The sequence below is a fragment of the Bidens hawaiensis genome, unplaced genomic scaffold, assembly GCF_021521415.1.
Source record: "Bidens hawaiensis isolate Kalapana, Puna unplaced genomic scaffold, B.hawaiensis_p1.1 tig00016505_1, whole genome shotgun sequence".
Classification (NCBI taxonomy): Eukaryota; Viridiplantae; Streptophyta; class Magnoliopsida; order Asterales; family Asteraceae; genus Bidens; species Bidens hawaiensis.
Window position 1 is genome coordinate 188,631 of NW_027492516.1, and position 72,089 is coordinate 260,719.

Genomic DNA, 72,089 nt, shown 5'->3' on the forward strand with positions numbered 1-72,089 from the left:
TTTACTCATGACATTCTCGACTTTTGTAATGAGATTCTTTACCATCTGAGTCGTCTCGTCTTTCGTTTTCAGAAAATATACCCACGAGTATCGCGAGTAATCATCAGTTATCACCAAGCAGTAAGAAGTACCGCCTAGACTTTGTACATTCACCGGACCGAAGAGATCCATATGAAGTAGTTCTAGAGTACCAGCAATTGAGTTGATCGTCTTGGTGAGATGGCTTTTCTTGTGTTGTTTTCCCTTCTTGCACGCTATGCATTTATCTTCAAAGTTAAAACTCTTTAAGGGAACACCCATCACAAGCCCATTTTTGACAATGAAGTTCATCTTACGAAGATGAATATGTCCCATTCTCCTGTGCCATAATTCTGATTCTGATTCGCTTGCCTTTGTCATTAAACAGGATTCTCTGGTGGCCATTTCAGTAGACCTCATATCCATCACGTATGTATTCGTTTCACGTGGAGCTTTCATTACTATCCATTCTTCTGGTATATGAAAACCAGGCTTCAATACAATCGCTTCATTCTTAGTGAAATGGACAGTGTATTCTTTATCACAGATCTGCGACACACTCAGCAGATTGTGCTTTAATTCCTCCACAAAGTTTACATTTTCAAGTGTCATTCTCCCATTCGACACAGTTCCTCTTCCGGTAATCCTTCCACCGCTTTCACCAGCAAAACTAACTCTAGCTCCCTGAACAGGTTTTAAGTCTTGCAACAAGTGTTTGTTGCCTGTCATGTGCCTGGAACAGCCGCTATCTACAATCCAAAGATTGTTTGCAGCCCTGTTCAACTGTTCCTGCACCATAAAACAAAGAGTTAGAATCTTGGGACCCAAGACCAATTGGTCTTGGATCGATACATCCCGTATCCTGGCTTTCTCAAGTTAGCATCAGGATAATTTCTGTACGTCCTGTTAGGGAATCTCCCTGCAGATTGAGTGTAATGCCTTCCAAACCTATGAGAATTGAAAGAGTTATATCTTGTGGTTTGGTTGAAAAACTGAGGTTTGTATTTATGAAAACTTGAATTAGGTACATTTTTGACATTTGAAAAGTTTCCAATTTTAGCATTTACAAAATTACGCTTATTCTCAGTTTTGTTAGGCCTCACACCTCTGAATCTCGGCTTCAGAGGGCAGTCTGCAACTAAATGCCCTAATTTGTTACATCTAAAGCAACATCGTCTCTCCACTTTCTTGTCAAATGTTGATTTGGATGTAGAGGCAGTTTTACTATCCGTTTGTCTCACATAAGGTGGGACGTACGGATTGAGTGGAGTATTCTTTTTAGCTACTTCATTTTTATCTCCATCGGTGGGTAAACCTACCTTCTCTTTTGTCTGACCAGATTCGGACAACATATCCGAATCTGATGAGACTGGACTTGATACAGAAATATTCACACTAGAAACATTCGAGCTTGTTTCTCCACAGCTAACACTTGGTTTTGTAATCTTGATTGGAGTTGTCTGAGGAACTTCGAAATCGACAGATTTCTGAACACTTGGATTATAAGTATAATTGTGGTTAAAGGGTGGTGGAACTTCGTGATATCCGATTCCTCCCCTCTTTGCAGAGGTACCTGGATCACTCACGAGGTGATCAAGGATGGCCGAGGAATTCCTGAACTGCTCAAGTTTGCGGTTCAGTTCCACCACCTTTACCTGGTGGTCAGCAATCTGTTTATCCCGATCAGCAATCACTTTAGTTTTTTCTTCCAAAACTTCATAACTAAGATCAATAATTTCTACTTTCTCAGCAAGTTTGGTTTTTAAACTTTGAATGTCTTTTTCACAAGCCTTAATTTTAATTTTATAACTGTTTTCTCTGGCTTTAGTAAAATGGTGATCTTCTTTAATCGTTTTAAATTCAGCATCCAATTTGACATACTGATCAGTTATCGTTGTGAGTTGCTCAGACAAATTCTCACAACTAGTACAAACAGTCTTAAGACTTACCTCGGAGCGATTGTTCTTGTCATTTGCCATGAAAGCGGTTTCTTCTTCATTCGCTTTCTCTGTTTCTTCAACCTTCTCACATTCTTCAGCTTCAGTCTCAGCCATGTTAGCCTGTTCACCAGAACCACTTGGGCGTTGATTCCAGTTGTACTCTCCTGCCTCTCTGGTCAACATGGCATTTATCTCTCTGTTAACTCCTGAGTGTTGTGTAGGTCGACCTTGTCCACGTTCAACCCTCTCATTTCTGCATTCCTTGGCAAAGTGCCCGTACTGTTGACAATTGTAGCACCTTACCTTGGACTTGTCGAACCCGGGCCGACCACCAACGAACTTTCTCCCCGTTTTATTCATGAAACGCTTGACTCGCCTCACTATCATGGCCATTTGCCATTGCAAGTCCATCTCCTCCAGATCATCAGCATCGATCTGGTCATAATCCTCATCCAGAACAGCAGGGTCCACAATCTTCCCCTGGATGTAGTTTTCGTAGGAAGCAATAAATGAAGCATAGACTGCAAACTGCTCTTCAGCAGATTTTACACTCATAGGCATCTTGGTATAATTATTGCTTGATGCATTTACAGAAAAACTACTTGTGGATGCTTGAGGCTTTGAAGTACTAGATCCTCCAGCAACGAAACATACATCACCATTCGTGTTTACAGAAACGTTTCCATCATGAGGAGAGTCGGGACCTGACTCCCCTTTTGAGTAAAAAGCTGCAGATTCAGGTCTCGAGCTTGAGCCTGAGTTAATCTTTGCACCATACATACCAGGGTCTTGTATCTGGTCTGTTGGTGTTTCTTTTCGAACCATATTGAGCTCATAAGTTCTGAGCTTGTTTACTGCAGTTTCCAAATCACAGTTAGGAAAGTCTCTGTCTTCCCTCATAAGGACGGTGTACATTTCCCACTTCGGTGGGAGAGCATCGAGAAGCTTTTCGACGATCTCTTCTTCTCGGTAGGCAATCGAATAATTGCTAAGCTCTGTCATTAGATGATAGTATCTGGTGATAATATCATCCAAAGATTCATTCTTCAAATATTTGAAGACGGAGAACTGGGTCTTCAAGAGTTTAATCTTTGAGGCACGGATACCTACGTTCCCCTCGAATCTGTTTTCCAGAGCATCCCAAAGCTCTCTTGCAGAAGTGTACTTTCGAAACGTATGGAGAACTTCTTGAGGAAGTGCCATTGTTATCGCTGCATGGGCCTTGCTCTCGGCCTCATACATTTTCTTTTCTTCGTCCTCCATTTTACTGTACTTCTTCACCACGTCACGTCCTTCGTATTGCATGGTTGGAGGAACGTATCCATCTTGATTGCACACCCACATTTTGGCATCCTGATATTTAATGTACTGGATGAATCTATCCTTCCATGCCACGAAGTCTGTTCCCTTCATCAACCTCGGGGCCTTAGTGGCTGACCCTGCCTCAACTTCCATCTTGACCAAATCGGAGATGTTGATAGACGACATCCTTGTAAAACCTGAAAAACCTGAAAAAAAAACAAGAAAATATTAAAACAGCTCAGTAAGCGAAGTTAAGGATAACTTCGCTTGAAGGTCAACTTCGCTGAACAGAGAACTTCGCTGAGGTCTTTAATTCGCTTGAATTGGCGAAGTTAAAGTTAACTTCGCTTAGCTCAGGCGAACTTATGAGTTGAGCGAACTTGGGTAGTAAGCGAAGTTGTGGATAACTTCGCTAAGGCGAACTTATGAGTTGAGCGAAGTTGTGGTTAACTTCGCCAAACCTTATATCTTCGCCAAAAACCCTAATTCCAGTGACGGCAACTTCGCCTGAATTCAACAACTTCGCCTGAAGATCAGCAAGTTCGCCCGATGAACCTGGAAGTTTTTCCAGATCTGTTTTCTTCAAACCAGAAGCTCCCGATCAATGCTAAGGCTTGAAAATGACTGTCAAGCACTAGTAGAACACAATCCCAACAAAAATACGTCTCGCGAATAGGTCAAACGAGACGAAACTACACCCGCGTGAAATCCCGAACCTCACAATCGAGCCGATTTGCTCTGATACCAATTGTAGGTTCCTGGAACGGATCGTACACGGGATGTTCTCTAACAACGCAGGTGCGGAATCCCTGCGTAGGTAGGTTACGAGTGTAGATATAGAATAACACAAGCAATGAATCAAACACGTAATATTATTAACCAAACACGTGACTCGTAGTCACTATTACAGACACTGGAACTAGCAAACACGTCTGCTTAAACTCGAACACTTGACTGAAACCCTAAACTGCTTAACCTTCTCACGTTTCGGCTGAAACAGTGAATATATACACGACAACTTCGCCACAGGCGAAGTTGTCTGTAACTTCGCATATTCAACAAGTTCGCCTGAGCGAACTTGTTGACAACTTCGCTTGTTCAACAAGTTCGCCTGAGCAAACTTGTTGACAACTTTGCTAGTTACACAATCTAAAACATAATCAAATACACAATTACAATACAGACTCGATTACAATTACAAGACTATGAACTACTGACAAACATGTACCAACAAAAAATGCAAGGCATGTCAGAGCTACGCGCCAAACACCATGCGTCCAAAGAACAACTTGATTCCAGTGACCTCCGCATGGCCTTTCCACAAATGGGCCATTGATATTGTGGGGCCCTTGCCGCAAGCGCAAGGGCGGGTGAAATTTTTGGTAGTGGCGATAGACTATTTCACAAAATGGGTTGAGGCCAAGCCACTAGCAAAAATCACAGCTGAGGCGATGAAGCAATTTATCTGGAGCCACATCATTTGCCGTTTTGGACTTCCTATGGAAATTGTGAGCGACAATGGAAAACAATTCACTGACAGGAAGATATCAAGCTGGCTCAAAGAATTGCACATCAACCAAATCTTCACGTCCGTCTACCACCCTCAGGGGAATGGCCAAGTGGAGCGCGCGAATCAAAGTTTGCTAAATGGGCTGAAGAAAAGGTTGGAGGGAGAATCTCATTCTTGGGTCGAAGAGTTACCTAATGTCCTGTGGGCGCACAGGACATTAAGCAAAACTAGCAATGGCGAATCCCCGTTCAGCCTAACCTATGGGACAGAGGCTATGATCCCAGCAGAAATTGGATGCCCATCCCATAGGGTACTCATGATGAGCAAAACTGATAACGAGCGCGAAAGAAGATTGGACCTTAACTTGCTTGAAGGGCGCAGAGAAACGGCTATCATTAATGAAGCCAGATACAAGAAAAAACTGGAAAAATATTATAATCAGCGCGTTAAAGAGTGCCACTTCAAGAAAAATGATTTTGTCCTTCGAAACAATGAAGCTAGTCGCGCAATACCCCCAGGAAAATTGTCCCCCAATTGGGAGGGACCTTATCAAATTTCAGAAGATTTGGGGAAAGGCGCGTACACTTTAAAAGATTTGAATGGAAAAAAGATACCGCGCGCGTGGAACGCGGCACAACTTAGAAAATGCTTCATGTAAAAAGTTCAAATATGTAATCAAGGCTTTTAAGCCATCATGAATGATGATTCGCGCTATCTTTCAATATTTGTCGCGCTATCTTTCAATATTTGTTCTATCACCTTTGCATACATGTTTCACACTTCCTTTATTAATTTGGAACAATATGACAACACTATATTGACTTCAAAGCAAAATAAAGCGAAGTAAAACATACATGCGCGAGCCTTAGCTCAAACGCGTTAACGAGTCTTAACTCTAAAACGCCAGGGCCTTAGCCCAAACTTACGAGCCTTAGCTCAAACACGTTAATGAGTCTTAACTCTAAAAACGTCAGGGCCTTAGCCCAAAACAAAGAGCCTTAGCTCAAAACACTCACAAACATCCATTTTACATCCCGCGCAGCCTGATCATAAAAATCCTTAAACACAACTAAGGCAAAGTACATGCCATATCATGTTAAGGTCTCAGGTCGAGGTCGCGCGCGGAATCATAGTGGATATCTGACTAACACACGCTGACATGTAATGGCTAAACTCATACTTCCATATAAATACCGAGCGACAACGACGCGCAAAAAAGAAATAATGAAAAGTTAGCGCGCATGTCAGCATGAGCAACATACTGCGAAACCACAAACAAAATAGAACAGAGGTTAAGTGAATAATTTCCTTACAACCTTGTTCTTATTTTAACGTGCAAGCATATCTTATATCTACAAGCAAACATGAAGAGATGAATGGAAATGCGCAAGATGTGAAAAACAGAAAACAAGTTTCATTCCATTGGTTTGAAATTTACAAGTATGATGAGTTACAAATTACAAGTATAAAAAATTAAATATGTAAAATTTGATGAAGGGCTTCTCAAGTCTCCACGTCGACGTCAGCCACTTCATCACCTTCATCATCCCCCGCAGCATCTGACGCGGCCTGCTCTTCATCTCCGAACTGACCGTAGTCAAGTTCTTCCTCCTCATTGGAGTCTTCGATCACAACGGTGTCAGGAGCAGATTCTTTCGCCGCGCCAGAGCCGCTGGCAGGGGCAACATCCCCCGCGCCACCATCATCGCCACCAGCCCTCTCGCAATCATCAAGCAACTTCTTTAGCGCGCCGAGGTCGGGCTGGTCAGCAAGCGCAGCTATCTGTAAATCATTAGAAAAGTAATGAGTACAAAACACTTAGAAAAGTTAGTCAAGTAAAACTCATTAAGATCAAGGTACCTGCATAAGGATGGGGATGGGAGTATTCATATACTTTTCCCCCACCGCGGCCATGTCCGCGCAGGCCGCATCGCTCTTGTAAGGGTACTCGGATGGGTTCTTCCTCAACATGCCATACTCATACCCATCCGTAAACCCTTCAGCTCGGCCCACCAAACGCGCGGCGGCATTGCAGTCCATCACAAGGGCTTGAAACTCGGCGGAATATTTCATCGCCAAAGCGCAGCGAGCCATGCCCTGTGACACCAGCCATTGGCGATCCTGCGCGAGGCCAGCAACAGACGTCTCGAGGGCAGGAACCTGAGAGTTTAATAACTCAACAGTTTCCTTAGTCTTTTTTAGTTCCTCATTATCAGACGCTGCTGCCGCCAAAATTTTTTCTATCTCCGCCTGCGCAGCACCAAGTGCTTCCTGGCTAGACGCCGCCGTCGCCAAGGCCTCATCTCTATCGGCCTGCGCGGCCGCCAAATCCCTTTTCAGGCGCGCAACCTCGCTCTCCAGTGATGATTTCTCAGTGATACTCTGGACGATAGCTTGGTCACGCGCCTCGGCCTGCTGTTCCAAGACACGCACTCTGCGCGCGTACTTGGCAACTTCGGCCTCCGCCAACTGCTGCTTCTCCCGCGCAGCTTGGAGCTCATGCCCGCGCTTGATGTATGCGGTGTTGGCACTTGCTCGGTTTTCACTGAGCTCCGCCTGGAGTTTCTCAGCTCGCGCGCGAGCATCGGACAGGTTCCAGGCGGCCACCTTAGCCTCTCGCTGGGCTTCCACAAGAGCGTCGCGTACTTTAATATAATCACGACGAAGCTCTTGGGAAGCAGCGAAGAAAGCCGACCCAGCGAAAACATGGTCGTTCAGCAAGTCCGCGCGGGTGCGCTCCTCTTGATACCTCCTTTCAGTAGGAGGCACGGCATGAGCCCAGAAGTCCTCGCATACGCCCATGGATTGAAAGGAACTCTCTTCATTAATATTCCATCTCGGGCGGTAAACGTGGTCACCTTCCTGCAAAACACAAGAAAAGTTCTAAGTCATAAAACATACTTATATGGAGGTACGCGCAGCGGACCAACAAATCAATACATACCTGCGGGGATGAAGCAGGAAAGTCAGCGCCAGCCCCACCAGAAGTCTGCGCTGCGAACACTTGCGGCATCGCAGGGCTGGCGCGGTCTCCCAAGGAGTCTTCAACTTGAACCCCCTCGTCCTCCTCATCTTCTTCAACAGGCCTCTTCTCCTGCGACCTGGAAGGCTCCAAACCAGCCTCGCGGGGAGGGCTGCGTGCAGGAGGAGGCGAGGGAGGTCTCGACGCCGCCAGTTCGGCGCGCAATACGGTTTCCTGCTCCTTGGTAATCCCAATAAGGGGAGACTCAGCACTAGCAGGAGCAGGACCAGAACCAGCGGCGCCGGCAGCGGCGCCAGGAGTATCACCAGCAACTGTTGCGCCAGCTACAACTCCTATGAACAAATAAACAAGGAAAAATGGTTTATGACTGACTCCAAAGGGAAAAATTCAGAAGACACTTGTGCAAAACTTACCTTGGCGCAATTCTGTTCGCGCATCGAACATCGCCATAAAATCCATTCTACCCTTTTCAGAGGGTAGAACAGGGGACTTCGATGGAGTCCCCGGCGCAGCCGTGGCACCTTGTGGCGCCTGCGGCTGATCTGTTACCGTCGCTGCCTCTGCAAACATTTAAAGGAGCAAAGGTTTAATAACAATTCAGCCAGATGAAGATAAATAAAGTATACCTGTTGCAGGCGCGGCACTGCTTCTCTCTTCAGCCGCGCGAAAGGAGGAGGCGACGCCACCATACCTCAAGTGGACAGGAGGTCTGCCCACTCTCACAGGCAGAGAAGCTAAAGAAACCTTTGTGGTAAACACCTGGGTTTCCTTAGGTCCCTTCGTTTGAGCATGGGGATGAGCGACAGGGGTGTCATCTTTCTTCTGTTTCTTACTGGCCCCTGCGCCAGATTTCCCTTTAGCTTTGCGCTTTAGTAGGGGCGCCTCCTCTTCGTCCTCCTCCTCTTCCGCGAGCTCTAGCTCGTAATTTTCAAGCGCATCTACAAAAACAACCAACAGAACTGTTAATAAACTTGGATATTCTAGAGGAATGAGCATAAGTGCGAAGGCTTACCAGGCGCGTCACTGTCAAAGTCAAATTCCAGATCCACTGGGATGAACATGTCATCGAAGCGATCTGGGAAACCAACTTCCCCAGCGCCAAGCGCGACGGAGCCACCCTCCACTTGTTCATCATAAGCGGCAAGGACATAATCCTTGGTGACTGCGCAAAAACAAATCAAGTGATATCAGCAAAAGAATTATGTTCGCGCAGAAAAAATAAATAAACCAATGAAATTAACTTACACAACCCGTCGACTTGGATAACGGGCTCAAGCGCGCTATCGGCCCAAAGCTTACTCATGCCGACCCCAACCAGCGCCTCCTCGCAAATTTTCTTCGCGGGGGATGGTTCGGCGGTCAGTTTCTTAACCCAGGCGCCAGTTGGGTTCTTGAGGACACCCTCATCCGCAGGCGCAGAAGTGAAAGAGCGCATGGTCATACGGATGGGGATCACACCGGCCCTAATGTAAAAAAACCTCTCAGACCAGTCATGAAGGCTCTTGAATGAAACAGTGGAGCACTTCACCTTCTGACTGCGAGGAATAAAAGAGATCCAATTGTCTTGGATCTTGGCCTTATAAAAATACTGAAAGCGCCGAGGAGTGGGTTCCTCGCGCTGGGATTTGCACATGAACTCAAAGTGAGTCACGCGCACGAGTCCAAACGGATGGACTTGGGATATATGAATCCCATAGAACTTCAGCAGTGCACCCACAAACCTTGTCATCGGGAGACGAAGGTTGCAGTGGGTGAAAAAGTGGCTATATAGGGATATATAGCCGGCAGGCGGGTCCACCGCCGTTTGCCCGGGCCTAGGCAACATGCAGCCAAACAGGGTGGGAAAGCCCTGAGAGGTGATGAGGTTGTCGAGATCTGCCTGCTTCAATTTGCAGGGGATTTCATTCCACCTTTTGGTGGCCTTGGTCCTCCCTACTTCCTCCGATGTGGTCTCAACAACCTTCTTCCCCTTCCCCTTTTGCTTCAATGTCGACATCACCACAGATTTCACACGGCGTCTTCGAGAGGCAACAGAGGTGATTGAGGGGCTAGACGAGTCTGAACTATCAGACATACAACTGCAGCAGCAGATAATCAAGAAATCGAAAAGATGAAAACACTCAATTCAGAATATGAAAGGCAGAAACAAGAAAATTATCAACAATGAAGATGAAGATAAAAATTTCCTAAGGGCCTCCTTTTATAGGCCCAGGAGAGAGAAATGTGGCAGCTGATCGGATTTCACGCGCCCCCACTCGCGGGTCCAAGCCAACGAGGGCGCGACACGTGTCCCTAACACTGTTGAGGGGACATAAAATTGTAACCGACCTGCCACGGAGCAGAGACGCGCCCCCACTCGCAGGTGCTAACCAATGCGAGCGCGACATGTGTTCAAGACAGCTGTGTGAGGGGACGTGAAAGGCAACTGTAGCACCTCGAGCACACGAAACGTCTGACATGTTTACGGCGCACGTCACCACCAACTAACCACGTGTTTGGACCCTTCGTTTTCAACCAAATGGATAGAACTTCGCGCAACGATGGAAGCAACCAGGAAAACGACAAAACCCCATTAAAAGACAAAAATCAGTAAGTCTGATATCCATCTTACCGCGCTCGCGCGAGATAAGACACACATTAGACTGGGGGGGCTTGAAGAGATATGTACCCGCCTCAACACCAAGCAAGGCGGGTCATCCCACAAGATAAAGACACTATGAAGGCACAAAGCCAAAACCTATGCGCATGGCGCATACAAAACATGCTCAGGCATCATATGCCCAGGCACACATATGCTCGCGCATCACATATGCGCGCAGCGCATCAGCGCGCGGCGCATATCACATGCTTGTGCATATCACATCTGCGCATGAAATATCTGCGCGTGAGAATAAAGAGAAGACCCCGCGCATCCTCAGGGTGAGCGCATATCATACGTGCACATAATCAACCTCGTCCTTATCCAAATCAGGATTAGGGCAACCTTGATTGTGCACATCAGACAACCTTCCAGAAGGTATCTTTTTAAGGAGAAAGAATATGCTGATGTTGATAGCTGCCGAATGAAAGGTCGACAACTCAGCATGACACATGTGTTACCACGTGATTACAACCAACGAGAAAGCGCCAGGTGTCCCAGAGGACACGTGGCGCAGTGCGATTGGAGGAAGCCAACGAGGTTGAGCCCAACCGGTGGTAACCCTAGCACTATAAATACAGCATCAACTCCACTTTGATGATGGATTCACACTCAATCATTGACAGTTATAAGCAGTGATATCACATTCAATCATATTGAATTATATTCACTCACAGTCAGTTACAGAAAACACACAGTCACACAATCAAGAGTATTCAGCGATTCAGCAATACTCTTGAGATTCACTGACTCACACATTATTATCTTCTCCACAAAGATACTGATTCTCACGCCGGAGGGTTACCCCAAAGAGGACCCCTCTGTCCCTTTCTGAGGGGTAAGTAACGGCGTTGTTCATTTTGTAGGTGGAAGAACACGGATTCAGAGGAACCATCGGTGAAACAGTTTAATCATACCCGAGGAAAGTAGATCTGCTACCAGTGAGTAGATCCACGTTTCTTCAACCATTAATGTTAATAAATAAATCGGCTAAGATTTAAGTTTAATTAAAATAAACTTAAATTCATATATTGAAATGGCTTAAAAGATAAGGATCATATATTGAAATTGGTTGAAAGAAAGGTGAGGAGGGCTATGAGATTAACAAGTGACAAGAATTGGTAGTCTTTTATTAGAATAGATAGATATTGTAATCACAATTGAAAGGAATACATCGATTAGTTTGAACGGTCTCCCGAGATCTTGGTCAGTGATCTTCAAAACCCCTTCACTTTTAGTGATGAGCAAATTATGTGGCTTCAGGTCTCGGTGAAGCACACCGAGACCGTACTTGAGAATAAATGATAATATAACCGAGAATTTTTGTTATGAAACTGGGATGCTAGATAAACATTTTGGTTTTTTTACTTTTTTAAAATTCTTTTTTTCTTGTTTTATAACTTTTATGTAAGGTCAATAACTTATGACTTGTGATATTAAAAGGCTTAGGATCCTCCCACACCACTTGGGATCCTCACACACCATTTTTTTTCTATACGGCTCGTATAGGGCTATACGGTCGTATAGCACATGAATCATGTCGATCAATTTGTGTCGGAGCTTGTCAGTCATTGTTTGTAGTGCCTCGTATAGTCCTATACGGGCCGTATAGGACTATATGGGCGTATAGATAATTTTTTGGACCCAATTTTAAATATTAATATGTTAATAGTTTACATTTTAATGTATTAAAGACATAACATACTTGGTTAAATATGATATTTTATAATAGAATAAATTGTCTATTAACATTTACATAACATACTTAGCTAAATAATTTGTAGTCGTACCCCAAGAACATTCGTTTAAGATTATATTGTGTTACATTTTATAATAGTCTATACACAATAATCAATCAATGATTAGCATTAGGGATGAGATTGGGATGGTGCCGGTACCGATCCCGAAATTCGGAAATTGTTGGTACCGGTACCGAAATATTCGGTTCGGTACCGGTACGGTACCAGTATTTCGTGAAAAATTCGGAAAATACCGGTACCGTACCGAACCGTACCGATACCGAAAACTCAAAACTTGGTACCGATTCGGTACCGATGGTACCAAATCGGTACCGAATTCGGTACCAGTACGGTACCGAAACCAATCGGTACCCGTACCGAAAACGCTCATCCCTAATTAGCATACTGATAAACATCTGGTTCACATACATAAAAATATAAGGGCACCCCAAACATGGCAAAAGTTTTCTATACGGTCGTATAGCCTATACGACCGTATAGGTTTTATGGTGTGTCAGCTAGCCATACGAGCCATTTAACACCTATACGGCTCGTATAGATCTATACAGTTGTATAGGTTGAAAAAAACTGTTTTTTTGTCCCCCTTGTCAGTCATGCGTAGCCTATACAAGCCGTATAGGCATATGGGGGTGGTGTATGAGGATCACATCCCTACAAATGCGAAACTCGTTATATATTTTATGGTCAAGAAAATAATTAGAGTGACGAGAAATTCAGATTCGAGACGAGAGCTTCGGTGCAAACGTTTAGCTTCAATGGGGAGTGCTTCTAGAATATTTATGTTTAGCTATAAATAGGGCATTATTGTCTTCTATTTGTGTGTGTTTTATACAGTGTTTTTACCCATCCAAGGGGAGCTCACATTGGGTGGGATATAGGTGTTTTAAACATAGTTACCTAATTCGCGGTTCGCTCTGGTACGGGTACTTGGTTCGGGTACGCAATTCGCTAAAGGTAGCGTATTCGGTACGAAGGGGGGTAGGTTCATTTTGGTACGAACCGGTACGGTGTACCATGTAGTTCGGTTCGATATACCCAAATAAAAAATAACTATTTAAACATAATTATATATCTAATGGTAATTTATACTTTTTATGTATAAATATATAATTTTAAGGATCAAGTGTAAACTACTGAAAATAGAATGGGCTAATTGTTAAAATAAACAAACTAATTTTACATATTTAATTGTTTTTAGGTAAAATTTTATAAACTTTAGGGATTAAATATAAACTAGTGAAAGGTTAGGGTAAAATATCAAATTCACTAAAGTTATAAAGACCTAAAATAACACCACACAGATGCAGCCGCCTCTTCTCTTCCACCTTCAGCTTTTACCGGAAAAAATGGCAGCATCTCCGGCAGAAATTAACACAGCGTATTGGAGCGAATTGGAACACCGAATTCGTTCGTTTGGTACGCCGTACCGGAGCGAACCGGTACGCCGTACCGGAGCGAACCGGTACACAGCGAATTTCGTTTCGGTTCATCGCGAACCAATTCGCAATTCGCGGGTCTTCTAGCGAATTCGGTAACTATGGTTTTAAACAAAAATTCACATTGTTTATTTATTTAAGATTAACCGAATAAACTAATGAACATGAATAAATAAATGAACACGTTTTGTTTTTTGTTTTGTTCGTTAATAAAAACTTTGTTCAGGTTTGTCAAATTAATATGTATACGAAGGTAGTTGTCAAAGAAAAGTTACAAATATATATATATAAAGGTTGTGAATGAAACAGGTGAATACCAACGGATGTTTGTAGATGTTAATTTGTTGACGGTGGCATTTTACTGAATACAAGAACAAACACGAATACTTATTGTGAGTGTTTGTTCTTTAGGAGATATTTTTCAATAAACAAAAAGTTAGACTTGATAGAAAAATATAGAATTATGTAAAACTGTTCTAGGTTTGGAATCAAGGTTGGCGTGATGGTGATACGATTTTGTCGAGTACACATGATAATGGTTGTTACTTGTCCTTTTCGACCGCATTTTGTCCTTCGGTAGATGCGATTTGGTTCTCTTTTCCTCGCATTAATTTTCTGGATTCCTTTTATAATTTTTTCCTTTATGCCATTTTCACTTTGTTTGGAACATTCAATTTCCTAAAAAAAACCCTCCATTGAAATGTGGAAGAACAATTAACTAGATAAAACCTTGATTAGACGCGTGATTCACAGATCTTTAAAATACGAGGTACAAACGAACCAATGATTCAGCAAACTTCAACTCGATTGGAATCTTGAAAATATGCGAACTCAAATGGAAGAATTTGACTAGAATTAAAGTTGATTGATGTAAAACAAGTGTACAAAAATTATGGTCGCCATTGATATGAACTTGTACTGTGCAAATGTTTTGTCTTTTCTTTTTTGTGTTTTTAACAATCTATCTACCTACTCTATTAAAGTAAAATAATTGGGACACTTGTCATGTTTTCGTTAATTCTTACAAATTTTTTTCCATCAAAACTAATATACCCTAATATATATAATAAATCAATAATTATTCACTTTTCTTTTAAACTATATTTATATAATATCTATATATTTTTATAAATATAAATATTAACATATTATTTTACTATATATTTTAAAATATTTGGTGAATTCCAAAAATCAACAACAAATCATGTTTCTCAAATGAAAATTGTTTCGGGTTTTTTTGGAAGTTAAATTTGATTTTATGGGTCAAAAGTTGGTAAATAGATTGTTTGGTACAAGTTAACTACATTTAGGTCAAAATTTGTTACGGGTCAAAATGAAAATTTTGAGTATTTTTAAAAGTTTGAGCATGCAAAATAGATGCATCGTTAAATTTGTTATGAGTTCAAAGTGTTGGCTTTAAAATGTCAAAAATATGAAAGTTAGAATTTTAAACATGATTCGGCGGGTTTCAAGTTTATTTTTAAGGGCATTTTTTGAAATAATCAAAAGGTTTATGATTTGGCAAATTGACTATTTTCCCCTCAACTATTAAAATTTAAGAAAAGATTGCGAACACTTTCGACATGCCACCCCCATGCCTATCAATGCTTCTAACTTTTATCAAATTTGAAATATTTATGTCAACATCAATTTTTCCTTCAATGGTGATCAAAACGTTGTATGGGAAGTATGTCATGCAAAACTATGCTTAAATGAAACAAAATATTCACAAAATTGAATTGGTTAACATGCTATTTTTTATGTTGTCAAGAAGCCCTCTGAAACTTATCAAAATCTTTTTTATGGTATAACTCAGAAAAGCATAGTTCTTGAAGAACATCCATTGCTACAATTTAATATCATACTTTCATTTAATGAGTGGTAAATTGATAAATATATCAATAAAGGTAACGCCCCTTTTGTATTTAGGCTGAGTGGTTAGAATTACAATCGTATGAGAAGTCTTATTTTCGAAACTGGTTCATAACCAAAATTCTTTCAATTATACATATATGACACCGAGAATGAATTTTTCAATAGAAAGAACCATTCTCGGGTACGATTTTGCATAGACATTTTTTTTATTAAGTTCATTTAAAAAAATTATTTTGTGATATAAATAAAATCAATTTATGTACACATTGTATAGATATAAGCATAGATGTAATACATTTTTTTTCATATACGCTATGTAATTATTTGTTTTACTTATAATTTTATAATTTAAATTATCCCGTGTGTGACACAGGCTCTAAAACTAGTTTAATAATATTATAAACCAGATATGGAATTTCAAAGGATTTCATATGTAAATCCAAATCCAAATCCAAATCCAATACCTTTAAAATACATTATGTGAACCAAACGCCCCTTCAACACAATATGATTCGTAGGGCCAAAGGTATTTAACGAAAAATGTTTTACTCAACAGGCATTAGGCGTTAAATTGGGAGTTCTGGATTGGGAACCCTTTGGAATGTTTTTTTAAGACGAGCTCCTTTTATCTAGGTGTAATATCGATTGATGAAGTTTGCTCGAGTTGTTGGAAAGTAACTGACTGGTGGTAGATAAGGCAAAATTAACAGTGTGTATCTGATCTTGGTTAGAAATAAAGGCCACCACCCCAATCCGGGCAGGCGGCACCACCACTAAACAAAACTTACAAAAAGTTAAAATTACACTAATTGATCATGAAAATTTTTGTTTAGACCTATTTATAAATCACAAATACCCTACCGGCTTTATGTCTTCGATCATGAGGTGTAGGCAACTCAATGGCTTTAGTTTTGATTTCTTAGTTACTCGTTATTATCCTAACGTATTAATTAGTACTATACAGAATAAATTTTGTTTGCGTATTTTGTTTTATGGGCCTATTTGGTGATAAATTAACATACATGATTTAAATTAGGATTTATTATTTTATATAATTGTTTGCAATATTTCTTTCTAGTTATTTATGTATGTAGAGACGCATCAATAAAAAATAATATTTTGATAAAATTTTGGTCACTTTATATATTTTATTAAAAGACTCGGCTACTATGTCAAACACCTAAATATATTCAAAAAGGTGCAACTACCACTCAACAACTAGTTTTGCCCAACATACCCCTAGTGTTGATTTAGCCAATGTCTAAAATGGTTTTAAGTTGGGTTTTTGTTTTCAAAACAATCACTCCAATGGGCTTGCTCTGTAAACAATTCTTTACACCACTTTGGGCTTTGTTCCCTACACATGTAAGATCAAAGTTATGCTTTTAAACTACTTTAATTCTTTTAAGAATATATGTTTTTGTCACTATTGTGAGAACAACGTATAAATTTAAAAGAACAAAGTCGATTACATAAAACTTACTGAAATATTTGTGAATACCAAGAATAGATGCATGCATTTGTAAACAACAAAAACAAGCAGAACGAAATATATTTCGTAAACAACTACACTTTCACAGCTCAACTAAGTGTTGCCCTTTCCTTAACATGTAGTAGAACAAAATTTGTAAACAACAAAAAATTATGAGAAATACCAAGATATAGTTTTCATGTTAGCAGTTCTTATTCTAGCCCATGTTTTAATGATACTAGGTGGGTGTCTGCGTGATGCGACGGGTATTTGAAAACATGTCTTTGTAATCACGTAACAATCATGGGTGTTTATGGTTTGGTTTAAAATCTTGAAGCTGTGGTTGTAATTTGGTTTAACAGTTGGTTTTTATCATTTACTTTCAGTCGGTTGGTCGATTCCAAAAGTCTCAAAACATAGTGAATGGTTTAGTTTGCAGTTTATAACGAACACCGTCCATATGAACCAGACTATACTGTAAATGTTTAATGTATTTTAATCTTTTTAATTGTTTAGTATTAGATATGTTTTGTTATATATATATATATATGCACACACACACACACACACTTATATATATATATATATAGGGTGACAATTCTAAGAGAACTTTTTGAAATTGAGATCTTTGAAAACCGTTTTGTGCCACAAAAAAACCCCTTAAAATTACTACAAATTTATAAAACGAAAAAAAAATGAAAATTTAAAAAAGTAAAAAAAACCAAAAAAAATATTTTTTATCCAGGTTTCATTAAAAAAAACCCTAACTATACACATATTTATATTTTTATTTAATCTTGATTTACATAATGTACATTATCATTTATCTTAATTGTACATATATGTATAAATAATAATATGTATAAAATTAAAAAAAATACATATTATACATATATATAATTTTGATAAACCGATATTTTTTTATTTTTTTTATTTCTTATGAAATCAGGATGAAAGAATTTTCTTTTTGTTTTCTTTAATTTTTTTTACTTTCGAATTTTTTTTGTATTATAATTTTTTTTATTTTTCTTAAAAATAGCTTTTTTTGTGGTCCAAAACGGTTCTCAAAGTTATCAGTTTTAAAATGGTTCTCACATAATCCCAGTCTTGTGTGTATATATATATATATAGTTCAAATAAAACTTGAACAAAGTCTTTTTTTAATACAAGTAAACTTGAGTATTACATCTTTAAATTAACCCAATTCTAATATATTTTTTTGTAATATGTATTCTTGTTGCGTCTTCCATTAAAGTTTACCACTTATGTTGCAAATATTTTCAATATTCATATTATGATCCTATTAAGTATCATATTTTGTTGGTGTTTAGTTATAATTGATGGTGCAATTAGATTATAATTACCTTAAACTAAATTTACTGTTGAAGCTTAAACTATGAAACCAAACCAGAACCAAACCGTTAGTAATGGTTTAGTTTCAATTTTCAATTGTTCAGTTTTAATTTTCTATAATAAAAAATGTAGTTACTAACGGTTGAGCACATATGTTTAACTTAAAAGTATCAAAACTGGCATTGAACAACCTTAAGTAACATATCAATTTTTTTTAAATTGAAAAAACTATAATAATATCATACTCAAATTAAAGAGTATAAAAATCTCGTTTTTATAATGCAATTTTTGTATAAAAACACTAACGTGTGACAAAATTATAGACTTTTAAAAAGTCGTAGAAGGTGGTTGGTTTGAAATTGAAATAAAAAATATAATATGGTTAAAGATAAGGGGATAAACTTGTAAGTTAGTTGAATTGTGTTTAAAAGACAAGTTTGCCCTTTTTTATACATGTACATTATGCATTAAAATGTGTAAAACTCTTAAAATCAAGTGTCTTAATTTGCCTTGTCTCATGTATTTTATATATATATAAATATATACTAGATACAGTTAAAAAAAATTTGAACAAAGTCTTTTTTTAATACAAGTAAACTTGACTATTACATCTTTAAATCAACCCAATTCTAATATATTTTTTTGTAATATGTATTCTTGTTGTGTCTTCCATTAAAGTTTATCATTTATATGGCAAACATTTTTAATATTCATATTATGATCCTATTATGTATCATATTTTGTTGGTGTTTAGTTATAATTGATGGTGCAATTAGATTATAATTAACTTAAACTAAATTTACTATTGAAGCTTAAACTGTGAAACCAAACCAGAACCAAACCGTTAGTAATGGTTTAGTTTTAATTTTCAGTTGTTTAGTTATAATTTTTGATAATAAAAAAATCGTTACTAACGGTTGAGCTAATATGTTTAACTTTAGAACATCAGAACTGGCATTAAACAACCTTAAGTAGCATATCAATTTTTTTTAAATTGAAAAAACTATAATAATATCATACTCAAATTAAAGAGCATAAAAATCTCGTTTTAAGGTGAAATTTTTATACAAAAACACTAACGTGTGAAAAAATTATAGACTTTTAAAAATTCGTAGGGCTTGGTTGGTTTGAAATTGAAATAAAAAATATAATATGGTTAAAGATGAGGGGGTAAACTTGTAAGTTTGTTGAATCGTGTTTAAAAGACAAGTTTACCCCTTGTTATGCATGTACATTATGCATTAAAACGTGTAAAACTTTAAAATCAAGTGTCTTAATTTGCCATTGTCTCATACATTATATATGATATAGATAAATGAACAAAGTCTTTTTCAACACAAGTAAACATGACTATTACAACTTTAAATTAACCTAATTCCAGTATAATTTTACAATCTTCGTTCTTGTTATCGTTTCTCATCTTAGGTGTTTCATTAGTCTTTTGCCATTAATGTTGCTAAAATTATCATTTTTCCTATTTTTTTTTATATATAAGAGAGTTGGTAACAATTCGATTTCAATTTTCAATGATTCAATTTTTGGTTTGGATGACGAAAAATTGATACTAATGGTTGGGCTCACAAGTTGAACTTACAAACCATCAAAACTGGCTCGATACTAATGGTTGGGCTCACACGTAATTTATTAATTTTTTAAAAATTATAACAATATCATACTCAAATTAAAGAGAATAAAATGCTCGATTTTATTGTGCACATTTTTTACAAAAATATTATCATACGAAAAAATTATGGTCGTTTAAAAATCATGGTGGGAAGTTAGTTTAAGATTAAAATTAAAAACATAATATGGTTAAAGATGAGGGGGCAAACTTGTAATTTTGGTGAATTGTGTTTAAAAGACATGTTTACCCTTTTTTACACATGCACCTTATGCATTAGCATTTATAAAACTTTTAAAATCAATTGTCTTAATTTACCCTTGTCTCATGTATTATATATAATATAGATAATAACAAAAGAAAAATAAAAATAAAAAAATAAAAAGTTTAACAAGCAATAATAAAGATAGGGTGAATACTTGTCATTTTAAAGAATAAGTTAAGCCTGACAATTTTTAAAATACAATTTATTGACTTTCCCTACTCTATCACATAAGTTAATCTAGGGGTGATAATCTTGACCCAAATCATTTTAAATGGGTTAATTTGAGTTGTTTTAAAAATCATAGTTATTGATTTGGGTCATAAATTTTAACTAAATGCGTCAAAATGTGACACTTGAAATTCCACCTTCTTATTTTCAGGTCAAAGTGAGTAGACAAATTTAAAGAAATGCGTCGATGTGGGTTAGTGTCTTAAGGAAAAGTGGCAGGCTCGGGTTGAAACGGGTTTTGGATTGGAACGAGTTCGGTATAGGTTTTGGCTCGGATTAGGTTTCGAGTCGACACGAGTTTTCGCACTGGACGCGTTGAGTTTCGATTTCCTTTGTTTCTTTTTTGTCGGTTTTGGAGCACTAGACGGGTTGGGTTTCGGTTTCTTCTGTTTGTTTTTGGTCGGTTTTGGATTCGTTTTTGGTTTTCTTGTTTCATTTTGGTCGGTTTTTTCAGTTTCATTTCAATTTGGTTTCAGTTTTTTAGTTTCGTTTTGATCGATTTTTTCAGTTTTGATCAATTCGGTTCAGTTTTGGTTTTTTGTTTCGTTTTCGTCGACTTTTCGATTTTAGTTCCTTTCTCGGTTTTTTTTGAACGAGGATAACAGAGGAAACGTCTTTGTTATTTTATTTTTTTTTTCGTTTTTGATTTGTATTTTGAGTTATGATTTTTTTTTTTTTTTGAGGGGTTTTTGATGTTAATTAAAACCCCTAAAAAATTAATAAAAAATAATAACTTAAAATATAAATCAAAAACGAAAAATGTAAAAGGACTAAAACGTTTCCTCCGTTGTCCTCGTTCTTAAAAAAAATGATCCGAAATTCGTTTTGACCCGTTCCGACCTTGACCCTTTCCGACCCGGACCCGTTCCAGCCTGAACCTCTTGATCCTAACCCGTTCCGACTTGAACCAAAACAACCCTTTTTCAGTTGACTTGTTCCGGCACTAACCCGTTTCGACCCGACCCAACCCATTTGCAGTTAATACAAACACTTTTTTAAAAACTTATGTTAAAATAATCATTAATAGTTCCTTTTAGACTTATATAAGCAATCCCAAACACGCCCTATATTTTGTGCTATATTTGTTTATGGCTAAGTATCGACGTTTCTAGAGCTCCTACTTGTATGAGTGACTAGTGAGTGTTTTCCCTCCGGTGTTAATAATTAACCTCGTCTTCCATTCACTTTTACACCTCTAAATTCTAATGCCAAAATGTCTTTCTTAAACTAAACCTTTACTTGTATTCATTAACTTAACGCTACATTCAAAGTAATTGCTCAGATCATTCTAAATTGTTTTAGTAGAGATATGTGATTTTTAATAAAATAGGTTTTGTAACCTTATGTTAACTATATATGAAACCTGACACATTTTGTTCGGGCCATTGTGCCGCATACTTGCATTGTGTCAAACTACTTTGTCTGAATATGCTACTGGATTACATAAGTTATTTCTCTCTTTATAAAGCTCCAACTAAAATATTGGAAATTTAAGGCTAAGAGAAGAAAAGTTTTAATTTGTGTGAAGGAATGAAGATAAACCAAGATTTGTTGGGTGGCGTGGAACCTGGGCAAAAGAAGATGAGGGGTTTTGGGTTTGTGTCGTTGCCTAGTTTGATTAAAGGTGAAGTATGGAATGGGTTGAAATCAGTAACACTTGTTCCTTTAGCATGTATAAAAGTAGTATGTGGAATAAAAGGTGGAAAAATCAATTTTTAACCCACTGTGCGTCTAAAACCAAACTATAGGGTTAAGGGTCAAGTTATTCTACAAAGGGAGACAAAAATGAAAATGATGAGAAAGATTTATAGCCACACAAAAAAAATCCTTTAAAAAAATTAAAAACAAATAAATAAAAAATCATAACTCAAAATTTAATAAAAAAACAAAAAATAAAAACACAAAAATGTTTCCACCGTCATCCTCATTCTAAAAAAACTCGAAAAAGACATAATGTTAAGTGAAAAAAAACCATTGTGTCTTTTTGTTTATCATTGTGTTTTGTATTTATTTTTCGTCATTGATTGTATCTTTTTTCTTTGACATTGTGTCTTTTTTTCTTGATATTGTATTATATTACTCAACATTGTATTATATTTTATTCGGCATTGTGTTATATTTTGCGATTTATTGTGTCTTTTTTAGTTATAATTGTGTCTTTTGTTCATTTTTATCATTGTGCCTTTTGTCTCTGCATTGTGTCTTTTTGGAGTCTTTTTTTTTGAACGAGAATGACGAGGGAAACATTTTTGGTTTTTAAACTTTTTTATTTTTTATTTATATTTTGAGTTATGATTTTTTTAATTAATTGTTTTGGAATTTTTTAGAGGTTTTTTGTGTGGCCACAAAACCTTCTCATACTTCTCATTTTTGTCTCCCTTTATATTTTAACTTTTCCCTAGGGTTAAACCGGTAAACTACGACTTTTGAACCTATAATCTACATAACCTATATTTCCTAAAAAAATTAAGTCCAAATATATAGTATAAAGGGAATATCTCACAGAATAGTAACCAAGTTTCAAAAGTGTTTCAATTAGGTCACCCATTCAATTTTTCTCCAAATCGGGTCACTAAATCTTTAAATCGAGTCTCACCGATTTTTTTATGCGTCAAGAAAGAAATGGAGGATAACATATGTGGGTCGGAATTTGCAATATATGCATTTAAATTTAAAAAAATTAAAAAAAGTTAATTATATTAAAATAAACAATAAAATCCACGTCACCATTCAACGTTAACATAAAAAAAGATAAAAAGATATCCTATGTGAAACAAAAAAGAAAAGGGCTAAAAAACATGTTAAAACCTTTAATTTAATAAAATATGAAAATTAGATGACTTAATTTGAACACTTTTTAAAAGTTGAGTGACCTAATTGGAACACTTTTGAAATTTTTGTTGTTGTTCTATGAAATTGCCCCCAGTATAAAACAGTTTGAAAAGTTTAAAAAATATTGATGCGTTAAATTACGCGTTTAAACATTTTTAGCGCAGAGTTTCTCAAAATCGACGTTAAAAACCGTTTGTAAATCGCTTATTATTTTTAACTTGGGGATTAGAACACCCTAAAATGTATCTTTAGAACTACAAATAATTACTATGAGCAACGAAAACTCTGATGGACGTACCGGTTCCAACCAATTAAGATGATTCAATTCAAACAGCCACTTCCACATTGTGTGGTGTACTTGATCTAAAGCGTAACCTATGTGCAAGGGCGTTTGATCAAGTGAGCTATTTAGTTTCAATAACAATTAACTTTGGTGGTCAATTGTTTTTCTTGAGCGCCGAATGCTTTATGGATAGGTTCTCCATTTATTTGGTTGTGCCGAAGAGGCAGGTGATTTTGCGTTTGCCTATGAGTTTGCAAGAAGGTTAAAACCCACTAAGGTGTTCGTTAGCAAATTCAAAAAGACTTGAACACTAACAGGTGAAAGGGTGCGCCTACTTTTGTTTGCAGTTCATAAAACTTGTTTTATTGGGGAAGATAGTGACTATTCCATTAACGATGTTCATCATCTGAAGGTTGAGCTTACTCATAGGCCTTGAGAAACTAATAAGATCAAAAATTTTGGTAGTGATGCTATTTAGATTGAAGATTACTTTTTTTAAGCTGGCTTTTTTTAACTATCACTCAAATGTCCCTTTGGTTGTTTACAAGAAATTATATCTTAGGGGGTTGTTTGGAATTACCTTTTAATTGGTTAGAGATAAAGTGTTGTGGGTTCATTAAAACGAGACATTTTAATGGTTTATGGAGTCTATTAATGGATTGGTTTTCGAAACATATTCATTGATTTGGAGGCTACTTCTTGACTGATGAAACCTCTTATAATGACTTAATAGTTAGCACGATGCTGCCAAAAAAACCCCTTATTTTTGGTTAGATGAAAGTTGTCATGTAATATTATGGTTTTATGTTAGTTTGATAGTTATGGTCATATATTGTTAAATGTTATTTAGCACATAAATTTTTGTTTTTAAAATCATATTCAACTTTCTTTTAGAACCTAAACCTAATTTTACACCACCTAAAATCCATATAAATTCCCACAATTAAAGTAATAAGATTTATCATGTTATTTCAATCCCAACTCTTTTAAGTTTACTTAACTTGAGCTCCTTTCTTAAACAACATTATCTTAATTCTTAAACATCTTCCAAAGTTTGCTAAAAAGGAAAGGAAAGAAATTATAATCAATGAGGCTTTTTTTTTTTTTCATAATTACTTTAATTAAAATGGTATACTAGTAAAAAAATAGAGTAGTTTATGTTAAACAAGAAACTAATTTAGGTATCAAAATGTATTAAACTATTTAATGGTATGCTTTATTTTATAAACTAGCTTTCAAACCCGTGTATTACACGGGATTCGTCAATGTTTAAATTAATATCATAAATTATTTGAAACAAATAATTTCTTTAAAAAATTTAAAGATAAACCTAAAAACATAATTATGTTAAAAATGTATTAGAAATACTTTGTAATTTTGTATACACTTCTTTGTATACAACATTTAACATGGTGTTAATAACTTTAATTAGAGTCTGCTCATCACGCTGCCTAAACAAATTTTCACCTTAACCATTTTGACCTGAACCAAATTGGCTTTTTAAAGTGATTCGTTTCAACCCGAATCCATTTTGATCATAATCAAATTCATTTTTTTAAGTTGGTCCGTATTGACCGAACTCATTTTCACACAAATTTGTTCTAAGAAAACCCAGTATGAAACCAGCCAAACAATTTTTTTTTTCAATTGGCCCGTTTTGACTTGAACTCATTTTCACTCGAACCAGTTTTGACCTCTTCAATTCATGTCTTATTGAATCATTGGGTCGAAAATGCCTGAGAAGCTCATTTCTTTTATGCTATGAACATCCAAAATCCCTTTAACATAATATGCAAACATTATGCCATAGTATCCTATATAAAGTCATAAAACCTGATTAAACAAGAAAAGTCACAATTGTAGTATGTTAGGTAAAAAAACTCTAATTCTCTATAATTGTTTTGTTGTAACAAATTCATATCCAACTATCTCTAATATTTTATACACAAAAAGTGATACATTTGATCAAACATAACACATATCTGCCATCTTTACCATCTTTGTCACCACACCAAATGGTCTGGGACAATGCAAATGCAAGGTTAAAGATAAAATTTTGGGATAATTAATATTAACCTATTTTTTCTAACGGCTGATCTATGTCATATGTCACTGATCTATCCATTCATCTCTATTCTCCTAATAGGAGACCAGCGTTAGTAGAAAACCCACTATAAGTGATTAATATTAATATATTTAAAATATTACTTGTTATGAAATTATGTGCAACTCAAGTAATTGAAATTGAAAATAGAAGCCTGCTGGAAATTTACAATACAATTAATATCAAAACCAGCGTTGAAGAAGACCACCCACTAAACAACCCAACCATATTATTCTCCCATTCTCATTCTTCCTTCCACACATTCATTTCAAATAATAATATGAACGGCATCAACTACACCGCCGACCACCACCGGAGCTCCGTCGCCTCGTCACCGCCGGCGCGTTTGCTCTCAACACCATCTCCGTTCCTAGATTCCACTCAAGGTACTCTCTCTCACACACACAAACACACAGTTAAACAGTTTTCTCTCTCTAAAGATATAGTTAATTGTGGGTTTTGATTTCTGAAGGTTTTGAAGACGAAAACATGAAGGCGAGTGGTAAGAAATTGAAGACTCACGGGCGAAAACCCAGCAATTTCGCCTACAGAGTTCGAGATCACGGTGAGATTATGGTTACAGATTGTTTTGAGGTTCAATTGAGCTTCGGAAACACTTTAATTGTGTTTAATTTTATGAACTTGAGCTCAATTTGAGGTTTAGGGCTAGTCTTTTACACTAATTGATTGTGAGATTTGAGTAAGATTGCAATGGTTTTGACTTTTGAGGTTCAATTGTCGTCGAAAATGCTTTAATTTGGTTTGGTTTCATGAATTGGTGTTCAATTTGAGGTTTAGGCTACTTTATCACTACATGATTTTAAAATCACAGTAGCATTTCAATCACCAAATCGATTCGAGCTTCGGTTGAGCGTTGGAAACGCTTTAATTCTTGCCTTGGTTTTAAAAGGCGAGAAACGCACAAAAGTCGACATTGCCTGTTATGGAAACGTAAATGGCAAAGCTCATCGATGATTTGTAAAGTTTTTATATAAACTTTTGTTATATATCTCAAAATATAGCTATAAATAAGCTTTATATATGATTTAATATATATAAATAACATATATGTACAACCCAAAAGGCATTTGTACAACATTTTGATGCACAAAAAATTTTAAAAAAAAATATTGTACAAAAGGTGTGTGCTTCACCTAGTCACCTGCGCCTCGGGCTGTTTCCAGTGCGCCTCAAGTGCGCTTTTTGGAAAGTGTGCGTCATAGGTAGTCAAAAGTGATGAGCTTTTTGGGCGCGTTTTTTTAAACCAGGATTTGCAGTTGAGTAACAGAAAACGGTTATTTGGTGGTTTGCAGTGAAAATGGGTCCGAAACTATCGGAAACGTTGAAGGGGAAGCTAAGCTTGGGGGCGAGAATCATACAAAAAGGCGGGAGGGAAAACATATTCAAGGAAGTATTTGGGGCAGATGATGGAGAGAAGTTGTTGAAAGCTTCACAATGTTATTTATCAACAAGCGCAGGTCCAATTGCCGGGATATTGTTCATCTCCACTCAAAAGCTTGCTTTCTGCAGTGAAAGATCCATCAAATTGCATTCAGCAAATGGGGATCTTATTAGAAACCCTTACAAGGTAATTTGTTATTACTTTATTTAAAATGACTGTTTTGTGTAACGAATTATCTCTAGTAACGAGACATGTGACTTCGTACTGCTTTTATGCTAGTGTGTCGGACCAACTTTTCTTAACGACTTACGATTATGTGAGACACGTGAACTTAATTAACGTATCGTGTGACATTATGGTACTAGAATATAAAGTGGCACCAACTTGAAGTCACATGGTTTATAGAAAATTTGATATGAAATGACTTCACTTTTTAACATACACATAAAAATAACCATATTTGTGGTACTCGAGTGACAGACTTGATGGTATTATTTAGTGTATGACAATCGTTTTTTATCGTCATAAAGTATATGATACTCGAGTGACAGACATGATGGTATAATTTGCATGTTTTGTTTTTGTAGGTGGTGATCCCGACGAACAAGATAAAAGAAAGTAACGAGAGCGAGAATGTGGAAAACCCGACACAAAAGTGCATCCAAATCGTTACCGATGATAGCTTTGAATTTTGGTTCATGGGTTTCGTAAGATATGAGAAAGCATTTCAAAATCTCAGGAAGGTGGTTCCAAAATAGGCAAACTTTTATGATGGTAGTTTGTATGGTTTCTTTTTCTTTTGTACAAATTATTTGCATTAATCTATTTTTTGAAGTCTTGTGTAAAAAAGTAGATGGTTAAAGAACTATTATTTAGCCTTGGAATTTTTAACAAGTGGAAAAAGACGCTCTTGTCTATTTTTATTGTTCTATACTTTTATCTAATCTCTATGTTTGTTTCATAATCAAATGTTATATACCTATTTGTTTAGAGGTTATTGATTTAAGACTTTTAAAAGTAGATGATTAAATAACTACTCTCTAGTGAAGAGAATTTTTTAACATGTCAATAACATTTCCCCCGCATCTACTTCGTTTCATTAATCATTATATGACTAAGAGGGGTTTTTTTAAGTAGCGAGTTTACTTGTTGGTGTTCCTAGATAAATTAGGCATAGAACATCAAAATCAATATAAAATCAGTATAGACAGCTAGCACTCGAGTATGGGGTAGTTTCAAACGTTGTTAAAAGAAATCGTTACCCGAGTTGCGATTAGTCGTTACTCGTTATCTAAAATAGACTGGTGTTTTTTGTGATTGAACAATAATATTATAAAGGGTGAGAAGGAAATTTCGATGCAAGTGGTACCCGCTGACCAAATGGTCAAACTGGCAGGTTATTCGTCCATCTGTCACGCGGTTGAATGACTAAGAACACGGTGGCGGCCTTTTAACAACAAACCTTGACCGAGCAAACTTAGTATAGGACTATAGGTTGCCTCTTTTTTCTTTGGGCCCTGCTATATGCACCATAATGGGTCAAGTTTGAAAAGTTTAATGGAGAGAGAAAGAGAAATAAGATTGTCAGCTTTCCTCTTTTTCATAATTTTGTGTCAGTCTTAACTTTTATTTTATTTTTTTGGTCAAACAAGATATGATCAGCTTTTTTATCTTTGAAAACTTCAATTTAACTTTCCAAATCACTTTCTCTCTTGATCAGATACAAACCTTAGAAAACACCATTTGTATTGAAAAGAAAAATACAGTTAGAAAGTTAACATTAATTCTATATCACTAAAACTTGATCATCTACGTATTATAAATAAGAATACTTCAATCAAAAACTTAATCAAAACTTGATATTCCAAATCAGTAAACAAATACAAGTTAATAAGTTAATAAGGTAATAATATTTAATTCAAAGCCACCATCCACCACCACACACCACCATCCCCTGCCAGTGCCATCCACCACCATCCCCTACCGTCCGTCGCCGTCCACCACCATCCACCACCGCCATCCACCACCATCCACCACAGATCTAAAAATACAAGTAAAAAAAGTTATTCATTTCTTTTATAAACATCACACATTTATTTCTTTTATATTTGAGTTTCTAATAATTATGTTTTTTTATTTGAATAGATGTCGACTTTTTATGAAAATGATTCAATGGGATATGATGAAATTATTATGACTACACCACAATTTGCTACTAATCAGGTACAATATCCATTAAAAAACATAGTTTATGACACCATCTATTGTTGTTATATTATTAACTTTTATTTTTATTGTTGTTATATTATTAACTTTTATTACTAGTATTATTATTATTTTAATATTTTAATACTAGTATTATTATTATTATTATTATTATTAATTTGTAGGTGTTCCGGTCTCGTGAAGATTTGGTGGAATGGGTACAAAAGTTGGGATACTCACTTGGTGTTGTCGTCGTCACAAAAAGGTCGAATAAAAGACCTTGTGGTTTTGTCTTCAAGGTTGTACTCATATGTGATCGTGGCGGAAAATACAGAGTTCAGGAATCAAGCAAGGCGTCCGGCACAAAAAAGATTAATTGCCCATTCGAATTAGAAGGAAGATATTCGGATGAGTATGATGCGTGGACCTTAACGGTGATTTGCGATGGACATAACCATCAACGTTCACAGTATATGGAGGGTCATGCATATGCAAGGAGACTTACCGATGATGAACGTAGTTGGGTTGCATATTTGACAAAGATGAATGTTGCGCCACATGACATTTTATCATTACTTAAGGAGCGGAATTTAAGTAATGTATCCACAATCAAGACTATTTACAACGAAAGAAATAAGATTCGCTTGATCGAGCAAGAAGGCAAATCTCCAATGCAGGTTCTCCTATCCTTTTTGCATGATAATAATTACGTCTATGAATTTACTACAACCGGTTTGAATGAGTTGGAAAATATATTCTTCGTTCATCCAACATCATTCGACATTTGGCGTGCATTTCCACATATATTGATTATCGATTCAACTTACAAAACGAACAAGTATAACATGCCTTTTGTTCAGATTGTTGGTGTAACTTCAACCAACAACACGTTTTCCATAGCTTTTGCCTTCATGCATAACGAAAAGACAGTTAACTATACATGGGTCTTAAATTGTCTAAAGTTGACTCTAGACTTCGCACCTGTAAAGGGTTGCCATGTGCTTGTGAACTTTCAATGTTTATAAGTTCAGGTAAGTATCTTCATCTACATCGGATTGATTTTTTAAAGTTGTTCATTTTAAAATTAATACTTATTTACTTTAAATGCAGGTCAATATATTCCTTTAGATAGGATTGATGTTTTTTGGAGGAAGCTAGATGTTTCACCTTTAACTTCTATGCAAGATGATGATGTTGATTGTGATGATGAACTACAAAGTTTTAAGGAAAGTTTCAACAGGTTGTCCAAAGATGGAAAGAGAAGTTGGATAAGAAAGCTCAAGGATATATTCACTCCAGGTACAAAATTATTATATATTTTATTACTTGAAATTTAACACGTATATTATAAAATAATCATTATACAAAATTCGTTTTAGGTAAAATCGACATTCGGGAACCTCGTGTCCAAAGGAATACTCGTGGACGACCGAGTTTGAAGAAAACGCAACAAAAAAGGCATGACGATCCCGTTCGTCAACAGTCTTGCAGATTTACAACTGATAAACCTCCCCTTCAGCGAACCGACTCCCATATGCCTCCGAGGCATAGTTCATATGTGCAACCCGTAGAACGTGATTATGCCCAAGAGCTTACAAGGCACAATTCATTAAGGGACCATGACAATTCTCCCGGTTACAACAGTGGATGGGGGAACTACGAAACACTTGGTTTTTACGGGAACTATGATGATCATCCAACTTACAATAGTGCATACGTGAATACTGGTGAACAAACGTATTTTGGAAGCACTTCAAGTGTAATAGATGATTTATTCGGGTTTAACCAGAATACTGCTGAACAGACGTATTTCACCAACACTGCAAGGGTAACAGAATATGATTTCATGGGGTTGAGCCAGCATAGTGTTACATGTCAAAAATCAATAGACTATCGCACTTATATTGGTGAAATTCCAGAAATATTTCAACCGTATGTGGAGGATATAGAAAACGTCGACGGTGATGGAAATTGTGGGTTTCGGGCTACAGCTGTTGCTCTCGGGTACCACCAAAATGATTGGGCATCAATCCGAAGGTCCCTAATTGAGGAGATGGTGCAGTATGAACAACTTTACAGACTCGCTTTCAACGACAAAAACAATACGGTGGACGAATACAATGCTGTGTTCTCATCCTTGAACTGGTTTGGTAAAGGTTTTGCACCAACACAATACTGGATGATTATGCCAGAGACGGGGTATTTGATTGCAAACAGGTTTAACGTCATTTTTCATTTCATTAGTAAAGATAATAATAGTAGCTCGACAATATTTCCGCTTTGGAGAGGACCTGACCAGTTCCCAGAAAAAAGAATCATTACAATGGCACTGGTGCATTCAAATCATTATGTAGCGGTGAAAATGCAAGGCGAGTTTCCAATGGGTGTCACACAAAAGTTATGGACACTAAACAGACAAACTGCCGCATCTGAGTGGGAACAAATATATCAATCACGTCAACAACTATATAAAGATTGGATATGGAAACCTCCTGTATATAAAGTTATAGATTAATTGTATATCTTATTTATTTGTCTTTTATTTATTTAATTATATATCTTGTTTATATATAAGTAATAATAGTATAATAAAATATAAAATAAAAATAAAATTGTAATTAGTTTAATAAAGAAATAGTAATTAGTAATTAGTAATAATATAAAGAAAAAAAAAGAAAAAGAAAAAATTAAACAAAGAAAAATAAAACGTAATCATTACAATGGGTGTCACACAAAATCATTACATAATCATTAAAAAGAAAAAGAAAAAATTAAACACAATCATTATTTAATAATTAGCGGTGTAAAATGAAATTTAAATGGTGTATTTAGCTCACCCCTAATAATTAGCGGTGTAAAATGAAATTTAAATGGTGTATTTAGCTCACCCCTTTTCTTTAAAGTGTAGAAAATCATTTTACTCTTTATTTATGTATTTATTTATTGTTGATATTTTTTAGCAACCAACAAAAAAATTTATTAAAAAGCTAGACACACCGCAACACCACCACAATGATACAACACACCTATAGCAAGCAAAAGCAAACTAAATACTAGGTTACATTCCGAACCCCACCCAACGACACTTGTTACCCCCGAAAGCCACATCAATTTCTCCAAAAGAACGTGTTTTTACGCGATTTATTCTTTATCCAAAGGAATCCTAATATCTTTATTTCTACCAACAAAGTAGGCACTTGAATTAGATACCCACCATGTACCAAAGCATTCCTCTTTTTCCACAAACACCAAACAGCAATTAGACAACCCGTTTGGAACACTTTTGCTTTCTCAACCGGAAACGAAGAGAATTTAATCATTTATGCATCTCCATCAAGTCTCGAGAACGAAAAATAAATAACTTGAGTACCTTACACCACTGCGAAATTAAGCTCCACGTAGTTTGTGCAAGTCCACACGAAACAAACACGAGCTCGGCCGTCTCCTCAATCTCTTTACAAATCAGGCAAAAAACTGAATTAATCAGGATGCTCCTTCTCGCCAATAAGCATCGAATGTCTGTAACCGGCCAAGCGCCTCCCTCCCGTCACAAACCCGGCCTTCTTCGGAACCTACCGATTCCATTCAAAGACGTTCAAAAATGAAAATGTTGGTATAAAATATGATATTCCAATATTTGGAGAGTTGAGCTTCCTTGACCAAGTCTCAACTAAATAATAAATATTATAGGTATAAGTACCATTCCTTGGCACTTAGGCTAAGCTAATACTAGATAATTACCTAAGTTTCAAAATAAGGAAATTTTATTACACCAAAAGCTGAATTAATCTTCATGGTGTAACCTATGGGCAAGTTCATTCTGTTATACAAGCAATACCAAGTCATACGATTATAGAGGTCACACTGGATAAGCGTAGAATGAGTTTCAGACCAAATTAGAAATAAGGGTGCCTAATGAGCATAGGCACCCTTATTTTATCTTATAATCATAATAAAAGGGATCAACACAATTTACAAATAAATATATAAGCATATGTAATGCAAGCACATTATAACACACACATCTACGCTAAACAGGTGATCATCTTTGTATCTTATCTTATCTTATATAATCATAATAAAAGAAAATGTTGAATCTTAGGTGTCAAGCCTACATTTCTCATAATTTCTAATCTCCCATCTCATTCACTCTAGCTATCCATGGGTCAAAATCATTTTGTCGAACGGGTTATAACATAGTGTGGATTTTATAACATAATGTCATTTCATACCTGAAGTTTGACCAACTACGCAAATTTAGCATATTTTTAAATTTTTGCAATCCACATTCGACGTTTCCAAAACCATGTTATTTAAGTAATTTTCGTGAACCCGTTTGTTTTTCCTTTAAGTCGACATTAAATTAGTTCATAAGCATTTTGAGAATCACAATTGAAGTAAAGGAACCTATTTATTTTTATCGAATGATAAATCCCGTGTAATACACGGGTTCAAAAGCTAGTATATTATATATACATATTATTATCATCGTAAAATGAGCAAAACCATCTTGGATTGTGTATTTCTTGTTGGTTTACTTTCGTTGTTACTTTTTAAATTAACAATAACTTAGTCATGGTGCAAAATTGCATTGCGAATTAGGGATTGTAGCCTGGCGTTTTTAAGGTGTGTAGTAAAGTTATTTCTCTTCAAGTGGTTGATTGTTCTATTTCATGGCAGATATTTGTTTGGATTTAAGAATAGCTTCAGAAGGTGCGTGGTTTAGCCGCTTTGTAAAAAAAATTAGTTACGACTTAGGGAAATTTAGCAATTGGTAGTCACCAAAAAACGTTTTTGGTTGGTAGCATCCGGGTTTTGGTCATTGAGTAACAAGATTAGGTCTTTGCTGTTGACATCTTCTTTTTTGATGATTAACCTATAATTGTATAAAATTATTAAAACATAAAAATATATACTTTAATCCCATGACCGAAACAGTAACTAATAACTGTTATAAAAGCATCAAGACACTAAATGAGACGACTAGAGTAGATTGGACAAATTAAAACAAAAGAGTTAATAGCCGAAAGGGCTAGCTAGGGACATTGATGTGATATGAGTGGGGTACGACCGTACGAGGAAGTAAGTCACGGTAGGGGGCAACAACAACAACTATGGATGTTACAATAGCCGACAACAACAAAGGAGGCACTTGTAGGACCTACGCGCAAGGTGGCTAATGCAGTTACGTGTGGGGGGCGATCTTATTAGTGTTACTTTGTAAATTTTGCAAATCAATCTCCTAAAATTATGGTAGTTTTCATTATTTGACCACGAAAGAATTTATTATGATGTTAACCAGGGCCGACCCAAGGAGTGCGTGGATCCGCACCTCCGGCAGAGGCATTTTTTCCAAGGGCCTATTTTTTATATTTTTATTTATACACGTATTTAAAAATATACGACCTTATAAAAACTATTGGATCTTAGTAAAAGTTTAAAACTTTAATCATAGGGTTCAAATAATATTTTTGATCTATAACCCAAATATCCAACTATAATAATTTATTTATTTATTTGACCCAAAATAAAAGTAAAACGGAATTAATAATAAAATAAAAAAGAAGCGGAGTACTAGCGACGACGAACGAACGGGAGAACAGTCTATTGCCAAGTACTCGACAACCTATTCCACCACCGTCAACCGCCATTATCCATCATCAAGTCCATCAATAGGCCACCGTTGACCACCAATAGGCCACTGTTGAACTCAATTTAGCCATAATATATAATTTTTAATTTAGCCCTATTGAGCCTTTTGTTAATTGTTAAGCCCTAAATTAGATGTATTATTAGCAATTATGCCTTTTAAACTTGCAATTATGTTGTGTTAAATTACATGAATCATCGGTTAGCTATTAAAGTATGTTATTTTAATACTATACTATATTTTTTTACTATGTTTATTATTATGACATTACTCGTTATGACTTAAGATCTTTTTCTTTAAACTCGGCCGACGCATTAAATCATCCGGCCAACCCTATGTTATCAGAAGTAACATAATAATGAAACACAGGCCCCACCCTGGATATGACACAAGCCCTTGGGTGAGGCCTGTGTTTCATTACATATATTTATTTTAAGCACATTTGTGTTAGAAGGCTCATTTCTTTAAAATAATAATAGCAATTAACATATGGAAGGGTTCGAACGCTGAATTCTAAACGAAGCACAACAGGGACTTCCGACGGAAACGGGCCGGCCATTTGAGACCTGTTTGGCCGGCGCCGGCTCTGGCAACCAGAGACGTTTGCTTCTGTCCTTCACTCCTTCATCCAGTGTTTATTAATTTCGACTTTTCAAGTGTTCGTCGTTTACCCGGTGTATATTAATTTCGAGTATTCGTCGTTTACCCGGTAAAAGTTTGACCCAATTATTGATTTCGAGTGGCTTTTGTCCTTCACTCCTGTTGCCGTATGTTGATTTCAAATTATTGGTTTCTTGCCCCTAAATTGTCACTCATCCTGATGTTATAAGTTATTAGTTATTTTAATATCTTGTTTTTTATTGTTAATTTTTATTTAAGTTTTTATGTTAAATAATTTGATATTTGTTAATTTTTATGAGTTTATTGGTTGGACAATTGATTTAAGTGAAGAAGTTGATTAATTACTTCAAGAAATATATAGAAAAGTGGGGTTGTCTAAGACGATCAATGAAGCTAAGGAAATTGCAATTGAATTGGGTGTTGATCCAATATTCAATCAAAGGCGTCCGATTCGAAGGAAAAAACAATTTGGGGGACTTCTAATACAGAAGATGTTTTATTTTCAGTGGAGGGGGGTTTTAGAGTCAATTACTTTTTATGTATTGTTGACCAAGCTATTTCATCTCTTGAAAAAAGATTTGAACAGTACCAATAATACGAAAAACTATTTGGTTTTTTGTTTTCTAAAAAGTTGAGCGAACTTGGAGAAAAAGATCTTAAATCGTGTTGTTATTCTCTTCAAGATGCATTGAAGAATGGTGAAGAATCTGATCTTGATGTTGAAGAACTTTATGGAGAGTTGAAGTTGAGACCTTTTTTACCTAGTGATGTTATAAGTCCTTTAGATGTTTTTAAACAATCTGAAACAGGTCTGTTTATACTAATGCATTATTGTATTATTTTTTTACCTTATCAAATTTTTAATTCTTTTGATGCTTTAAACAATATGAACAGGTGGATTCTTACCCTAATGCATTAGTTGCATATATAGTGTTGTTGACTATTCCGGTAGCAGTGGCATCGGCAGAACAAAGTTTTTCAAAGTTGAAGTTGTTGAAGACATATTTATAATCATCAATGTCCTAAGAAAGACTTAATGGATTGGCGATTATTGCTATTGAAAACGATGTTTTTGAGACCATGGATTACAAAGAGTTAATTGAGGTCTTTGCTTCTAAAAATGCCAAAAGAGCATCGTGATTCGTTTAAGTACTTTTGTTAGATCATCTTGCTAAAAAAGACTTTTGTTTTGTACTTTTGTTTTGTACTTTTGTTTTTCATGTCCCGAACCTTGGTTGTTTTTTAATGTTTTTTTTTTATTATTCTCGGAGACGCCTGATAAAAAGTAGTCTAATTAAATGACTAATAATAGATCAAGTAAACGAAATTATGATAAAGAATATATTGACCAGAAAACAAGCTAAATATAGAAGTAGCAAATGCATGATCTACACATAATAAATAATATCACATGCCCACTCTTCAACTTCTTCCTAAATACATATTATATAAAATAAAATTAAGAAACAGAATTAGTACTACGTACTTCATAATATTAATCTACTAAACCGGAAGTCGCCGCCAAATCCTGTAGATCAGATCCAGATGCACGAATCTAAATCATGGGATCATCAAAGACATGTTCAATAACCTCTTTATTAATGTACTAAGTCGTCGTCATGGAGTTTTTGCAATGTGCAATCGCTCCTTGAATCGCGCTTTGCAGTTCTTGTTCGGTCGATGATGACAATCTGTTCGTGTAGCTTTCGACGATGTTTTTCTGTTGTAGAACACCCGAATGGTATGGAGACGACGGCGTGGTGGACGGACAGCTTGACACGCAGCTTGTCTTTCTTAGAAACCTTAAGTTTCCCGAAAATGAATAGGATATTATGTCGTCTCTTTTCACTATTGGAGGTGTTGTTTTTTCACAATAATATTTGGATAGTTTCTTCATGTATTTTCTTATCTTTTGTGTCAAGGAAACTGTGACTGGCTCAGCTGAGCTAGGTTTTGTTTCCTTGCGAAACACGGAAGAGAATCGGTTAAATGAGAATTGTTTGTTAATGAGGGCTTTGTTTGGGGTGGAGGCGGTGGTTGTTTGGGCATTGAAATGTGATGGTTTGTGAGAGAGGTGATCATTGCCACCTTCGATGGCGGAGATAGGGCGGGGGGATGTGTAGGAGAGAGGGGGGTGATAGTCGGACGAGTGGCGGGCGGTGGTGGTTAAGAGAGTGCGGACCATGGAGTTAGGAGGGGAGAGGTGGAGGGGGAGGAGTTGACCGTTGTAGAAAAGCTCGTCGGCGGGGCGAAGATTGGCGGTGGAGGAGTTGGGAGGGGAGAGGGAAACTGTGAATGCGAAATCGGAGGAGGTGCGGCGATGGATGGGGGTGGAAGGGAGGGTATGGGAATGTGAATGTTTATGAATGGCCATTGTGTTAGAGAAGGTATGTTGAAATTGGAAGTAAAGAAGTGATGTTATTGTGGTGGGAAAGGAATAATTAAAAGTTTAGGGTTGACATGCCTCACCTTCTTTCATTAAATTTATTGACTTCTAGTATAAGTTTTGAACTTTTGATTTCATTACTTTCTATGAGAACAAACTCACTAATTAACCATTAATTAATAAGTATGTTTGTTTAATATTTGTAGAAGAGATCAAACATTATGGAACCCTTTCGAGTAGATCAATATCTCATTTTATACGTTAAGGACGGATTAAGAAAAGATAAGCTGACATTATGTATAATTTTTAGTTTAAATTTTCAGAGTTTTACTTTCGGGAAAAGGAGTAAAGCATTATCGAATTTCTTTTTAATAGAACTCGTTACAACCTCAATACATGCAATTGCATATCTTTTAGAAATCGTATAAGAAAGATATCATAAGTATTATTAAATTTTTAGAGTTTAAATTATTAGGTTTGACTTTGTAAAAAAGAGAAAATGATCACTGTAATAGTTTTTCTTTTAATAAATGTGTCATTATCCCCTAAAAATGTTAGGATCTTAAAAAAATGAATCCTTTATTTAAACAAAACAAAAGATTAGATTTAAAATTCATTTAAGCTCCCAAAATGTAAGTTCTGTTTTTTGGCAGCTTTCTAAAAGTTCTGTTTTTTGGCGATCAATTGCATAACCAAAAAGAGAATGGGATATACTACACACTTACGGATCTGAAAGGCATTTTCGTTTGCTAAATTACTTTTAAGCCGTATTGATTGAATATATATTTTAAGTATAGTATTGTTATCTTAATACTGACATGTTGACCAAATTGACATAACTAGTAAACTATTAAACGAAAATCTAAACCGAATCCAAATTTAAAAAGGAAAAAATATATTATGTAACCTACCCAAATTTAACATAACTAAACTATGAAAATAAAAATGAAGGAAAAGAAAAGGTTAAGTATGTTCATAAAAACATTATAAAAATGAGTGATACAAGGCAGGGATTGTGGCGGAAATGGAACCTAGATCTGCCTCTCATAACACAATGCGTAAATTCAGTTGTAATGTCATTTATTCTATACTATTATTTGTGTTGAAATGTGTCGTTTATTCTATACTATTAGACAAATTATGTTGTAAGTTTAGTTAGTTATTGTAGATAAGTTACTATTAACTTTTTTTGTGCACAAGGTACATATCCATACATATTGATTGCTTGCCTTCCTGTTCCTCGGTTTTTTCAATGGTTTCTTTGCTAGACGTAGAGAGAGAGTGTGTGGGATCATGAAACTCTTTCGAAGAGTGGGTCTTTTAGTATCCTTGTGGTATACATACTTCAGTTATATAGATAGATTATACATTGGGTCAGTTCAGCTAACCAAATTTACAAAAAGTCAATTTGATTCATGTTTTGATAGGATGATAACATGGATAACCAAAACCGACCCATAATTTTAGTTTTCCGAAAACATATAATTGAACCGTCGACTTTTGCTTTTGTTCGATTAGACGATTATATCGGTAGGTTAATTAGGATTATACAAATACATCTTTGAAAAAAAAAAATTATCACAATTACATAAAAGGTAATATTTTTGGTTATATATCTACCTATTCTAATAAAGTAAAATAATTATGTACACTTGTCATTTTTTGGTTAACTTTCACAATTTTTTCCCTCCAAAACTATATATGTAATAGATCACTAATTATTCACTTTTCTTTTATACTCTATTTATATTATATCTATATATTTTTATAAATATAAATATTAACATATTATTTTACCATACATATCAAAATAGTTGGTGAATTTCAAAAATCAACAATAAATCATGTTTCCCAAAGATTGAAAAGAATATAATTTCAAATGTTATCATTTACATATTGTAATATGTATATTGTAGAAGATTGTAAAGAAAAACAAAAACTCAAATACGCTTTCATTTTACAAAGTAATTTTTTAACATTAAATTATAAATATATGCTTAAAAGTTGATCAATTTTTTTTTTAAAATCAATCCATTAATCTATTATTATTATTATTATTATTGTAAATTGTCATATAAATTTATAAATTATAAATATATGCTTTAAATATATCTATTTATTTTTTCGGTTAATTTAGTAAACTATATATATGTTAAAATGTAAGGATATTATATACGAATCACTTTCAGACATAACAAAGTTTATCATACTTAATTACTTAGTTTTTTTATCAACGATTGTTTTAGGTTTTTTGTTGAACTTTAATTTGAATTTATGGGTCAAAAGTAAGTAAATAGATTGTTTGGTACAAGTTAACTATATTTAGGTCAAAATTTGTTATGGGTCAAAAATAAAAAATTTGAGTATTTTTAAAAGTTTGAGAATGCAAATAGATTTACCGTCAAATTTGTTATGGGCTCAAAGTGTTGACTTGAAAATGTAAAAATGATGAAAGTTAGAATTTCAAACATGGTTCGGGTTTCAAATTTATTTTTAATGGTATTTTTTGAAATAATCAAAAGGTTCGAGATTTGGCAAATTGACTACTTTCCCTCGAATATTAAAATTTAAGAAAAGATGACGAACACTTTTGACATGCCACCCTCATGCCCTATCAATGCTTCTAACTTTATCAAATTTGAAATATTTATGTCAGCGTTAACTTTTTCTTCATGGTGATCAGAACATTATATAGGAAGCATGTCATGCAAAACTATGCTCAAATGAAACAAAATATTCACAAAATTGAATGGATTAACATGTTATTTTTTATGTTATCATTATGACAAAGTGGAGAAACCCTCTGAAACTTATCAAAATCTTTTTTATGGTGTAGCTCAGAAAAACATAGTTCTTGAAGAACATCCGTCGTTACAATTTAATGTTCTTATTTCCTTTTATGGGTGGTAAATTGATAAATATATCAATAAAGGTAACGCTCCTTTTGTATTTAGGCCGAGTGGTTAGAACTACTATCGTATGAGAAGTCTTATTTCCGAAATTGATTCATAACCAAAATTCTTTCAATTTTACATATATGACATTAAGAATGAAATTTTCAACAGAAAGAAGCATTCTCGGGTATGTTTTTGCACGAACATTTTTTATTAAGTTTATTTAAAAAATCGTTTTATGATATAAATAAAATCAATTTATGTACACATAGTATAGATACAAGCATAAATGTAATACATTTTTTCATTTATGCTATGTAATTATTTGTTTTACTATTAATTTTATAATTTGAATTATCTCGTGTGTGACATGGAATCTGGGCTCTAAAACTAGTATTTGTATAAAGTAGGAAATATTTAATAGTTTGCTATTTATTTCATCTTCAGTAAAACCTAACAAATTTATCTCCTGTTCGCCGTCGCTAGACACTTCGATCGAATCAATCAATGGCGAAATCTAATTACACGAAAAACCTATCCGAGGTACAATCAGCATACCTCTTCTATTTCTTTTATTAACATTTATCTCCATTTCTTTGCAGTTTGCATGATATAATATGTCTGATGATTCCATAAACACGTTATTTTAAATCAAAGTTACAATACGGCATCGTTTTCCACTATGTGACATCACATTTTATTAATATCGCGGTTTAAATTTTTTAAATCTTGATGACATTTTGCATGATCATAATTTTTGTTTCAATTTCACGTCTTAATCAGATTTTGCATATTTTCAATCATGATCTATTAACTAGCAAAATAGAAACCGCCTCTCGCGGGTGTAAAACTTTAAAACTTTTTTATTTCGATAGACTACGACCGTACTCGCTACACTAAACCAAAGAGAAAACAGGTATAGTCGTAATATAGCCAAAAGCGTATGGAAACGTGTTATTTTATTATGTAACGTCTAAACCTGCGCGATAAAACACAAAAAAATAACTTGTTCGGTTAATTGGTTATTTTAGCATTATCTTCTTAAGGATGATAAAGAGAAGGTGGATCTGAATCCTGTGGAAGCTAGTAAAGTTGCTGCTAAACCAGAGATTAAGGTGCAATTAATCTAACCAGTTGTTTATAACTTATTCATTACGGACTCATGAGGTGCTCATTTTATTATTTAATGTTTGGTAACAGCTTGAAACCGCACCAGCGGATTATCGGTTCCCAACTACTAATCAAAGCAGGCATTGCTTCACACGATATGTTGAGTACCACCGGTGAGTCTCCTTTATGAGTTTTCATGTATTCTCAGTTCTTGCATGGTATGAATACGACCCACGATACGCAAATGTTTATTTTATCGAATTACTGAAGATTTGAAGCCTGCAAAATTTAACTTTACCTTTGTTCCAAGATTTGTGGGTGCTCAGAACACCCACAGTCATGGGTAGGTTTTGGGCGTTATAGTCCCAGAAAAACACAACATCATCTGGCTTTACCATTGTGGAGCTAGTTTTTTTGCACCCGTTTTTGGCCAAGAGCTATAAAAAACAGATAGTGGTGGGCCCCATGTACTTTTTATTGGTATAAGCTATATGTAGAGAGAGATGAGTTGTTAAAAAAATGAGGACGATGTGGCATTGTTTTTAGATATATTTGAATTGTGTGTGTTTTCTGATATGATAGCTAACTAGACATGTTCTGATGTTTTTGAAGAGTTTTTTAATGTAACAGTTAATTAGAACATTTTTAAGTGTTTTCGAAAATGAGTGTTTATGATGTAACAGCTTGGTAGACGTGACCCGAAATTTTTTTATTTTTTTTTTGGGAGCCTACTAGTCAAGTTTTAGGTGTTTCAAAAAAATGAATGTTTTTGCTGATGTGACAGCTAACTAGACACGTTTTGGGTGTTTTTAAAAATGAGTGTTTTTTCTTATGTATGTGTCAGCTCACTAGCCATGTTTTTAGGTTTTATGGTTTTCCTTATTGTGGATGTTCTTAATCTTGATTGATAATTGTCATTAGCTGTATTAGTGCCAAGGGAGAAGGTGCTCCTGAATGTGATAAGTTTGCAAAATATTACAGGTCGCTTTGTCCGGCCGAATGGGTATGTCTTCTTCTTATTACACCCTATAAAACCGCATGTCAATATAGTAAACCAAATCAGTGAGTTAACCGGGATGTTGCATGATGTATGCAGGTAGACAGGTGGAACGAGCAAAGGGAGAATGGCACTTTTCCGGGTCCTCTATAAAGAATCGGGTGTTGCCAATTCTATGGCTGTCGTAAAATTTTGGTGCACCGAACCGGTGATTTAATAAATACATGAGTCTAGTTTGGAAGCGTACGGCAGTCTGTTTTTGTTCTGGTTCAAAGTGTTTTTAAACATGAATGTTTTTTGTGGCAATGACAATAAGTTTAATAAAAGTTAGCAGGTTACTGAGTTCTCTATGCCTACATAGTGTTTCTTTTCTTGATTAGTGAATAATGATGTTTTGACATGATGAATTTCACCATTTGGGTGATATTTTGAAAAGAGTTGCTCGAGAGCACAGTATGATGAAAATTGTAACATGGACAACTGGTAAATTGAAACACCAGCACTATTACATATTCACAAGTTACTAGGATATCCCCTAGTAGATATTTAAGACTGACTTTTAAAATCTTAACTTTAAATATTAATCAAGATTTGAGTAAATAGCTAAAATAATCCCTCATGTTTAATAAGTCAAAAAAAAAAAGCAAATGTGCCTCTTATTTTACATTAGAAAGTTAACAGGTTGACAAGAATAGTAAAATCTCAAGGTTAGTTAGATGAAACAGACAAATATGACCAAATCTGAAAGACAAGTTTACTATTTAGTATCCAGTCTCGCTTAATGAACGATTTTCATTTAGACACGGATCTGGTAAAACTCAGCATGTAGGACTCTCGCCTAATAAACGATTTTAAAATTAACACTTGATCTCAGAAATGAGTAGTTTAGGCCAACATGGTTTAATGTAACAAGTCCTACACAGCTCGGGAACAGCCACTAGTGTACAGCCCATGCAGCACATTAAATATGAGGTATTGATGTGTAAGTAAAAATGTTCAAATAAGGTGTCAAGTTTTGAAAACCGAACACATAGGCACACAATCAAACATTTTGCAAGCAAATTTCATAAGAGTTTCATTCAAAAGCTACCACCAGTATCACCAACAATACAGTTTAACAAAACAACTAAAACATAACAAAGAAACTAAAGTTTCCCATCAAACAAAACATATTAAAACTAGTAAAACATCCTTTTACTATCATCCATCCATCACCAATTAAGCCCTTTCACCCCTAATTCTCCTAGCCAGCTGAATGTCCTTAGGCATGATGGTCACACGCTTAGCATGAATCGCGCAAAGATTAGTATCCTCAAACAATCCAACCAAGTAAGCCTCAGCTGCTTCTTGCAGAGCCAACACAGCATGACTCTGGAAACGAAGATCCGTCTGCAAAAACAACACATAATATTAAAACCGCATCACAATAATAATCTCAAAACCAATGTGAAGTCGTAAACCAGTGGAAACATTACCTTAAAGTCTTGAGCAATTTCACGAACAAGCCTCTGGAACGGAAGCTTCCTGATCAAAAGCTCAGTACTCTTTTGATACTTACGGATTTCACTGCACAACAAATAACCAAAAAATCAAATTATAAACAATGACAGGTATATTAACAAAAGACAAATTGTGTAATTGAGAAGCGACAAACCGAAGGGCAACAGTTCCAGGTCTGTATCTGTGTGGCTTCTTCACCCCTCCGGTTGTCGGGGCAGACTTGCGGGCAGCCTGCAACAAACATATCATATCATATTTAACAGTTTCAGCCTCATGAATCAATTAAAATACAAATAACATGATTAAACATGACGGTAATTTGTGAAATAATAACTATACGACTGATTTTATGATTTCACCTTGGTAGCAAGCTGCTTCCTGGGAGCCTTTCCTCCAGTTGATTTACGAGCGGTTTGCTTGGTACGGGCCATCTGCAATTCCAATTAATATTAATATTCAGAACAACAGAGTAAATGTTCAAAAAGCTCACAGCTTCTTGCTCGGTTCATATGTCGCGTGCTAAAACCTCAAAACAAAGCTACCTAAAAACCTTGATTTCAAAGCAAAAGCTCGGCTCGTTGGCTCAATTTTAATTTCAAACCACGCTGGCTCGACTCATATACAACCCACAAAAAACAAATTATTTAACAAAATTTAACTATTCATAATTTAAACATATGTTATCTGAACGAAGAAATTGAGATATTCATGACAATTTTAAGTTTTTCAAACAATCAAAAACCCTAATTGCAAACTCACCATCAAAATTAAATCCTTAAAGCTAACAATTTGTATAAACATAAACAAACCCTAATTAGAAACCCTAATTGCACGTTACTATCGAAATTAAATCCTAAAACGCAAACAAGTTATATAACCGAACCCTAATCGCATAAACGAAACTGAAATCGAACAATATATGAAAGATTAAACAAGATCTTACCGTGAATTGAAATCTTCTTCTACCGGCGGCTAATAAGAAAACTGGGAACGGAATAATTGAATGAAGATATGAAGATGAAGGTATTTATATGGTCTTGTTTCCGTGTATCGGGTGGTCGGATGGATCTGACGATGATGAGTCGGTATCTGTGTGTTTTGTTGAGTTGATTGGACGGTTGAGATTTGTCTTCTAGGTGCACTAGCCGGATCACGGAACAATAATACTCTCTTCTCATTGGCTGGTTTCTTCGTTAATTGGTATAAAGTTTAGTAATTACATTTATTTATATTATTTTGAGTTAATTACTCAAATAGTGTTTTACTGTACTAGGTTCAAATAAAAAGTTTAATTTTTTTAAGAAGGCTAGAAAAAAACAAATAAAAAGTTTAATTTTTTTAAGAAGGCTAGAAAAAAAAGTATCTTTGTCTTAACACTTTTATATCAAAATCCATTTATTTTAAACTCAAAACCCACTTACAATAATTTCAAAAACTCACTTACATAAAACCCACTTACATCTTCACTCATCTTCTACATCCACCACCACTCCACCGTCACCACCTCGCCGGAAAAGTCCGAAAAAGCACAATGGAAAACACTATGAAAAACACAATGGAAAAAAACACTATGAAAAAAAAAACACAATAAAAAACACAATTGTATGACACAATGAAAAAAACACAATAAAAAATACTATTGTATAACACGATTTTGTAAAACACAATTTGTAAAAAATCCACTAATTTTTTTTTATTTTTATATTACAATATGATACTTATATTAAAGATAAAAAGACACTCGTTAGTATGGTGAATTTGTTTTTCAATAAAAACGTAGTAAAAAAAAGTTATTGACGTTTTAAAATGATGGTGGAATTTAGCATGTGCCTTGCATATGGAGAGAGAAAGTCAACAAATGTGTTATTCCTTTTATACCCTCCCCCTTATGTTCACACTTGATTTTCCCCTAGACTAATCTCAACCCTCCATGTTCAAAATCAATTGTCAAAATTACTTCTTATCATTCCTACAAAAACTATACTTCCTATTATAACCTAACCCATGTTTTACTAAGATAATAACTCGTGTTACACACGGGTGAAAAACATATCAAGAAACTATATAAAATGTTAAAAACATATTCAATCAACACAGATATTTGACATAAGTTTTTTACCAGCAGATATTACAAAAAATGTTAAACTATGTTTATAACATAAAAAGAAAATACTTTATAAATAAATAACTCAGTAAATAAGGAATAATATAACATAAATGAACCATTATACCTGGGGAAAAAACACATTAGTAACAGATTTTGTAATATTATTTGAAAACTAAGCTTACAAATGCATACAAGGTTTAAACTTATATGTTCACCCGTGTAGAGTTTGCGTTCAAAAACCTTTTGAAACAAAAAATGTCGGGTTTAAAAACCATAGCTTGCATTCGATTCTCCTGTCATGAAATAATAATAATAATAAGAAGAAGAAGAAGAAGAAGAAGAAGAAACGTGTGTAAATAATTAATGAAAAGAGTAGTATAGATAAAGGAAAATATAAAACAATAAAAAACTTACAGATTGATCTATAAGACCATCTCCATCAAGAAGTTCTCGTTTGGAGTGTTTATTATCCTTAACGGTCCATACTCTCAAAACTCTAATCTTAACTGTGGATGGAGTTGTTTTGAGAACATCAATTTCATCCGTGTAGAGTTTGCGTTCAAAAACCTTTTGAAACAAAAAATGTCGGGTTTAAAAACCATAGCTTGCATTCGATTCTCCTGTCATGGAATAATAGTAATAATAATAATAATAAGAAGAAGAAGAAGAAGAAGAAGAAGAAGAAGAAGAAGACGTGTGTTAATAATTAATGAAAGGAGTAGTATAGATAAAGGAAAATATAAAACAATAAAAAACTTACAGATTGATCTATAAGACCATCTCCATCAAGAAGTTCTCGTTTGGAGTGTTTATTATCCTTAACGGTTCATACTCTCAAAACTCTAATCTTAACTGTGGATGGAGTTGTTTTGAGAACATCAATTTCATCCAACAATATCGTAAGACTTTGAACCTTCATTGTAATCTATTTTAAATCAAACGATAAAGGACTTTACTGAAATAATTCGTTTAAATATAAATTTTATAATTAACAGTTGGAGAACTTACTTTGTAAAAACTTCAAAGGCAGAAGATTGATTTAATATGGAGAATGCATCTATGAGCGGATGCTATACGTAGATGTTTATTTTTTATAAACACCGTAAGTTCAGAAACCGTTTTAATTAAATAATAAATACAATAAATCGAATTCAATATAACGCAATATACATTCTATAAATAAAACCCTATAAATAAGACTATAAATGCAACGTATAATTTCTAATAAAAATCCAGGGCTTGATTTTTGTAACTACAAAAAATTAGACATCTAAATATAATAATAAACCGATTTAACCTGCTGACTAATTTAGAAACCGTTTTAATTAACCCATTTTATTTTCTTTTATTTTTATTGAAATGTTTGTCGGGGATCCATCCCCCTTAAAAAAAATTCCTGATGTGCATTTTGTAAGATTGTTTTAATTGTTTTTTTGTAAGATTGTTGTTGCAGGATTGCTTTAATTAAAAATAACAATTTTTGTAAGGTTGTGAATTTCTAGTCATTATATAACTAACTTATCAACTATATTAAAAAAATTTTAGTTTCCAAAAATAACAGTTTAATGTTACCAAAAATTAATTGTGAATATGTGGAAAATAATTATATGGAAATGTGATGATGTGGAGTCCTATGTGGACATCCTAGATTAATGGCACATGGATAAAATTGAGTTGATTTATTATATTAGTTAGATTAGATTATAACAGTTAGGTTCCTATCCATATAAAATAAGATTTTTAAATTTTAAATTGATAGGTCATAAAAATAAATTAATATTAGTGAAACTTGGAAAAAGGCATATTATGAACAAAAAATCACAATATATAAACATAATTTTAAGTAACAAGCATATTAAACATCATATCGATTAACCGATAATTTAAAAAAAATGATACCTTTAAACCCTAAATAGATTAAAACATAAATCGATTAATAGGAATAGATTAAATATCAAATCTATTAACCGTTAGTATAAAAAATCATGCAGTTAAACCCTAAATCCAATAACAGTGAATCAGTTTGATGTTGTTCTTCAAAAAATCGATTAAACACTAAAATATAAATCATACCTGATAATTGCAAACGATGAACATATTTAATGTTATTTGGATTATGAAACCGACAAATCATGAAGAACCGATTATAGATGAGGCGAAGAATCTTGTTACAAACGATGGGGATCGTTATGATTTTTGAACAAAGCATGTGTCTTTTAAAGAAGAAACGATGAACAATTTAAACCTAGTAAATTTAATAAGTTTTTTAATTCTAACAATAATTAGAATAATTAATATCATAATTACATTAATAAGTTACAAAAATATAAAAGTCAATATCATTGATTAAAATTTTATTGTGAATATGTGAAAATTAGATTTTGGAAGGTTGATGACATGGAAGCCTATGTGGACAACCTAGGTGAAAGACATCTGAACAAAATTATGTTGCTTTAATATATTAGTTAGAATTAGTGGTTAGAGATAAAAGTTGGGTTGTGCTGTGGACACCCATAACACCACCTAATACGTCGTGTATAATGTGCTATACGCGACGTATTAGGTTTGTCAAATCGTACTACAATACGCCCTGTATAGAGCTTACCCATAAAGGTGTAGCTGTATTTATTTTATGGTAGGAAAAGCTAGACTAATAATTTCCAAAATCTTGGAATTTAAAATCAAAATTTGAATTATTATTAACTTGCAACTAACGTAGTGATTCCCAGATCTACTGAGCATCACGGGTTCTTGCAACTTGCATCAACACGTTTTCTGGTAAGGTTTGAAAAATAATAGCCCTTGCCATCCTATTTTTCTCTCGTATAGGACATCTCCGGACACCACCTCCCATAATCCTTGAGCATCAAGGATCGATTCCATAATTACAACCCACGTATTGTAGTTTGTTTTTGTTAACTTCGGACACTACAACGAAGTTGAACTTGGTTACCTTACTTGCACAACCGGTCTTTCATCCGACATAATACCCGGTCTTCGAGTTTCCGACTTGATGTGGTTACTCGCCCCACACCGTTCTTGAACATCCCAAAGATTGTAGATCGCCTAAGCTCTTGAGAACAATTGTTTGAAGAAACAAATTGGATTTACAACTTTAATATAAATCGATCGTATGGTTGAATGCAAACAAAGAAAATCTCTTTATGTTGCCTGTGGGTAGGTATGGGCAAACTTTGTGATGATATAATGATCGAGATCGGAAGAACTGAAAACTAACTTTTAACTCTTCTTTTATTACCATGAAAAGAAAACTCAAAAGTATTTATATGCCTAACAACCCGTGCTTTCCAATTGGTTAATATCATGTATTAATATAAAACATGTCCAAAACCAAATTTATCTAATAGTTGATAAGCGTATCAATTTCAACAATAACAATAACTATTTCATTTAATACAAATAATTGCACAACGAACTTACTCGACGTAGGAGGCATAGTTAGAATAAGGTCCTTCAAGATGCGTGATATAATAAAGCACAACACTATTAACTTATAATATAACTGGCCAAGTGTGAAAAATAATACTAAATATTTTTATACTAAAGTGATATTATTAATATACAAACAAAGAGATTTGTGACACTTATTTGTTTGAAGAAATTGAATTATCTGATAATAGTCACAGGCCCCGTAAGCGGAAATAGTCATAGGCCCCAGATAATTCAATTTCTTCAATGCGGATTTCATATTATTTACAATCGAATTACAGTCAAAATCTTTCGGTGGTTTACAGTTCTCTGAGTCCCACCAAATAGAAATCTTTGAATGGGAGTAATTGAAATCTTGGAGTGTCATCTTTGGTGCGTGTAACATGGTTTTGACACCGAAGATTAAGAATAGAGTGAAAGAAATAATTGATAATTATAATCCCGAGGGTTGGGTAGGTCGATCTCAAGGGGAGGACAAGGAAGAGATCAAATTCAAATATATTAAGTTTTATTTATTTAAAGTTTATGTTTATCTTTTATTAATTTATTATTTATTGTTTTATTAGTTTCCTATTTATAGTCAAATTATGTCACACCCCGCCAAGACGGAAACGCAGGATGCGACGTTTCCGATTTCAGAACACCCGGGACTAGAAACCCAACTCGAGCACAACTAGATCTTCGGTTTCTTGGGTCCCGATCCAAATCAGTTGACCAATTCCAACCGTGTCGCTAACAAATGGTGTCTGAAAAACATACTTAAAAGTCAACATAATGTTGGTGAGTTCACGGGTTTTATGGTTAAAATGTAAACCGTTTTCCAATGAAAACATTGAAAGTGTATACGTAGTCTTAGTATAAGAAAATTTTCCTTAAAATCATAATGTAAACATGGCCATAATATGTAATTATTTTCCTTGAAAACAATATATATAAGTGTGGCCATAATATATGAAAATATATCGTTGAAAACATAATGTAAGCGTTGCCAATGCATTGAAACGTATCCTTGGAAAACGTAATATAAGTGTGGGCATTTTATATGGAATGTATCCTTGGAAAATGTAATATAAACGTGGCCATGTTGAATGAAAATGTATCATTGAAAACAAACTGTCGACCTCATGGTCATAAGTGAAAGCGTTTTCCTCATGAAAACCTTTATTAATGAATTTATGTTCATGTTAAGCCCTCTTTAATGAAAGTTATGATGATAAGCACGATAACCAAAACAAGTAGTGATAATCCTCCACAGACTAGCTAAATCTACGAATTAGTATGTTGACACATGAGCCTATAACAAAAATATAAAAACGTTTATCTTGAAAACAAGAGTGAAAAATGCTTAATGATATATAAGATTTATCGTTTCGAAAATTGAATAATATTTATCATAAAGACGGCATAAATATATTTGAAATCTTATAAGAAATAGCAAGTATGTTTCTCTCCTGAGTTTTATAAACCATTAAAAGAGTAAAGAGGGGCTGTGAAACTCACCTCGATCCTTGCGTATGTTTATTAAATGCAGCAAGATATGAGCTCGTTATCGTATTTGAATAAGCATCAAGATAATCCTAACAAGCAACGTAACATAAGTATCTCGTATTTAGAGTGATGTTATTACACGTGCGGTTGAGCTCAAACGATCTGTTAAGGTTTACGACTAACCGGTATTCATTTGGTTGTATGTTATTTAGAGGATATATATATAATTTACCTCGTATAAGCTAAGTTATACTTAGCCAGCTGAATATTTGTCATGAGTTGAATAATGCAACCATGATCTTGTCAACATATGACTTTATGGATAGTCCTTTGTAGTCTCCTTGCACTCTGCTTTCATTCTTGCTAACTTGCTTCCTTTAGCTAATTGTTTTTTTCTGTTAAATGTCTCTGTCGCATCTTAAATACTACAGCACCCCCCTAAAAAACACCATGTCAACATAAATGAAGACACTTGTATTATTATTTGATTATGTGTCTACAATTAGGATGATAACATAGTTCATATCCTTGCTACAAATTCCAGGAAACAATTCTAAAATAAATGTTATTTTAGTTTACATTTAAAACAAAACTTAAGATAAATTCAACTTAATTCTTGTATCATTACACTTCTAGTGACTCAAAAGATCTTGATTTCGTATTTGCTATCTTACAATGTTGCTTAAGTAGAAATTAGCATTCTATTACTCAGTTAGTATTCACTAATGGCACGCTGAATAAAATGGACTATTGTGATAGAGTGGAAAACTAAGGTGTTTAGTTGGTCAAGGAAATATAATCACCTATTACATAAGGATTCTCATTCCTTCTAAACTCATCAAAATCATTGTTTTTCTTTTTTCATTGCATTCTCTCTGACACTCTATTTTCTTGATACCACCACCATTGATGTTCGGGTTCATCTATGGTGATTAATGCGCTTGAATTAATGTGTATATAAGTATGAATTTTTGAACCATGGTACTTTGAGTATTTTTATCTTTTGTAGGGTAAAACCCGTTAAGGATGCATTTTGAAGCATTGTGGATGATAAGGGATGAAAGATGGAGGGCTGTATGTTATACAACATAGGCAAAAGAGGGAAGCAAAGGTGAAGAATCAAAGCACGGTGTCCAAGACGTCGTCTTTAGCCTCCTTTACATTGAAAGGAGTGCTCGCCGCATTTTGATGGCATCCAGCAGAGCTAACTAGCGTAAGGACGTCGCAGAACAATTTTTTATGCGAAAATTAAAGAAATAACAAGTTTGACTAATTCAATTGGGGTTTTCTTCCCCATTTCGAATATGTTGAGTTTTGGGACGATTTTAGGGCAAACTCCACCACTGGAGACGAGTTTTGGAGTATCCAATTGAAGATTCCAGCCCGAATTTCAACAATTGAAGATCGTTTATGGCTATGTTTGACTAAAACCAACCGTGATCACCCTCGGATGTAGGGTTAGTGAGTATTTGCTTGTTAATTTCTTGTTAAGATAAGATATCGAAATGAAAATATACATAAAAGTAGTTATTTTTAATCATTATAAAACCGAAAGAGTGTTGAGGTAATATTGTAAAGATAAGAAATCTAACTTATTTAGAAAAAGAAAGGGTTGGAAACGTATATATATTTATTGATTGACTCATACAAAAAGTTTGTTGTTTTTGTTTTTACTTTAAAAAAGTATTTAATGTAATTTAAATAACAATAACTTTTACTAACCCATGGCACCAAACTATATAAATTGAAAATTTGACCATAATTTCTAAAAAAAAAATATAAACCATTGAATATCTATAATAAGTTTAAGATCAAACAATGAAATGTTAAATTAGTTAAATAGTTACGAATCATTATCGTATAATAACTAGTGACCTATGTTTATAATATATATTTAGTTACGTGTCTACTTTAAATTTCTTTGAATAAATACAATATTTATAATCTTATAATTTGTAACACATTATTTAACTTACATTAGTATTGATCATATAAAACATATTTAATATGTTTAGGGACCAATAATTGATTTTATGTCATCTTAAAAAATAATTTCAATCTTAAGAAAATGTATAATTTAAATATGTAGCATTTGAAACGTGTGTGATTATATTAAAATTAATATATATATTCAAAAGAAAATCCCTAATTACATATGATTAAATACCTAAATTTCGGTAATTTGACAAATTTCGTGTAAATACGGTTTCAAAAGCTAGTCATCTATATCTATATTACATATAAAACATAAAAAGAAAGAACCAGGGGATTCGGCCACATGACTACATACCGTGGACGGCGGAGGAGGAACTACCTCTCACACAAGCTTGGATCACATTTCGGAGGATCCGAAGTTTGTGAGCTATTAATATTAAGTTTTTATTTAATTTTATTCAATATTTATTCAAAATTAATATTAATTGTAAAAATGATTTTAATTGTAGCAAATTTTCAATCCGCCAGAATGTTTGGAAGAAAGTCTTTGAAGCTTGAGTCTATATATCGGGCAAACAAGGTGATTACCGGGGTAAGGAAGGCGTTCAAACCCATTGGAATGCCAAAAAACACTGATTGCCAAAAATATAGTGGGATATACAACCGAGTGAAGCAAACCGGTTGGAGTAGCGGCAAAAACGACGCCGACTTCCAAGCTCGAGCGTTAGCCGACTATCGAATTCAAGGGCGACAAAGGAACACATTTAAGTATTTAACTTATTGGGAGAAACTTCGGCTTTGCCCGAAATAGAACGGGGAACCCACCGTTCTGGTCGCTTAACGATTCGGCGCATCATCCCGAGCTCCAAAATGGTCGAAGACCTCGTCTTCGACAAATCCGAGCACACTTGAAACACCCTCCGATGCTCATAACTTCCATCTCGTTGGCGAAGACGAGATTAATTAGGGGACGACAACTTCCAAGAGTTGCCTCGACCCCCCTCCCCCCACCCAAGATGTAACATCCCGAAATTTCAAAGTGATATTAATTATATTACTTACTAATAGAGGGAAAGTTTACTCGGGTTGTCAGGAAATAAATAATATAGTAGGATTGGTATGAGTCGGGCTAGTGTTGGATTAATGGAGACGGGTTAAATGAGAATAGGCCTTAGGTCCATGGGATTTCAGGGATATAAATATCCCCTAAACCCAAAATATCTTTCATTCCTTATTCTCTCTAACACTCCAAAAACACACACACACCACCAACTTCGCCGGCGGCTCCGAACGAGAGAAGACCGAGATCAGAGAGAGAGAGAGAGAGCGATTAGTTGTGTTAACAAGTTAAACGAGATCCAAACAAGCTCAAAAAGGTATGATTCTTGATCTTTGAAGTTTAAAGATCCAAGCTTTTTAGTGTATAAGCGACCGAAAATGGTCGGGAAGCGTAGTGGGTGATATTGAACCATAGAAAGGGTGTTAAAATCGCTCGAAATGCTGGAAAGAAACCGAACAGCGGCTGTCTGGGCAACTTCGCCTGCATCTGGGCAACTTCGCCTTCAAAGCGATGAACTTCGCCTGCAAGCTAAGTTCGCCTGATGAACTTCCCCTGCAAGCTAAGTTCGCATGATGGCAACTTCGCTGTAAAGTTAAGTTCGCCTAACTGGTAACTTCGCCTGAGGCCAAGTTCGCCTGATGACAACTTCGCCTGAAGCCAAGTTCGCCTGATGACAACTTCGCTGTAAAGCTAAGTTCGCCTAAGGTTTAACTTCGCCTAAAGCCAAGTTCGCCTGAGGTTTAACTTCGCCTAAAGCCAAGTTCGCCTGAGGTTTAACTTCGCCTAAAGCCAAGTTCGCCTGAGATTTAACTTCGCCTAAAGCCAAGTTCGATTAGAAAATAAATTAAAAGCGATAAGTTAAAGTAAGCTAATACTAGGCCACCAGATTAGATCAGGCGAGTATTGATACGTGTAACTTGTACAGTCAGCCGAGCTCAGTTAAAGAAGGGATTTACAGCTATCAGAAAAAGAAGCAGAGTTCAGGTGAGTTTCTAGCCCCATTCCTTGTTATGTTTTCGGGGCTGTGTGCATACTCAATATGTTTGTTAATACACTTATCCTAAGAGATAAGTGTATGCCTTATGTGGATAATGTGAAATGTATGAATGATTGCTTGATGGTACGTGAACGATCTTCGGATATTGCACGTACTGTCAGGTTGTAACGCTATGTATAAGGTAAGTATGTTATGTATGTTTATGTGTATGAACATGATAGAGATAATAGAAGAAATAAATGATAATGTATGGTTGTATGGTTACGAAAAGGGTACCGAGCCCTAATAATACTCGAGGTATGATGTATGGCTGTATGGTTACGAAAAGGGTACCGAGCCCTACTAATACTCGAGGTATGATGTATGGTTGTATGGTAACGAAGAGGGAATCGAACCCTACTAATATTCGAGAACTAGGGAACCGAACCCTACTAATATTCGATATTGCACGTACTGTCGGGATATAAATAAAGATATTAATATTGTATGTAATGTAAGGATGATGTATGAACATTATGAATGAAAGCTTGTCGGTACGTGAACGATCTTCGGATATTGCACGTATCGTCAAGGAAGTGAATAGCTCCTTACATGGATATTAAATAATAACTTATAGATAGTGTTCCTTCTATGGATAGTAAAGTGTTCCTTCTATGGAAAGTATACAGAGTGTTCCTCCTATGGAAATTATATATAGTATGGTAATGGTAATGGTTCTTTTAATAGATATTACGTGACGATCCTCCTATGGATATTTATACGAGGGTAAGGTAGTAATATGTGTCTTCGGATACGGGAAGAAATATATGGGAATAAATTGTATGTTGCCTGATTAACTAGAACTCACTCAGCGTAGCTGACTTTTAGTATGCACGCAGGTGAGCTGATTATAGAGTTAGCATGAGGATGACACACGGCATGGATTGAACGGCTGGCATCTGAAGAAAGAAGTAAAGATGTTTTAAAAATAAAGTTTTGTGTTATGGTATCAAAGAAAAGATTTAATGTTTTGTAACAAATGATTGATGTTTTATATTCCGCGAAAAGTTTTAAAAAAAACTCTGACTTGAAGAACTGTGTTTATGAGTAAATCCGACGCTAAAGTAGGGTCACCGGGTTCGGGGCCTTACACAAGAGGAAGAAAAAAGAATAGTAAAAATGTGGAGGGTTCGTCGTCGACACGAGCCGAGTAGGGGCATGCAAAGAATTGGGCCGACTAAACGATATGTTTGGCCATTTCAAAACCCAAAACACATAACGTTTCGCTACCCTCCGCGCTATCACCGAAGCCAACGATCGGTTTGCCGGTGTATATGAATTGCGGCAAATGGAACGAGAGCACAGTTACCTCATCTCAAAGGGGCTTACCGAAGAGGCCGAATTATTGGAAGAACGACGATTACAAAAAAAATGCGAAGTTTGCAGCCTATGAAAGTAGTTTTTAGTTTTATGGGTTGTTTTTTTTGTTATGCATTTCTTTTATTTCGGCATGTTTTTCAATTTTAATGTGTTTTAATTTAATGAGTTTTTGTTTTTTTAGTTTAATTATAAAAAGAAAATAAAAAAAAGATGACGCGGCGATATGATAGCACTACAACACCATTACACCCCTAAAATGAAAATTGCTCATCTGCTGGCGTGACGTCACTTGTCAAAAATCCCCTCCATTTTGTAGCCTTTCACTACACATAATCTTATAAAGTTAGTTTTTTTTTTCATGATTTGTGTTGAAATTATTTATTAAACTATAACCATATACTTGTTTTGCTAAAATTGTATGACTTTTGCTTAAATAGTAGCATGTATAGTTAAGGATGACCGGAAAATATGATTGGTCTTTTTTCGTGTAGTAGTAGTTTAGTCATAATGGTGCATTAACAATTTTACACCTTATCTTCTTAATATTCTTTGTTACAAATAGCTAAGTAGCATAAAATTTGTGTTTGTCTTCTACAAACGTGGACATCTTGTTAAGCCACGTCAATTGATGACGGTGTGTATGTCGGCGAAGTTCAAATCCCTTGTACTTCAAATCAAGAAGACTACTATTAAATGATTTAAATGTCGATATGTAGTTGAACTAAACAACAAACTAAATTAAAGCTTGCATGACCTAGTAAGCCACTTTAACCCAAATCTACACCACCTGCGCATATAGGTGTTAAAGAGTAGACACGAGTAAGAAGCTTACCAGTCATATTGATTTCATAAATAACAATCAAATGTAGTTTTTATCAAACAAGACTATACAAATAACGAGTTAATGGGCTACTTGGAAACCTATGCACCATTAAGTGTTGAACCAGTTATTGAATTGTTAAAAGGCTTTAAGCCAATAAATGTCGAGTACGTCAATATGGTGGTGATTAGTGGTGTGGTGCGTAATGGCAGACTAATGGCCATGAACGTATAGGAATGAACAAAATAGTACAACGTACATCATTTTGAAATTTAACGGATAAAAAGTTTGTTGTTTAATTAGAAGTGTTATTTAGAATCAAACTTATTTTATGTTTATATAAGAGGCTACCAAGTACCAGTCATTGAGTGACCATAAAAAGTTTATTTTTATTTTTATAAGAGAGAACTCCTAATTTGATCATTGTGGTTTGTTGATTTTAACTGTTTTGGTCTAATCCATAAAACTTTAATAATTTGAGTCATTAAAGATTTATATTGTAACAATTTTAGTTAAATTGATTAATGAAGTCATACTTCTCCTTAAACACCATCTAGATGAGGGGTAATTTTCATCAATTAATAATTCTTTTAAATCCCCCCCCCCCCCCCCCCCCCCCTTTATCTCTTTCAACTTGATAAAAACTATAGTAATTGTTAATTGATATAATAATGTTGCTTATTATTTTAACAGATAGTAAACAAATAATAATTGTTATATATTATGCTAATAATTGTTATATACTATGTTAATTTTTTTAATAATTGTTAACAAATGGTAAACGAGCCGAGCCCAAGTTGAGCTCGAACTTGAAAAACGACTCACGAGCCGAGTTTGAGCTTTAGAAACAGAGTTCGAAACGAGCCAAACTCAAGAGCGTTGTGTAAGTTAAACAAGCTGAGCCTGAGCTCGGCTTGTTTGCACCCCTAATGCATGTCTCTTTATGTTGTGTACAAAGCATATGGGGTGCAAATGAGCCGAGCTCATTTAACTTATAATGGTCTTGGGCTCGAGCTCGGCTCGTTTTGATCTCTATTTCTAAAGCTCAAGCTTTGCTCGTGAGTCGTTTTTCAAGCTCGAGCTCAACTTGAGCTTGGCGCGTTTACTATTTGTTAACATTTATTATAATATTAACATAATATATTGCATAATATATAACAATGATTATTATAGTTTTTATCAAGTTGATAGGGATAAAAAATGGCAGACTTAAAAGAATTATGAATTGGTGAAAATACTCGTCACCTGGATGGGGGTTAATAGAGAAGTATGACTCCGTCAATCAATTCGACCGAAACTGTTACAATATGAAACTTAAATAACTCAAATTGTTAAAGGTTTGTTAATGGGACCAAAACAGTTAAAATCAACGAACCACGTTGACCAAACCAAGAGTTTTCTCTTTTTATAAACATTTATTATCACTCTTCTGTTATTATTTAGATATATCAAATTTATATATTTATAACCGAAAAATGAGGATAAATATAAATTGGGCAGCCACAAAGATAAGACGTTGAGGTTCATCATCATCATCATCATCATCATCTTCTTCTTCAGCAGAAGTAAAGATGGCACTACAGTTTTGTATTGGCGGAACCACCATTCAAACCCTAAAACTCGCATCAGTTCCATCCACATCATTACGTTCTTCCACCGCCATTTGCAGCAGCCGTTCAAGTCATCTCAAAACCCTAACTCTAACTCGATCTCCGTTGCTTATCAGAGCACTATCTTCACCGGCGGTTGTTCATTCCGCCACCACTACCGCTTCAGTCGATCACGGTAGTATTTCAATTTCAAGTTCAATTCGTTTCAGTTTTGCATTTTAAATTTGGAGCATGTTTGATGTTTACATGTTAAATCTCCTTTCAAATTATATATATATATATATATATATATATATATATATATATATATATATTAAAATTTACAACTTCTATTGATGTATGTACAAGTAATGGCTGCAATTAGAGGTTGCACAGACCGGTTAACCTGACCTAACCGAACTGGCAACCTGAACTGGTTTGGAACCGATTGAATTAGTAGGTTTGGGATCGGTTTGGAATTTTCAGCTATGAGTTGGTTTGGAACTGGTAGTTCGTGAACCAATACAAGAAACGATATAGCCATTACCGAAAGGCTTTGTAGCCGTTTATGGCTGTTTTAGACACTTTTTTTGGACCATTTTCCCCGTATGCTAGTATAAATAGGCATTGGTTGTTTTGGTTATCACAACACTAAGAAAATGTAAAAACACTCTCAAAAACGCAAACCACACTCGTTTCAATTTGTTTCAGTTTTGCATTTTGAATTTGGAGCATGTTTATGCTTACATTTAATTGACTTTCAGAAGTATAATTTGAGATTTAGGTGTTTGTGGATTACAATCTTCAAGTAATTTTGTGAATTGTGACTGATTTTTTTTTTTTGTATTTTTTATGAAATGTTGCAGTTGTAAAGCCGCAATGGAAAGCGGCGATAGATTTCAAGTCAATTCTAGAGAATAAATCTGCCATGGCTGAAAACCTAAAGAATAGGAATTCTAGTGCGAACTTGGAATTGGTTATTGAGCTCTATGAGAAGTTATTGGAACTTCAAAAGGTTAGGGATCTATCAATTCAAAGATGAAAGTTTACATCATAGTAAAGTTTGAAGTTTTGTGAAAAGAAATGTAAATTATCAAGCTTTGCCTACTATGTTTGAATGATGAATTTGAATTTGCAATTATTGCCATGTATTGTTAACAAGTTATGCCTACTGCCCTATGCTTGAATTCTGAATTTGAATTTGCAATTATTGCCATGTATTGATAAGCATTCTATGCAGTAAGGCTATGATTAAGTTTGAATGATGAATTTAACAATGAGTAACCATTTCTTCTGATTAGTCATATGTAAAACATTCAAGAGTGAGTTGAAAGTTTTGATTATCTTTCTCATGAAAATATCACTCTATAGATTGATTTATCTTTCACTTTTTGTACTTGAATTCGGAGAATCATATTTGATCAACATTTCATCTTCTGTTTCATTCTCAGTTTTACCCTCAATCAGTTATTCAAATTCAATGTTCGATCAAGATCCTGTTCATTTAGTTCTGATTTCTTATTCAATTAACTGTTCGATCGATCAAGAGCGCTTTCACTTTCACTTTAATAACAGACACTTCCATATTAATTGTTTATTAGTGAAGATGAATTATTTAAATAGTATCTTTTTTTAATGTAGTTATGACTCTAGTGGGGACAATAATAGTTTATCTGCAACATATAGTTTGAATAATAGCAAGTTCACATTTACTCAGAAAGAGGGGTTTATTGTGTTGTAGCTAATTGTTGCTCGCAGATAGCAGGAAGTTGAAGATCTTCGTTATGAAAGAAATACAGTTGCTAACAAGATGAAAGGAAAAGTTGAACCACTAGAGCGTCAAAGACTCATAGAAGAAGGTATATACACGTTTTTCATTTTCGTTTAATTTAATTCTATTTTAATGGCTGGTTTCTTTAATTCCCTTTATATTAATATTTACAGGAAAGAATTTAAAGGAAAAACTGGTTACACTGGAAGAAGACCTTATTAAACTTACAGATACACTTCAACGAGAAGCACAATGCATCCCAAATATGACACATCCAGATGTTCCAATTGGTGGGGAAGATGATTCAATAATTAGGAAAACGGTATCTTATTTTCATTCGCTATATTCTTAATCCTGCTTTCTCTCTTAACTAGAATTAAGTTTGTAAGCGAACCAAACGTTCAGTGAACCACTCGTTTACTGTTCGACGAGAAGTTTGTTTATGTTGTTTATTTAATAAATTAACTAACATGAACCAAACTTTTTGTTCATTTAGTTAGACGAATGGGCAAGAACACATGTCTCGTTCGTTCGTTTAAATTTCTTTATGTTCATTCGTTATTGTCATTGATATTTGTTGGTCTAAGTTCATCTATGTTCGTTAGTTTAAGTTTGCCTGTAACTTTCATTTATATATTCATAAAAAAATTTAGGTCATACAATTTAGTCTAGTTTTATGCAATTAAAATATCACTTGATACAATTTAGTCTAGATTTACTAATTTTAGCCCAACAAATTGATGTTCACGTTTACTTTTATTTTGTGTTTGCTCAATTATGTTTGTTCATCCGTTTTCAATTATCTTTGTTTGTTTTTAATCACATGTGTACGTTTACCGGTTTATGTTCGTGAACCGTTCGTTCTTGCTATTAACGAACGAACACATTTAACTTCTTAACGAATGAACAGAACATGAAAACCCTGTTCGTTTAACCGTTCGTTATAGATTATTTTGTTCGGTTAAAGTTAAAACGAACGGACACAAACTAGCCCCGTCCGTGTTTGTTCGGTTTATTTGCTCGCCTAACTAGAGTCTTAATTCCTACATGATTTTATAGGTGGGCACACCTTGTGACTTCACCTTTTCCATCAAAGACCATGTACAAATTGGGAAAGAGTTGGATCTTTTTGATTTTGATGCAGCTGCAGAGGTATTATTTTGTTATTTATAATTCTAGAAGTTTAATTTAATCTCTGATTTTCAATTGTGTTATTTGAAGTTATGACTTGATAACATCTAGGCTTGTAAATGAACCGAGCTTTTAGTGAGCTGTATGTGAACCGTTCGGCGGGAAGTTCGTTTATTTAATAAACGAACAAATGAACATGAACAACTTTTTTGTGCAACTGGTTAAACGAATGAACATAACACAGTCTTATTCATTGATTTATGTCCATTTATGCTTATTTAAGTTCATTTGGTTACATAGTTATCCAAAGATTCTAAATTATTTAGGCTCATTACAATTAAGTCTAGTTTTAATAACTTTTTAGGCCCAACCTGTTTATGTTCATGTTTAGTTATAATTTTATTTATATTAATCTTTTATACTATTAAAGAACAAACATATTTGAAGACGGACACACTCGTATTCTTTCGAACAAACACGAACAAGAAAACCACGTTCGCTTAAGTGTTGGTGTTTTATTTAGTACATAACTTAATCTTGAATTTGTGTCTATAGGTTAGTGGATCGAAATTCTACTATCTTAAGAATGAGGCGGTCCTGCTAGAAATGGGTCTAATAAACTGGACTTTATCAGAAGTTATGAAACGGGGTTTTACGCCTTTAACGACCCCAGAAATTGCTAGATCTTTAGTGGTTGAGAAGTGCGGTTTTCAGCCACGTGGAGACAACACACAGGTTTATTCTATTGAGGGTAGTGATCAGTGTCTTATTGGGACAGCCGAGATCCCTGTTGGTGGGATACACATGGACTCTATTCTTGCCGAGTCATCATTACCTTTAAAATATGTGGCGTTTTCGCATTGCTTTCGTACTGAAGCTGGCGCTGCAGGTGCTGCTACTAGGTATTAATTGGTCAATCATAGAGTTACAATATCCTATTTCTTGTTTGATTTATTACTAGTAGGGATGTAAACAAGACGAACCGAGCCCAAACTTGCCTAAGTCGGATGTCGGCTTGTTTAGCTTAAGAGAGCTCAAGCCCAAGCTCGCCTCTTTTTTAATTCAATAATTGGTCACTCATATTGTTTAAAATATCTTTCATGTTTGATTCATTACTAGTGCAGGTGCGAACGAGCCGAGCCCGAGCTTGACTTGTTTAACTTAAAAGAACTCAAGCTTGGCTCATTTATTATTCTTTCGTTGTATATTTATGTTATTTCTATACAGTTTTTCAAGCTTGAGCTTTGCACATTTATTATTTATTAATTTTCAGTTGATTTATATATGCACACTTTTCAAAGCTTGAGGTTGAACTTGGATCATTTATTATTTATTAATTTGTTTTATTTAAATACATATAAGCACACACACACACACACACACACACTCTACAAAACAGAGTATGTATTATATTTAGCTATTTTATCATATTAAATAAAAGTTATTAAATTTATATAAAGAATATGCCCATTTACACCCTTGAGTCTAGTGAAGCTAGGCCTCGATTTTGTATATGAAATAAGCTTCAGTTGAGCTTGAGCTTGTTTGTGCTCTGCTCAATTCGAGCTTTTAGTGAGGCGCTATCGGGTAGCACGAGTCGGATCATTTACACCTGTGTGTGTTAAGGTTTATTTATATTTTTATTTTTTGTTGTGTAGGGGGCTATACCGAGTGCACCAGTTTAGCAAGGTGGAAATGTTTATATTATGCCGACCTGAAGAAAGCAATGCTTACCATCAAGAACTAATTGAAATTGAGGAGGAACTCTTTTCAAAATTGGGACTTCATTTCAAGTTTGGTGATTTTACATTTCATTATTACAAAAATTCATGAAATTTTGAATATCAGCTTTATATATTGCTATATCTGGACAGAACTTTGGATATGGCAACTGGGGATTTAGGTGCACCCGCTTACCGTAAATACGACGTTGAAGCCTGGATGCCAGGTTTAGGACGATACGGCGAGGTACACTTAATATAATTAATTATTAAAATGAATTCTAAAAAATTGTCACTAAATTCGTTCCAACTCGATAATATGCAGATATCAAGTGCATCAAATTGTACTGATTACCAGAGTCGAAGATTGGGAATAAGATATCGTCCCGAAAATCCAACAAGCCCTTCGACAAATACAAAGAAAAATAAAGGGCGGAATCTAAGCCCGCCAGAATTCGTGCACACACTGAATGCTACGGCGTGTGCGGTCCCACGCATGATTGTGTGTTTGCTTGAGAATTATCAGCAAGAAGATGGGTCTGTTGTTATCCCTGAACCATTAAGGCCTTTCATGGGCGCCATTCAGGTAATTACTCCTAAATCAAATTAGAATTTCATAAATTAAATTATTAGATTTTTCTTTCTCATTTTTGGTTATGTATGCTTGATAAACAAGAAATTGGAGGACTTGTTAGATCATGTATTTTACAAATTTAAAAAATAAATATAATAGTATATTTGTTTGTATAATGAAACCAAGATATATGACAACAAATTAGAGTATTTCAAATACACAAATTCGGCTGACGTGTCATGATGCCACGCCATCACACCAGTGTCTTGCATGCAGAAGTTTTGGGATCCCACATAGCCGGCAACAAATATTTACGTTTGTTCACACCCTGTGCATTGTAATTAACCTTTGTCTTTTTATCCGTCAAAACATTTCCCGGGTACCCGGGAAACGCACCTGACCCGAATATACCGGTGCAAGCAGTAACCGCCTCCAATGGAGCAGTAGCTGGACCTTGAAAATACCCACCGTCAAACGGGTTGGTTACAGTCCCAGCTAGAACCGTTGCTAGGTTAATTATTATGCCGTCAACACCAATGTCGCCACTAGGCGCCACCAAAGACGGGATTTTTGGACCGAACATGGGCTGAGCAAAAGGCCACGCACATTGACCGGGACACTGAGTTGCCGAGTTACCCACCCACGCGTACGCGAAGTTATGGCCTTTGTTGACCCGGGTTGACCCGTGCGTCCCACACCTGTTCATGCAGAACCCTGCTACACCGACGTCGGCTGACGTCAGCACAACGCTGATGATGTTAAAGCCTTTAGATTTAGAAGCCAAAGCGATAAGATCGGAGTCTTTAAGAGATTTCCCAAGCGAGTATTTTTCATCGACGAGTTGTTTACCGACGCGTATGGTACGCAAGCCGCCTTTATAGTGGGTGGTGGTCTGCCACCAGGAGGCGGCAGAGGGTGGTGATGCGACATGGTTGTTGAGGGAGTTTAAGAAGTCAACGATGACCGCCTTTTGAGAGGGTGAAAACTTGCCATACCATAAGAGGTTTACGGTGATGTTACCATAGAGGACGGATCCCTTGTGGTAATCGAGGATGGTGGGTGGTGTTTGAATAAGGGCGAGCCGGCGGGGAATGGTGGCGGCACATTGGTTGGTTAGGGTGGAGATGGTTATTATGAGGAAGGAGATTAAGATTGTATACTTTGAAACCATGTGTGTAGTAGACATTGTTGTTTGTTTTAGTTTGAAGATGAAGTTTAAGGATATGGTTTGGGAGCATATATATAGATAACTATATTATGAGGGATGAGTGGGATACATGTCTTAAACAGGAGCCGCGTTGTTTCTTGCATTGACTTGGTGGATTAGGGGTTTCTAGGATGCAGCTTTCTGTTTTAAGTTTTAACTTAAAGTCAAATTCACATGTTGCAAGTTGCAACTAGATTTAAGATATGGACGTGTAATTAACACATTTCAATCTAAATACACATAGAAAAAGATTTAATAGATAACCAAAATGAGATTCCAACATGATTAGAATTGTTATGTACTTCAATTGATATATGAATGAATATGTGCTGAAAAGTTTATATGTAATATGTATTGATGTTTTATAAATATTTGTCTTTTTTTTTGAACGACCAACTAAATTATGTATATATATAAACAGAGTCCGTAGACCCATAGTTTACAACCACCAAAACACCAAACAAGCATTACACGAAACTATAACGAAAACCTCATCCAATCTTCTCATGAAATGTTAAGCTTTTTTAAGCGGTTCTTGTTTCAAAGAAAACTAATTGAGTTTGAATTGATACATATACATATGTATGTGAAGAAGCATTTATGTGTATTTATGTATTATAGATATTTAGTTTTGTACCTAAACAGATCATAATTCTCTAACTTATATGGACATAGGGAAATTAATTAATTTATACAAAAAGAATATTTAATCCTTTATATGTATTTTTTTTACTTTTTTTTTAATAATAAATAAAGGGTTAGGATTGGTTCCCGTGAGTTTTGTTATTATTTGTGATTTTGTATTGATAGATATGCATATTTTGTTCTTTTTATATTTTTAAATTATGCGGTAGGGAATATTAAATGCACAAGTTTGCGTTAGTCTTACTGTCTTAGTTGAGGAAATTGGATTGTTCGGTGAAGGTTTTATGTGAAGGTCCAGGCGTCCAGCTATTTGTTAGTTGTTATGTTTACTTTTTTACAATATTTTCGAAGTAGTGACGTTTTTTTATCTATCAATTTCCTTTTTTCTTTTATAAAGAAAAGGTGATTTATTTGTAACGGTCAATCATTCCAATGTGCCCATACCTTTGATAACAGGTAGTAATTATTTCCACAGTAATATCATTCCAAAACAAATTTCCTAAAAACAGGATGCGTGGATACATAAAATTGTTATATCATTAGGGGAGGCTTAATTCAAGGATATACACATAAGAACTAGATAAACAGTTAACGGAGTACTAACTATATATAACGGGGTAAAGGGATGTCACTTTCTTTTGAAAACGATTATATGCCATATGTATGGATGCCAAATACGTAGTGTGGACGTCTATAATTTTCGTCCTTCATTTTTGTTACCAATATTTTTCTATCAATGAGTAAAATTTGTCGTTTGCGCCTGTCGTTCATGGATACCCGTACTTGTAGTTAAACCGGCAAAACATAAATTTCATTATGAAATGATAAAATAAATTATTTACTCAAAGCTGGAGTCTATTGTTTGTATATACATGAATCATGATACTTTAGTTGAACTATTAAAACCACTTTCTAACATGTTTCTTCTACACATGAAATTCTTTCACCTAGATCGAGTCCGTGTTGGCCCGAAGAAGATCGATGCCCATCAATCAATACGTATGCAATGAAAAGGACCATAACGTTTCAATGATGGATGGGGTGAATAAATAAGGTTTGCCAAATTAGCTTAGCAAAATATGGTTGCCATAAATAATGGACTCATTGTGATACTATAAAAGTTAGATAAATATTAACTGAATAGTAATGATGAGGAAACTAATATTGACATGTCTAGTTGTTGTTTCCCATCCTAACCGACTCGAGAACCAACACTTGTTCTATAATCAAGATTGCATTATATAACTGATGGTTTTTATTATTATTTTTTTATTTTTTTTCTAGCAAAACTTAACTTGGTTACATGTTTTTTAAAATATAGTTAGGGGGTGTTTGGTACAGAGAATGGAAAAGGAGAGAAAATAGAAATGGAAATGGAATTGTAGAGAAAGAGAATTGGTATGGAGAATGAGAATCATTTCTCTTGTTTGGTACACGAGAAAATAAACAGAGAACTCTACCATACCCAACCCCACCTCCACCCAACCTGACACCACTCACCACCGCAGCCCCACCACCACAGCCCCACCACCACCAGCACCACCACCACAACACCACCACCACAGCCCCACCACCACCACCACCAGCCCCACCACCACAGCCCCACACCACCAGCACCACCACCACAGCCCTTTCTTCAACCACAGCCCACCACCACCGGCTGCCGCCACCAAATCCCCTTCTTCAACCACAGTACACAAGAAATTAAAAAGATTCAAATTTTTGAAACATAAGATATAGAAAAAGGAGGCTCAGATCTGTCATCACTGCCTCTTTGGAGATTTTGTGGTGGTGGTTGTGGTGGCGATGATGATGATGATAATCAGAAGCCACCTGCGACCACCGCCAATTTCCACCACCACTGTCACCCACCTGCGACCACAATCACCCGACCATCTGAAAACCCTAACCTACCACGAACCACCACTTGAAACCCTAATCTCCGTTCACCCGTACCACCTGCAACCTACAACCGGTTACCATCTCTGTGTTCACCACTGCGAACGGCGGAGACGGGGTGGTGGTTGCAGACTTGGAGACGAGGTGGCGGTTGCAGACTTGGAGACGAGGTGGCGGCCGGAGACGAGGAGGCTGCTGAGAAATGGATTTCTCTTTGTTTTAAAGAGAAATGGAATTCTCTAGTTTTAGAGAAATAGAAAGAGAAATAGAAATGAAAAGTGGAAAACAAACAAAAGAAATATTTATAATTCCATTTCTCCCCAATCAAATCCCTCTACCAAACACCCCCTTAGTAATATGGATCATAGTTTAAATGAGGTAACTGTTACAAAGGTTAACAAAGTGACAATTTTGCAAATGCAAGTGAGGTATGACTAAATTGAGTAAAATAATTGAAATTGTCATTTGTTGACCTTTCTTGTAAATTTAGTTCCACAGGAGTTTGATTTTAAATAAATATTGTATACTTTATTATTTCTTTAAAGCTATACCATGTATTCTCCTTAATTTATACGTGTTAATAATTTTTGAAACAAACAATACTTTTTTTAACGTTATTGTTGACAATAAGACCAGCCCCATTGGTGAACTACATTGTGGTTGGTTTGTCATAAGGGTGGCAAAACAAATCTAAATGGGTTGTTTTGGGTCAATTTGGATAACTTTTAAAAATGAAATGGGTCAGGATGAATCAAAAGAATTTTGCAAGAAGGCCAAGATGGGTTGGGAAAATGCTAGTGACTTTTGGTTATAGGTTAGAATGGGTTTGTTTAGGGGTTAGAATGGACTAAAACAAGCTTTTTCCAATTTTATTTCAAACAAAACCCACGGAACCGAATGATAACTCAGAAATCGAAACTGAACATATACCGAAACCGACCGAAATCATAAAAAACAAAACCGTAGTGAAAAAAAACCGAGAAAAACCGAAATTGAACCGAGGCAAAACCGAGTTTTTTCCCCGAACGAGGATGACGAGGGAAACATTTTAGTTATTTTACTTTTTGCTTTTTTGATTTATATTTTGAGTTATTATTTTTTTATTAGTTTTTTTGAATATTTTTTTGAGGGGTTTTTGAAACCCTTTGTATTTTAACCTTTACTTAGTTTAAGATGGGTTAACTTTACCAATCTTGAACCATACCTATCCTAAACTGAATAAAACCGAGAAATCGAAACAGAACAAAAACCAAAAACATTGAACCCGAATAGATACCGAAACAAAAAAAAAGCAAAAATGAACCAGAAAAACCCGACCCTGAACTGAGTCGAAACCGAGTTTTTTTTAATGAACGAGGATGATGGGGGAGACATTTTAGTTATTTTAGTTTTTGCGTTTTTTATTTATATTTTGAGTTATTAATTTTTTATTAAATTTTTTGAATATTTTTTTGAGGGGTTTTTGAAACCCTTTACATTTTAACATTTACTTGGGTCAAGATGTATTAACTTTATCCATCTTGACCCATACCCATCCTAACTCTCTTTTTTAAAAACCCATTTTGACCCAAACCCATCCTGACCCAACGCCCAAATCCAATTCAACCCACTCATATTACCACCTCTAGACTTTGTCACATAGATTTAAAAAAATTAAAAAAAAAATCAACTTTTTGCAATCCCAAGTCACAAACGGTTTGCTACATCAACCCATTCATAACTAATTCACCTATTAGTTTATTATTAAACAAAGCCATATGCCCGTATCCTATTTGTTCTTATTACTTTTCTTTTTTCTTTATTTCTTTCTAAAATTTAATTTTACTAAAAATTTAATTTTTTTGTTAATAATCTTGTAAAAGTTAAATTAAAAAAATATATATACAGCGTTGCGTTTAACTTTTTATTGTGTACAATCCGATATAAATGTTATAAAACACATAATTACATAAAAAAAATGTTTTTGATATGGGTTCGTACGTTTTTTTGGATAAAACTTATGTAGTTTGTATTTCATGCTACGATTGTAATTTTGCTTATCTACTTTATTAAGTATGTTCGATGAATATAAATATTTTAATTTTTTTAAATAAAATATATATCGTTTATTTTTAATAAAGATTTTTTTATATTTATAGACATTTTTAATAAATAGGCAACAATTATAAGTTATATTGATTTAATAAAAAATAGTGAAGCTTGGGTTATTAATTAGTGTGAAAAGTTTGGTTTGGTTGGGTTGAGTAGGTGGAAGAAAGAGAAATTAGTTTTGTAATAAAGATTGAGTTGGGTTGACTTGTAAATGGGAATAGTCTAACAAGCATGTTATAGTGATGTGTCTTTAGCGATGACAAGTTATAACACGATAAAAAGTTAAACGGGTTAGTGTTTGGGGTAAAAGGGTTCATCTCATAGCAGGTCGACACATTCAATTCACGACTAAAAACATGGCTAAATAACATGTATTAGTATTAGTATACACATTTGACATATCATGTGTTTGACAGGTGGTTGTGGTATGTTTATGACTACCGTTTAAAGTAGTTTTATAAATATAGTTAAACGGGATTGTAGTTACAGATAATTTTTATTTTATTATGTTACATGTGTCCTATTATTTCTCTAGTCCTTTCAGTGAATCCTTTCTATAACTTTGTTATTGTTTTCTTACACAAACTCTTTTAGAACCATCGTTTGAAATAACAACGAAGTTAACTAGCTTTCAATAATAGAGGGGTGATCCTGGGTCACTTGATATGGGTACCCAAAGGTTAGGTCTGTCCCTACTCACGATTAACTACTTTTTAGCGCACCCACATTGTCCGGTTTGTATAGTGTTACACCCTACTATTAATACATTTATTAATAATAAAATACAGCGGAAAACGGTCCCAGTTCAAAATTTTCAATTCAAATATAATGGAAACAACCATTACTTTGTCCGAAGAGATAACAAAAGTTTGTCATTTCTTTTATTTTAAGCCTCTTTTTACAAAATGTATTCTATCCTTTTAAAACATCTATTTATACTCTCAAAACATTTGCGTAATGCCACAAGATACTGCCTTATATTGACCCAAAACAATTTCCGAGACCTTGAACACGAACTTCACTACAGCGTAAAGATTTGACAAGACTCAATGAAAGATATATATGAACCACGCTGATTCTTCATGTCCGTTGCCTAAAAGCTTCTAAAGATATTAATCTGATATTCACCTCCAACTTCGTTAAACGAAATCTCTTCATTTGCTTGTCACTCAAAAACAGTTCCTCCTTCGACATCCAATGATCCAAAGCCTTAACCGTGAGAGTTCGTCATTACGTAGTCTTTCCTACGCACCATCACACAAAGTAAGCATTAGTATAATACTGCCAATTAGAGCATTTAGGTGTGAAATATGAACATAATTATCAAACAAAAACAAGTGTCAACATACTCTATGCCACATTTGGCGTACAGAAATTTATGACACGCCGAGTCAGGCAAACATGATTTAATCCTCTCCTTTTTCCTACTTACAATTTCGACTCAAAACTCAAGTCACGCAAAGGATCTTGTAAGGACTTATGATTATAAAAATCAATTCTTTTATATCCTTTCCCAAACTATACCAAACATGAAAATTCTAAGTCTTTAGTAATTTAAGTACTCAATTAAATCCATGAGACTATACGCCTCTATATTCATGCTTCTCATATTAATGGATTAAATTCCTAGATGCATATATTATTGAAAAACCATAAAGCTCAAGATAGGTACTTACCTTCTTAAGTTTATATTTCTTAACGATGGCAAACCTCAAAACTCGTTAACACGTTAAATAAAAACCCAAGACTTCACATATTCATGCCTTTCCAAAACTTTAGGTCTTGGTTAATTACTACATCCTTAGTAGATGCATATAACATCATTTTTAAGACTCCATACATATATAAATATATGTATAAT

At 34.9% G+C, this 72,089-nt stretch overlaps 6 protein-coding genes and 1 pseudogene across 8 annotated transcripts; 4 read left to right on the forward strand and 3 right to left on the reverse strand.

The window, feature by feature from the left end:
- The first annotated feature begins 25,939 nt into the window (after positions 1-25,939).
- LOC143551641 (GEM-like protein 4) lies at positions 25,940-27,917 on the forward strand. Its single transcript, XM_077042030.1, has 4 exons — positions 25,940-26,005; positions 26,092-26,184; positions 26,933-27,207; positions 27,609-27,917. The coding sequence occupies exons 2-4, from the start codon at positions 26,109-26,111 to the stop codon at positions 27,777-27,779; spliced, it is 522 nt and encodes a 173-aa protein (XP_076898145.1). The 5' UTR covers positions 25,940-26,005; positions 26,092-26,108; the 3' UTR covers positions 27,780-27,917.
- Positions 27,918-29,166: 1,249 nt separating this feature from the next.
- On the forward strand, positions 29,167-36,408 carry LOC143551661 (uncharacterized). Its single transcript, XM_077042053.1, has 6 exons — positions 29,167-29,244; positions 29,412-30,243; positions 30,337-30,525; positions 30,606-31,720; positions 36,129-36,306; positions 36,392-36,408. The coding sequence occupies exons 1-6, from the start codon at positions 29,167-29,169 to the stop codon at positions 36,406-36,408; spliced, it is 2,409 nt and encodes an 802-aa protein (XP_076898168.1).
- Positions 36,409-36,804: 396 nt separating this feature from the next.
- Positions 36,805-37,931, reverse strand: LOC143551642 (putative membrane-associated kinase regulator 1). Its single transcript, XM_077042031.1, has one exon. It carries the CDS (start codon positions 37,869-37,871, stop codon positions 37,104-37,106), a length of 768 nt encoding a protein of 255 aa, XP_076898146.1. The 5' UTR covers positions 37,872-37,931; the 3' UTR covers positions 36,805-37,103.
- On the forward strand, positions 37,887-43,113 carry LOC143551643 (cytochrome c oxidase subunit 6b-1-like). The gene is made up of 4 exons (XM_077042032.1): positions 37,887-37,901; positions 41,978-42,060; positions 42,809-42,890; positions 42,984-43,113. Exons 1-4 carry the CDS (start codon positions 37,887-37,889, stop codon positions 43,035-43,037), a joined length of 234 nt encoding a protein of 77 aa, XP_076898147.1. The 3' UTR covers positions 43,038-43,113.
- An 822-nt stretch (positions 43,114-43,935) lies between these two features.
- LOC143551644 (histone H3.3) lies at positions 43,936-45,341 on the reverse strand. Its single transcript, XM_077042034.1, has 5 exons — positions 45,328-45,341; positions 44,744-44,815; positions 44,539-44,615; positions 44,360-44,450; positions 43,936-44,273 (listed from the first exon to the last, which is right to left on the reverse strand). The coding sequence occupies exons 2-5, from the start codon at positions 44,813-44,815 to the stop codon at positions 44,103-44,105; spliced, it is 411 nt and encodes a 136-aa protein (XP_076898149.1). The 5' UTR covers positions 45,328-45,341; the 3' UTR covers positions 43,936-44,102.
- Positions 45,342-59,150: 13,809 nt separating this feature from the next.
- Positions 59,151-64,531, forward strand: LOC143551652 (serine--tRNA ligase, chloroplastic/mitochondrial). 3 transcript variants are annotated; one of them, XM_077042043.1, is made up of 9 exons: positions 59,151-59,385; positions 60,056-60,204; positions 60,955-61,048; positions 61,134-61,282; positions 62,020-62,112; positions 62,647-62,993; positions 63,750-63,884; positions 63,966-64,059; positions 64,138-64,531. In XM_077042043.1, exons 1-9 carry the CDS (start codon positions 59,172-59,174, stop codon positions 64,420-64,422), a joined length of 1,560 nt encoding a protein of 519 aa, XP_076898158.1. In that variant the 5' UTR covers positions 59,151-59,171; the 3' UTR covers positions 64,423-64,531. The 3 variants fall into 3 exon arrangements, with proteins under 3 accessions (XP_076898158.1, XP_076898159.1, XP_076898161.1); XM_077042044.1 differs by lacking the exon at positions 59,151-59,385 and having other exon boundaries at positions 60,948-61,048; XM_077042046.1 differs by lacking the exon at positions 59,151-59,385 and having other exon boundaries at positions 60,079-60,204; positions 60,931-61,048.
- On the reverse strand, positions 64,528-65,572 carry LOC143551653 (protein EXORDIUM-like 2 pseudogene; annotated as a pseudogene).
- Positions 65,573-72,089: the final 6,517 nt, after the last annotated feature.

Bases quoted from the DNA above. Each gene is read 5' to 3' on its own strand.
- LOC143551641 (XM_077042030.1), top strand. From the start codon at position 26,109: ATGAAGGCGAGTGGTAAGAAATTGAAGACTCACGGGCGAAAACCCAGC. The intron at 26,185-26,932 runs GTGAGATTATGG...GGTGGTTTGCAG, and splicing joins CTACAGAGTTCGAGATCACG to TGAAAATGGGTCCGAAACTA. The intron at 27,208-27,608 runs GTAATTTGTTAT...TTGTTTTTGTAG, and splicing joins TTATTAGAAACCCTTACAAG to GTGGTGATCCCGACGAACAA.
- LOC143551661 (XM_077042053.1), top strand. From the start codon at position 29,167: ATGTCGACTTTTTATGAAAATGATTCAATGGGATATGATGAAATTATT. The intron at 30,526-30,605 runs GTACAAAATTAT...AATTCGTTTTAG, and splicing joins CAAGGATATATTCACTCCAG to GTAAAATCGACATTCGGGAA. The intron at 31,721-36,128 runs GTATATAAAGTT...TTTTCTAAAAAG, and splicing joins ATTGGATATGGAAACCTCCT to TTGAGCGAACTTGGAGAAAA.
- LOC143551642 (XM_077042031.1), bottom strand. From the start codon at position 37,871: ATGGCCATTCATAAACATTCACATTCCCATACCCTCCCTTCCACCCCC.
- LOC143551643 (XM_077042032.1), top strand. The intron at 42,061-42,808 runs GTGAGTCTCCTT...AATTGTCATTAG, and splicing joins CGATATGTTGAGTACCACCG to CTGTATTAGTGCCAAGGGAG. The intron at 42,891-42,983 runs GTATGTCTTCTT...TGATGTATGCAG, and splicing joins CGCTTTGTCCGGCCGAATGG to GTAGACAGGTGGAACGAGCA.
- LOC143551644 (XM_077042034.1), bottom strand. From the start codon at position 44,815: ATGGCCCGTACCAAGCAAACCGCTCGTAAATCAACTGGAGGAAAGGCT. The intron at 44,616-44,743 runs GTGAAATCATAA...TGTTTGTTGCAG, and splicing joins GGAAGCAGCTTGCTACCAAG to GCTGCCCGCAAGTCTGCCCC. The intron at 44,451-44,538 runs GTTTGTCGCTTC...TTTGTTGTGCAG, and splicing joins CCTGGAACTGTTGCCCTTCG to TGAAATCCGTAAGTATCAAA.
- LOC143551652 (XM_077042043.1), top strand. From the start codon at position 59,172: ATGGCACTACAGTTTTGTATTGGCGGAACCACCATTCAAACCCTAAAA. The intron at 59,386-60,055 runs GTAGTATTTCAA...GAAATGTTGCAG, and splicing joins TACCGCTTCAGTCGATCACG to TTGTAAAGCCGCAATGGAAA. The intron at 62,113-62,646 runs GTATTATTTTGT...TTGTGTCTATAG, and splicing joins ATTTTGATGCAGCTGCAGAG to GTTAGTGGATCGAAATTCTA.